Source organism: Chiloscyllium punctatum, chromosome 45 (genome assembly GCF_047496795.1).
Source record: "Chiloscyllium punctatum isolate Juve2018m chromosome 45, sChiPun1.3, whole genome shotgun sequence".
In the NCBI taxonomy this organism is placed as follows: Eukaryota; Metazoa; Chordata; class Chondrichthyes; order Orectolobiformes; family Hemiscylliidae; genus Chiloscyllium; species Chiloscyllium punctatum.
In genome coordinates, this window is record NC_092783.1 from 31988260 (window position 1) to 32060348 (window position 72089).

The following is a 72089-nucleotide window of genomic DNA, read 5'->3' on the forward strand; positions in this document are numbered from 1 at the left end:
GATGTTGCCCGGTTGGATGCTTTGAGATATGGGGAGAGGCTGAATACACTGGGGTTATTTTCTCTGGAGAGTACGAGGCTGAATGGTGACCTTACAAAGGGTTATGAAATAATTTGGGACATTCATAGGGTCAATGCACAACGCCTCTTCACTGGGCTGGGAAGTCTAAAACTAGTGGTCAGAACATAGATTTATGGTGAGGGGAAAATACAAAGAAACCTAAGGGCCTACTTTTCCATGTAGAGGGTGATGTGTGCATAGAATAAGGTGCCAGAGGAATTGGGGGAAACTGTTTTAATTAAACATCAAAAATATCTCTGAATGGACATATGAATTTGAAGGGTCTAGAGGGATACGTTCAAATTCCTGTCAAATGGGACCAGATCTATTTAGGATATCTGATGGATATGGATGGGTTGTGTTGAAGGGATTGTTTCAATGCTGCATATGTCTATGACTCGATGACTTGATGACTTTGTCGCGCTTGAGGCGTGCTGACTGTCAGTTGATACCACCGCCAATCATCTCTCTCTAATAAGAGAATTGCTCTATGACTTGGCAAGGCTATGATAACTGCCCTGAAATACACACACAGAGTCCGGTACCAATCTCTGAGAAGTGGGGTGCGCTTGACTCTGTTCCGGCTACCTTGGAGCCACCTCTTAGTGACACTCCTTTTTTTTTGCACAAACACACTCACACTGATCCAGCTTTCAAAAGGAAAACACCCAAGTGGCCAGTGACAAGTAGTGCCCTTCACAAAAGGCAATACTGTCTGATCAAAATCCACTGTATTGTTTTTTATTCAAGCAGTGCCCTTCATCATTCTTTGTTTATTTTTTTCCTATTAACCCCCGCACTAACGCCTAACTGCGGGAGTGCTTATTTTTTCCACAGCACACATGGTGTGTACGCAGGTGTGAGACACAGTGAGAAACAGAAGGTGTACAAATCTTTATTCAATTTCCACCACCAGGCAGATAGGAAAACACCCGAGTGGCCAGTGACAAGCAGTGCCCTTCACAAAAGGCAATGCTGTGTGATCAAACAATGAAGGGGATGGCAGGGATTAAACTAAAATAGATTTGGAGGGGAAATAATGCACTCCTGGTTTTTTTTAGTGCCCTAAATATTCATCTATTTTTATTAACCCACACACCCGCCTAAATGCCGCAGTGCTTATTTTTTCCCCAGCACCCATGGTGTGTGTGTGCAGGTGTGAGACACAGTGAGAGACACAAGGTGCATGAATCTTTATTCCATTTCCACCACCAGGAAGATAGGAAAACATCCGACTGCCCTTCATATCAAAGGACAATGCTTTGTGATCAAAACAGTGAAGGGGAGGATAGGGACTAAATCAAAATAGAGTTGGAGGGGGAAATAATGCACTCCACTCCCTGCGGCACCCACCTCTCCCTGAACAATTCCAGGGTGTTGGTGGACAGGGAGTGGAGTGCATTATTTCCCCCTCCAACTCTATTTTGATTTAGTCAAGGGCCCTTGGGGCCAATGGGAAATTCCGTCCGGGCTGGGGTGAGCGCAGACGGGATCCCACTGCACGCCTGAGCGTCCTACAACTAGTGCTCGATGTCGGGCCTGAGCACCGCTGTTTTAAGGCGTCAGATGGCAGTGGCCACGTACCGGACGGCTACCGCTGCCCTGCTCGCTATGTCCTGCAACAGCGTTCAGCCCAGGCCCCCAGCACCCAGCACGTCCCCGACCCTGGTTACCCTCGCCGCCATGGCCCTCCCCTCCAACAGCCACTTGAACCTGCGAGTACGGAAGTGCGGATTCCTGAGCAACGGCTGCCTGACGACAGCCGCTACTCCAGCCGGATGGTAGGCACGATGCTATTCGACCATGTTCCAGACAGTGATCAGGTCCTGGTAAAAGACAGGCAATGTCTTGAGGGTGACCTCCAAACCGTCATGGTCGATGAACAGGAGCTGCATGTCTTAGTTGAGGTTACGCACCTGGCGGAAAAAATACGTCGCCAGGGCACACCACCTCGGAGGAGGCTCGACGTAAAGGTATCGCTGCAAGGTCTGAAGGCGGAATGTCGCGACCTGGGTGCGGACGCACACCAGTGACTGACTGCCCTCCTCGATAGGGAGATTCAGGACCTGCACAGCGTCAGTGCATTTTTTGTCCCAGAAGAAGTCGACCAACAGTCTCTGGATGTCAGCGACAAAGCCAGGAGGAGGGACCAAAGTGACCAGCATGGCGGCCACCAGCTGGTTTATGACCAGCACTCAAATCCTGTAAGATAGCACTCAGAGCAGTCCTGTCCAGTGGCCTAGGCAAGCCGAGACTTTGGCCTCCAGCTCCTGCCAGTTGGCCGGCCAGGATTCCTCAGCCAGGCTGAGGTAGACCCCCAGGTAGAGGAGATGGGTGGTACTCCAGCTGAAACCCCGTAACTCCTCCGGCAGAGAGTCCACACGCCACGGACCGACCAGTAGTCCGAAACATTTGGCCCAGTTGATCCTGGCGGAAGATACTGGCGAGTACATGGCCTGGCACTCGCGCATCCTCCCCAGGTCAGCCGGGTCGGTGGAAGTGAGGAGCACGTCGTCGGCGTAGGCCGAGAGGACCACCCCCGTGCCCGCGCCGTGCAGAACCAGCCCCGACAACCTCCTCTGCAAGAGGCACAGGAAGGGCTCCATGCACAGGGAATACAGCTGGCCGGATGGGGGCAGCCTTGACGCACTCCTCTCCTGAAGCAAAGGGGCGCCGTCAGGGATCTGTTAACTTTAACCAGACACTCTGCGTACAAAAGTCGGATCCGGGCGACGAACTGCATCCCGAACCCAAATGCCCGCAGAGTCCCGAGCAGGTACTCGTGATCGACCCTGTCGAACGCCTTCTCCTGGTCGAGAGACAGGAAGGCGCTCGGCAGACCAGCCCGTCAACAGAAATGGATCAGGTCCCGGACCAGGTGGACGTTGTCGTGTATCCTCTGGCCCTGGACCATGTAGGACTGGTCCGGGTGAATCATGTGGGCCAGCACGGAAGCCAGGCGAGAAGACAACACCCTGGCCAAGAGTTTGTAGTCCATGCTGAGGTGGGAGACCGGACGCCAGTTCTTCAAATAATGCAGGTCCACCTTCTTTGGCAGCAGGATGATGACCGCCCTGTGCCAAGAAAGGGGCAGCTGTCCGGCATTTAGACACTCCCCCAGGACCTGTGCGTAGTCGCTCCCCAGGACGTCCCAGAACACCCTGAAGAACTCCACAGACAGCCCGTCCAGCCCCAGAGTTTTGCCCCTCGAGACCCGGTCGAGGGCGCCAGTCAGTTCCTCTAAAGTGACAGAGCATCGAGCCTTCCGGGATCCTCCGGGCCGAGCTACGGCAGGTCCTCCCACAGAACTCTGCGAGCATCCTCGCTGGACGGATCCGGAGAGAACAGAGCCGTGTAATAATTTCAGACGTGGGCCCTGATCCCCTCCGGATCTGAGACGAGGGACCCATCGTCGGCCAGCAGCACAAGGAGCTGCTGACGCGTGACACGCCTTTTTTCAAGTGAGTAGAAGGAGGGGGAGACATGGTCCAGGTCCTGCAAGAGCTGGATCCACGACCTCACGTACGTTCTCCGAGGCCCGACGACCTGCAGGTCCTGGAGCGTGGCCTTCTTCTCTTTGTATGCCCCGCACAGGGCCGGGTCCGCGTCGGGCTGACCGAGGCGTGACTCCAGGTCGAGCATCTCCCTCTCCAACTCCCCAATCCTGGATTTTCGCCTCTTCGTCGACCCCCTCGTGTACTCCTGACAGAAGACGCGGACGAGGTGGCTTCATCTCCTGGGGTAGTGTGGGTTTCTTGCAGGAAGCGCACCGCATACCTCCCGTCCCGGAGGACCGAGAGGGTCTGGAATCTGCGCTGTGACTCCCTGCTGCCGTTGATGTTGAGTCTGGCTATAGTTATCTCCATGTGGGATGCATTGTGCAACCACCACCAGAACAGTTAAAAACCGATATATACATTTACTGGGACGAAGGGGGAGGGGCACAGAAGTCCCTCGCCCTCACCAGGAGTGCCCCCAGGAAGTTCCTAACTCGCTTTCGCTCGTTCGCATCGAGCCCAGGCGCCTGGCGAGCAGCATGGGCCGACAAATAAACTCTTTCATATGATCTCCAGCGGGCGAGAGCCAGTTGGGCTCTATCCCGGCAACTCCGAGTTTCCTCGACAAATTCCCGGAGTTCCTCGAGGGGCATGAGGGAGAGATCGGTGGGGGGGCATCTGGGACTTGAAAATGTCACTGCAGACGGAGTCCGCGTCGTCCCCGGTGTCCGCCACTGATCCCAAACCCTTCTCCGGGAGGTCGCCCTCGGTCACCGACCACTCCCCCACCGAGAGGATGGGGGCTGGTCCGGTGCCGCCAACTGGGCTCGAACCCACCGTGACCCCACCCCCAGGGTCACCAGCGGTACCTTCCTCGGTGCACCCCTTTCCGGAATGCCCCTAGTTCGGGTCGTCAGGCGGCAGAGGCTCGGGGCCAAGCTCCTCTCCTGACACCGGGACGCCTGGCTCCTCGGGGAAAAGATCCTCCCCCAGGGCCAAGGCCCCTGGAAAAAGAGTCTGGGAGGGAGGAGCGAAGATAACACCTTCCTCCCCTCCACTGCTCGACGACCCAGCAGAGGGTCCTCTATCATTGCCCGCACCATAGCCCATGCGGTTATTAAAGTCCTCCCCAGGGGCCGGAGGAGTCGAGGCAGCAGGAGGCCCTGATGTAGTCCCTGGGGGTTTAGGTAGGTGCGGAACAGTCGAGAGGCGCCGTCGGCTCGTCCCCTGGAGAGAGGCAGTGCCGCAAGCGCGCTCTGGAGTGTCTCTCCCCTCCAGGGGCTGGCACCTCTTCCCCAGAGAGACAGGGGCGAATTTATGGGCTTTCCCCTCCCCGCCCACCTTGGTGGTCATGAGGCCCGAGGTCCCACCCCCCAAACTTGTCCAGAATACGATTGGCTGGGGAAAGACAGGGGGCGTGGCCAGTGTGAGGAGGGTCAGCCGTGCCAGTTCCTGCCCTGCCCTGGTTTATCAGGCAACAGCGGGTGGGGCAGGGCAGGGGCCCAGTTCCCTCTCTGGGGCCCAGAGACACGTTGCTGCAGGAGGTTGGGCAGCGGTGGTTCCACCCAGATTAGTGCCAGGGTGTGGCTGGGTGGGGCAGGGCTCAGTTCACGGGCCAGGTGTTGCAGCACCAGTGGTTGGCTTCGAAGCCCCAGGGGTTTCTCTATCGGGGTGGGGGGTGGATGTGGTGTCAGTGGGGCCAGGATCAGGTACGGGATTGGGGGTTTGGAGGTCAGGGTTACCACACCGGGGCGACGCTGGCACGGCCGCAGGGGCATTGTCGTGCCGGGGTGGGGCAGGTCATGGGCTAGGTGTCAGGGAAGGGGATAGGGTGGTCTCTCCGTGGGCGGGCCTGACGCGTCGCGTCTTTTTGAGCACCTTCTGGCCGGCTGGACGCTCACCCCACTCCCTGCCGGAGGCTGGAGCATTGGAAGCTTCCGGTTTAGCCTCTGGTGCTGGGGCTTGTGGTGTTGACTTTGGGGGAGGGGGAGTGGGTGCAGCAGCGCCACCACGAGCCATTGGCGTGGGCTGGGCAGCCTTCTGGGTGGGGTAGTTTTTCGTAATGTGCCCCACCTCGTGGCACAGGTGGAACCGCACACCGCCCGCCGTCCAGAAGGCGCGGTAGGCCACGCCCTTGTGGAGGATGGTGAAGGAGCCCTCGGTGACCTCCTCCCCAGCCAGGCAAATGAACACCTGGCTTCGGAAGTAATATATGTGTCGGAGAGCGGGGTCCTTAAGACCGAGCAGGAGCGGTTGGACACCCGACCGGATCTCCCCCAAGGTGGTGAGGTGGGGGAGAAGGAGCAATGAAGGACGAGACGTTGGAGATCATGACCCCCTGGGCTGTAACCTCCAGAGGGTCGACGGGCAAATGTGTCCCGCCCACAGTGAGCCCCCTCTCCACAGCCAGTTGGACCGCCTGCTCGGTCTTAAGGAAAAAGATGGCCTTCCTGTACATCCGGGCTGCAGCGACGATGGCCGATCACACTAGCCATGGCCTTGTTGCAGGCCTCGATGGACATGTTGGGGTAGGGATAGGCCTTTACACCCAGGCGTTTAGTCAGGTGCCTGAAGGGGGTTGCAGTTGCAGCCGGAGTTGGGACAGCCGAGCCTAAGGCAGCAGCTACCCCGGCTTAGGTGCGTCTGGGCCCGGCGACCTTCGGGCTCGCCATACTCTGCTGCTGGATGTTGAGGTGGGCCTCTGCAAGCAGCAGTGGTGGAGATTGTGGGGAGGGGCCTGAGGCGAGTCACCCAAGGAGAGTCCCAGGCAGTGACAGTGGAGACCGGTCTCAAGAAACAATAGCGTTTCAGGCAGGCCTCGGGCAAGTCCCATGCAGTGGTGGTGGAGGTGGGCCTCTGGCAGTGGCAGCGGCGAAGGTCCTGGGAGGGGACAAGGCGAGTCCCAGGCAGTGGTGGTGGAGGCAGGCCTCAGGCAAGTCCTCGGCAGGCCCTCGGTCGCAGCGCTGGGGGGCAGACCTGTTGGGGAGAGTCCCTAAGGCAAGTCCCAGGCAGCCCCAAAATTGGGTCCCAGGCAGCAGTGGTGGTGGAGGTTGTGGGGAGGAGCCCAAGGCGAGTTCTAGGCAGCGGTGGTGGAGGCAGGCCTCAGGCAACAGCAGCAATGGAGGTAGGCCTCTGGCAAGTCCTAGGCAGTTCCTTGGTCGCAGCGGTGGGGGGCAGACCTGTTGGGAAGGGTCCCCAAGGCAAGTCCCAGGCAGCCCCAAAATTGATTCCCAGGCAGCAGCAGTGGAAGGGGGCCTCTAATAACAGCAGCAGTGGTGGAGGTGTTGGGAGGGGCCCCAAGGCAAGACCTAGGCAGCAACAGCTGAGGCATGTCCAGGTGGGGTCTCAGAGACCAGCAATGGGAGTGGGCCCCAGGTCAGCAGCAACACTGCCTTGACCTGGTTGAGGCCCAGGCTGCAGTTCCAAAAGTAGGCCCCAGATTCAAAAGCTCTCACCTCCTTCTGCTTCTGCCTCCTCCTCTTCCTCCTTCCTCTCTCTCAATGTAGGGCAGCTAGTACAGGGACAGTCCCCTTCAAGGAGGAGAGTCCTTGCACGTGCACGCACACACTCACACTGATCCAACTCTCAAAAGGGGAAAACACCAGAGTGGCTCGTGACAAGCACTGCCCTTCACATCAAAGGGCAATGCTGTGTGATCAAAACAGTGAGGGGAGGGTAAGGACTAAATCAAAATAGAGTTGGAGGGGGAAATAATGCACTCCACTCCCTGCAGCGCCCACCTCTCCCTGAACAACTCCAGGATGTTGGAAGACACCGCGTGCTACTTCTCCAAGGACACCCGGGCTCTAACGTAACCGCGGAAGAGGGGAAGGCAGTCGGCCCTAACGACACCCTCCATGGCCCGCTTCCTCGACCTGTTAACACTCCTGATTTTTTTTTCTTATTTTTCTTATTTTTACGTGTGCACGCACACTGATCCAATTCTCAAAAGGGGAAAACACCCGAGTGGCCAGTGACAAACACTGCCCTTCACATCAAAGGGCAATGCTGTGGGATCAAAACAGTGAAGGGGAATCTCCACTTTATTTTTTTTTCCCTTTCTTTCTTTTACGTTTATTAACCGCAACACTACCGCCTGACTGCGGTAGTGCTTATTTTTTCCCAAGCACCCATGGTGTGTGTGTGCAGGTGTGAGACACAGTGAAAGACACAAGGTATACGAATCTTTATTCAATTTCCACCACCAGGAAGATAGGAAAGCACCCGGGTGGCCAGTGACAAGCACTGCCGTTCACATCAAAGGGCAGTGCTGCGTGAACAAAACAGTGAAGGGGAGGGTAGGGACTAAATCAAAATAGAGTTGGAGTGGGAAATAATGCACTCCCCTCCCTGCGGCGCCCACCACTCCCTGAACAACTCCAGGGTGTTTTTGGACACCATGTGCTCCCTCTCCAAGGACACCTGGGCCCTAATGTAATCGACACGCCTGATTTTTTTTTCTTTCTTTTCTTTTTTTTTTGTCCCGAGCAGGAACACTCCTCTTCTTTTTTTTTCTTTTTTAACCCCACGCTATCGCCTAACTGCGGTACTGCTTTTTTTCCCCCAGCACCCATGGTGTGTGTGTGTGCAGTTGTGGGACACAGTGAAAGACACAAAGTGCACGAATCTTTATTCAATTGCCACCACCAGGAAGATATGAAAAACACCTGAGTGGCCAGTGACAAGCACTGCCCTTCACATCAAAGGGCAATGCTGTGTGATCAAAACAGTGAAGGGGAGGGTAGGGATTAAATCAAAATAGAGTTGGAGGGAGAAATAATGCACTCCACTCCCTGCGGTGCCCACCTCTCCCTGATCATCTCCAGGGTGTTTTTGGACACCGCGTGCTCCCTCTCCAAGGACGCCCGGGCCCTAACGTAATTGACACTCCTGATTATTTTTTTTTGGGCAATGCTCACACTCCTGTTTATTTATTTTTTTCTTTTTTTATACACCCGCGTGGCCAGTGACAAACAGTCCTGTTTCTATTTTTTTCTTTTTTAAATTTTTTAAAAAAATTTAACCCCCACACTACTGCCTAACTGCAGTAGTGCTTATTTTTTCCCCAGCACCTATGGTGTGTGTGTGCAGGTGAGATAGACAGTGAAAGATACAAAGTGCACGAATCTTTATTCAATTGCCACCACCAGGAAAATGGGAAAACACCCGAGTGGCCAGTGACAAGCACTGCCTTCAAACCAAAGGGCAATGCTGTGATCAAAACAGTGAAGGGGAGGGTAGAGACTAAATCAAACTAGAGTTGGAGGGAGAAATAATGCACTCCACTCCCTGCGGCGCCCACCTCTCCCTGAACAACTCCCGGGTGTTTTTGGACACCACGTGCTCACTCTCCAAGGACACCTGGGCCCTAACGTAATTGATACTCCTGATTTTTTTTGACAAGCGGTGCCCTTCAAACCATAGGGCAATGCTAAAACTCCCCTTTTTTTCTCTCCACAAAAGGGCAATGCTGTGTGATTGCACTCCTTTTTTTTACTCTTTTTTTTCTTTTTTTTCTTTTTTATCCCCACACTACCGCCTAACTGCGGTAGTGCTTATTTTTCCCCAGCACCCATGGTGTGTGTATGTGTGTGTGTGTAGATGTGGGACACAGTAAAAGACACAAAGTGCACGAATCTTTATTCAATTGCCACCACCAGGAAGATATGAAAAACACCCGAGTGGCCAGTGACAAGCACTGCCCTTCACATCAAAGGGCAATGCTGTGTGATCAAAACAGTGAAGGGGAGGGTAACATTCCTCCATTTTTTTTACCCCCACACTACCGCCTAACTGCGGTAGTGCTTATTTATTCCCCACCACCCATGGTGTGTGTGTGAAGGTGTTGAGACACAGTGAAAGACACAAAGTGCACGAATCTTTATTCAATTTCCACCACCAGGAAGATATGAAAAACACCCAGGTGGCCAGTGACAAGCACAGCCCTTCACATCAAAGGGCAATGCTGTGTGATCAAAAACAGTGAAGGGGAGGGTAGGGACTAAATCAAAATAGAGTTGGAGGGGGAAATAATGCACTCCACTCCCTGCGGCGCCCACCTCTCCCTGAATGACTCCAGGGTGTTGGTGGACACAGCGTGCTCCCTCTCCAAGGACACCCGGGCCCTAACGTAATCGACACTCCTGATTATTTATTTTTTTTCCAGAAGAAACAACAATTTATTTTTTTTTTCTTTCTTTCTTTTTTTTCTTTTTTTTCTTTTCTTTCTTTTTTTTTCTTTTTTCTTTTTTTTTTCTTTTTTTTATTTAACCCCCACACTACCGCCTAACTGCGGTAGTGCTTATTTTTCCCCAGCACCCATGGTGTGTGTGTGTGCGCAGGTGTGAGACACAGTGAAAGACACAAAGTGTACGAATCTTTATTCAATTTCCACCACCAGGAAGATAGGAAAAACACCCAAGTGGCCAGTGACAAGCACTGCCCTTCAAACCACAGGGCAATGCTGTGTGATCAAAACAGTGAAGGGGAGGGTAGGGACTAAATCAAAATAGAGTTGGAGGGGGAAATAATGCACTCCACTCCCTGCGGCGCCCACCTCTCCCTGAATGACTCCAGGGTGTTGGTGGACACAGCGTGCTCCCTCTCCAAGGACACCCGGGCCCTAACGTAATCGACACTCCTGATTATTATTATTTTTTTTTCATTTTTTTTTTCCCCAGCACCCATGGTGTGTGTGTGCAGGTGTGAGACACAGTGAAAGACACAAAGTGCACAAATCTTTATTCAATTTCCACCACCAGGAAGATAGGAAAAACACCCAAGTGGCCAGTGACAAGCACTGCCCTTCAAACCACAGGGCAATGCTGTGTGATCAAAACAGTGAAGGGGAGGGTAGGGACTAAATCAAAATAGAGTTGGAGGGAGAAATGATGCACTCCACTCCCTGCAGCGCCCACCTCTCCCTGAACGACTCCAGGGTGTCGGTGGACACCGCGTGCTCCTTCTCCAAGGACACCCGGGCCCTAACGTAATCGGCACTCCTGTTTTTTTTTCTTTTAATCTCTTTAGTTTTCATTTATTTAACCCCCACACTACCGCCTAACTGCGGTAGTGCTTTTTTTTTTCCCCAGCACCCATGGTGTGTGTGTGTGTGCGTGCATGTGCAGGTGTGAAACACAGTGAAAGACACAAAGTGTACGAATCTTTATTCAATTTCCACCACCAGGAAGACAGGAAAAACACCCAAGTGGCCAGTGACAAGCACTGCCCTTCAAACCACAGGGCAATGCTGTGTGATCAAAACAGTGAAGGGGAGGGTAGGGACTAAATCAAAATAGAGTTGGAGGGAGAAATGATGCACTCCACTCCCTGCGGCGCCCACCTCTCCCTGAACGACTCCAGGGTGTCGGTGGACACCGCGTGCTCCTTCTCCAAGGACACCCGGGCCCTAACGTAATCGACACTCCTGATTTTTTTTTTCTTTTTCTTTTTTTTTCTTTTTTTTTATATATCTAACCCCCACACTACCACCTAAGTGCGGTAGTGCTTATTTTTTTCCCCAGCACCCATGGTGTGTGCGTGTAGATGTGAGACACAGTGAAAGACACAAAGTGCACAGATCTTTATTCAATTTCCACCACCAGGAAGATAGGAAAGACACCCGAGTGGCCAGTGACAAGCACTGCCCTTCAAACCACAGGGCAATGCTGTGTGATCAAAACAGTGAAGGGGAGGGTAGGGACTAAATTAAAATAGAGTTGGAGGGAGAAATGATGCACTCCACTCCCTGCGGCGCCCACCTCTCCCTGAACGACTCCAGGGTGTCGGTGGACACCGCGTGCTCCTTCTCCAAGGACACCCGGGCCCTAACGTAATCGACACTCCTGATTATGTTTTTTTTTTCTTTTTTTTTCTTTCTTTTTTTTTTCTTTAGGAAAAACACCCAAGTGGCCAGTGACAAACACTGCCCTTCACATCAAAGGGCAATGCTGTGGGATCAAAACAGTGAAGGGGAATCTCCACTTTATTTTTTTTTCCCTTTCTTTCTTTTACGTTTATTAACCGCAACACTACCGCCTGACTGCGGTAGTGCTTATTTTTTCCCAAGCACCCATGGTGTGTGTGTGCAGGTGTGAGACACAGTGAAAGACACAAGGTATACGAATCTTTATTCAATTTCCACCACCAGGAAGATAGGAAAGCACCCGGGTGGCCAGTGACAAGCACTGCCGTTCACATCAAAGGGCAGTGCTGCGTGAACAAAACAGTGAAGGGGAGGGTAGGGACTAAATCAAAATAGAGTTGGAGTGGGAAATAATGCACTCCCCTCCCTGCGGCGCCCACCACTCCCTGAACAACTCCAGGGTGTTTTTGGACACCATGTGCTCCCTCTCCAAGGACACCTGGGCCCTAATGTAATCGACACGCCTGATTTTTTTTTCTTTCTTTTCTTTTTTTTTGTCCCGAGCAGGAACACTCCTCTTCTTTTTTTTTCTTTTTTAACCCCACGCTATCGCCTAACTGCGGTACTGCTTTTTTTCCCCCAGCACCCATGGTGTGTGTGTGTGCAGTTGTGGGACACAGTGAAAGACACAAAGTGCACGAATCTTTATTCAATTGCCACCACCAGGAAGATATGAAAAACACCTGAGTGGCCAGTGACAAGCACTGCCCTTCACATCAAAGGGCAATGCTGTGTGATCAAAACAGTGAAGGGGAGGGTAGGGATTAAATCAAAATAGAGTTGGAGGGAGAAATAATGCACTCCACTCCCTGCGGTGCCCACCTCTCCCTGATCATCTCCAGGGTGTTTTTGGACACCGCGTGCTCCCTCTCCAAGGACGCCCGGGCCCTAACGTAATTGACACTCCTGATTATTTTTTTTTGGGCAATGCTCACACTCCTGTTTATTTATTTTTTTCTTTTTTTATACACCCGCGTGGCCAGTGACAAACAGTCCTGTTTCTTTTTTTTTCTTTTTTAAATTTTTTTAAAAAATTTAACCCCCACACTACTGCCTAACTGCAGTAGTGCTTATTTTTTCCCCAGCACCTATGGTGTGTGTGTGCAGGTGAGATAGACAGTGAAAGATACAAAGTGCACGAATCTTTATTCAATTGCCACCACCAGGAAAATGGGAAAACACCCGAGTGGCCAGTGACAAGCACTGCCTTCAAACCAAAGGGCAATGCTGTGATCAAAACAGTGAAGGGGAGGGTAGAGACTAAATCAAACTAGAGATGGAGGGAGAAATAATGCACTCCACTCCCTGCGGCGCCCACCTCTCCCTGAACAACTCCCGGGTGTTTTTGGACACCACGTGCTCACTCTCCAAGGACACCTGGGCCCTAACGTAATTGATACTCCTGATTTTTTTTGACAAGCGGTGCCCTTCAAACCATAGGGCAATGCTAAAACTCCCCTTTTTTTCTCTCCACAAAAGGGCAATGCTGTGTGATTGCACTCCTTTTTTTTACTTTTTTTTTCTTTTTTTTCTTTTTTATCCCCACACTACCGCCTAACTGCGGTAGTGCTTATTTTTCCCCAGCACCCATGGTGTGTGTATGTGTGTGTGTGTAGATGTGGGACACAGTAAAAGACACAAAGTGCACGAATCTTTATTCAATTGCCACCACCAGGAAGATATGAAAAACACCCGAGTGGCCAGTGACAAGCACTGCCCTTCACATCAAAGGGCAATGCTGTGTGATCAAAACAGTGAAGGGGAGGGTAACATTCCTCCATTTTTTTTACCCCCACACTACCGCCTAACTGCGGTAGTGCTTATTTATTCCCCACCACCCATGGTGTGTGTGTGAAGGTGTTGAGACACAGTGAAAGACACAAAGTGCACGAATCTTTATTCAATTTCCACCACCAGGAAGATATGAAAAACACCCAGGTGGCCAGTGACAAGCACAGCCCTTCACATCAAAGGGCAATGCTGTGTGATCAAAAACAGTGAAGGGGAGGGTAGGGACTAAATCAAAATAGAGTTGGAGGGGGAAATAATGCACTCCACTCCCTGCGGCGCCCACCTCTCCCTGAATGACTCCAGGGTGTTGGTGGACACAGCGTGCTCCCTCTCCAAGGACACCCGGGCCCTAACGTAATCGACACTCCTGATTATTTATTTTTTTTCCAGAAGAAACAACAATTTATTTTTTTTTTCTTTCTTTCTTTTTTTTCTTTTTTTTCTTTTCTTTCTTTTTTTTTCTTTTTTCTTTTTTTTTTTCTTTTTTTTATTTAACCCCCACACTACCGCCTAACTGCGGTAGTGCTTATTTTTTCCCCAGTACCCATGGTGTGTGTGTGTGCACAGGTGTGAGACACAGTGAAAGACACAAAGTGTACGAATCTTTATTCAATTTCCACCACCAGGAAGATAGGAAAAACACCCAAGTGGCCAGTGACAAGCACTGCCCTTCAAACCACAGGGCAATGCTGTGTGATCAAAACAGTGAAGGGGAGGGTAGGGACTAAATCAAAATAGAGTTGGAGGGGGAAATAATGCACTCCACTCCCTGCGGCGCCCACCTCTCCCTGAATGACTCCAGGGTGTTGGTGGACACAGCGTGCTCCCTCTCCAAGGACACCCGGGCCCTAACGTAATCGACACTCCTGATTATTATTATTTTTTTTTCATTTTTTTTCCCCAGCACCCATGGTGTGTGTGTGCAGGTGTGAGACACAGTGAAAGACACAAAGTGCACAAATCTTTATTCAATTTCCACCACCAGGAAGATAGGAAAAACACCCAAGTGGCCAGTGACAAGCACTGCCCTTCAAACCACAGGGCAATACTGTGTGATCAAAACAGTGAAGGGGAGGGTAGGGACTAAATCAAAATAGAGTTGGAGGGAGAAATGATGCACTCCACTCCCTGCGGCGCCCACCTCTCCCTGAACGACTCCAGGGTGTCGGTGGACACCGCGTGCTCCTTCTCCAAGGACACCCGGGCCCTAACGTAATCGACACTCCTGATTTTTTTTTTTTTTCTTTTTTTTTCGTAACCCCGGAAGAGGGGCAGGCAACATTCCTGTTCTTTTTTTTTTTCTCCTTTTCTTTTCCAGTCACAACTCCAGGGTGTTGGTGGACACCGCGTGCTCCTTCTCCAAGGACACCCGGGCCAATCCCCTGTTTATGTTTTTTTTTTCCTTTAACCCCCACACTACCACCTAAGTGCGGTAGTGCTTATTTTTATTCCCCAGCACCCATAGTGTGTGTGTGTGCAGGTGTGAGACACAGTGAAAAGACACAAAGTGCACGAATCTTTATTCAATTTTCCACCACCAGGAAGATAGGAAAACACCCAAGTGGCCAGTGACAAGCACTGCCCTTCAAACCACAGGGCAATGCTGTGTGATCAAAACAGTGAAGGGGAGGGTAGGGACTAAATCAAAATAGAGTTGGAGGGAGAAATGATGCACTCCACTCCCTGCGGCGCCCACCTCTCCCTGAACGACTCCAGGGTGTCGGTGGACACCGCGTGCTCCTTCTCCAAGGACACCCGGGCCCTAACGTAATCGACACTCCTGATTTTTTTTTTTCTTTCTTTCTTTTTTTTCTTTTTTGTTTTTTTTTTTCTTATTCAATTAAGAACTCCTGTTCTTCTCTTTTTTTTCTATATTAACCCCCACACTACCGCCTAAGTGCGGTAGTGCTTATTTTTTTTCCCCAGCACCCATGGTGTGCATGTGCAGGTGTGAGACACAGTGAAAGACACAAAGTGCACAAATCTTTATTCAATTTCCACCACCAGGAAGATATGAAAACACCCAAGTGGCCAGTGACAAGCACTGCCCTTCAAACCACAGGGCAATGTTGTGTGAGCAAAACAGTGAAGGGGAGGGTAGGGACTAAATCAAAATAGAGTTGGAGGGAGAAATGATGCACTCCACTCCCTGCGGCGCCCACCTCTCCCTGAACGACTCCAGGGTGTCGGTGGACACCGCGTGCTCCTTCTCCAAGGACACCCGGGCCCTAACGTAATCGACACTCCTGATTATATCTGTCTGGCAAAGCTCACTGATTGGTCCAGGTTAAAAGCTCCAGTAAGAGAAGCCCTATACTGAGACCCACCTGGCAGACCTCATTCCAATCACTGCATTTACTTTCGGTAATTCTGTCGAATTCCACACCTTTAGCGTTGTTGACACTCAGTTATTGAATTCATTTAAGACTGAGATGGTCAGACGTTTAATCTGTAAGATATCAAGGGCAAAACAAGGGACAAGGGGGCCTTGAGGTTTATCATATTGACAGTGAATGGCAGAGCAGACTTGAAGTTTGAATGGCCTGCTCTGCTCTTTGCCTTCTGTTGTTTTTCCAGGCAAAATGTGAACACTGCTACCTCTTAGCATATTAATTAGCCTCCTGTGAAGCATCTAATTAAAAATCTTCTAGAAATCCAAAGAAGGTTTCCACTGGCTCTACTGTGGCTAACCTTATCTCTTCAAAGAATTCTTTAGAATTATCATGTGACCTTTCCTTGATGATGCCATGCGGATCTATCCCAAATTAAACAGGCACTTCATGGTTTAACCATTGTAACTTTATGCTTAACACTGGACGAAAAATGTATCCATCGACTGAGGTTAGCTTAACCAACCTATCATTTCCCATATGTATCTTCCTCACACTTTTCCCACGGTGTTACGTTCATAATTTTCCTATCTTGCCTCTCTCTCACCTTCGTACATGGTTAGTTCATTGTGATGAATTGTGGCTGTGTATCCCGAATTATCTTCAGAAACTCCAGCCATTGCTCCTCCATTGCCTACGTCTCTCCTACCAAAAGGTAATGGCCAGCTGCTCCATCATGGCATTGTCTCTGCTTTCAGTCAACTGTACTGAGGGATCTGATTCCAGTTTTTCCCCCTCATGCTGCAGGTTGATATTGATGGCAATATGGTCACTGTTCGCTCAGGGCTCTTTCACTTTCAGACATCTCATCAAGTCTGCCTACGTTTACATTATCAAATGCAGAATTGCCCATTTCCTCGATGGTTCCATTAGAAACTAGTCCAAAATGATCTCGTATACCTTCCACAATTCAAGTTCTTTGGGAGTACACTGATTTTCCGAGTCCAACTTCATGTTGCAGTCCTCCATAATTATTGTAATAATAAGTTCCTCACTTGGATTTTCTCTGTCCTGATTTTTTTGGCAGAAAATACGGCGCAGGGGACTGAATGTGATTTAGTGGTTTGAATCAGATATTGCTGGCTGTAAAAAAGACAGAGGGTGTTGGTTGATGGGAAATGTTCATTCTGGAGTTCAGTTATTAGTGATGTACATGAAGGATCTGATTTCGAGCCACTGCTGCTTTTCATATTTATAAATGACATGGATGAGGTCATAGGAGGATACAGTATTATATTTGTGGATGACACGAAGGGTTGTTGAGGGATGGATAGTGCGGAAGGATGTTGAAGTTTACAGAGGGTGACATCGATAAGCTGCAGAGCTGTGCTGCAAGGACGCAAATGGAGTTTAATGTGGAAACGTGTGAGGTGATTCCCTTTGCAAGGAATAACAGAAATGCAGAGTATTGGGCTAATGGCAAGATACTTGGCAGTTTGGATGAGCAGAGAGATTTCGTTTTCCATGTGTATACATCTGCGAAATTTGCCACTCAGGTTAATAGGGTTGTTAAGAAGGCATACGATGTGTTTGCTTTTATTGAAGGAGGGATTGTGTTTCAAATCTGAGGTCATGTTGCAGCTGTACAAAACTGGTGCGATCGCACTTGGGTCACAGGTTTAAATTGAGGCATGACAGATAGAGGACATATGTCAGAATAGGTTCTTTACTCTGAGAGTAGGAAGGGCGTGGATGTCCTGCCTGCAACAGTAGTAGACCCGGCAGCATTAAGGGTATTTACATGGGCTATGGATGAACATATAGATGGTAATGCAGTAGTGTCGGTTAGATGGGCTTTAGATTGGTTTCACAGGTCGGCACAACATCAAGTACAGAACAGCCTTTAGTGCACTCTAAAGTTCTATGTTCTCATTCCAATTACTGCTGGATGTCTGCATGCAACACCCACGGGGAGGTTTCTTTTGTTGTTCCTCAACTCTGTCGCTACTGATTTTATGCTTTATATAGCACCTGCTGGCTCTGCCCTTATGCCTTTACTTTCAATAGTACATTTGTCCTTGGATGTTTATTTCTCAGCTCTGATCTCCTTGCAGCCATGTCTCTGTGATACCCATAACATTTTACTTGCCAAGTTCTAATTGAGTTGAAAGATTATTTATCTTGTTTCGCGTTTTGCATTAATTTAACTAAAACACCCTCAGTACTACCTTCTACTGTCTCCCTTCTTCGACTTGTCCCTTATCTGTTGTGCCATGAAGTTAGATTACCTTAGCCATTCCATGCGCTTTCTCTCAATTGTTCTGGAAATGTTAGAAAACCTCTGCAGACATTCCCCTATTTAACTATTTTTCACGCCTTGTGAAAACACCATGTAACGTTTCCACTCTGATTCTCATTGCCGATTACTTCAGGTGCAGCCCATCCCAATGGTGCATCCAGTTCCTTCCTGTTTCAATACTGATTGCAGTGCCCAAAATGAAAAACCATTTTTCCCTGAACCATTCCTTTAGTACAAATTTACTTCCCAACTTTTCTTCTTTCTGTGATAATTTACACATGGCCCAGATAATAATCCATTGACTCTAACACTTGAGGTGCTGTTCTAAACCTTTGTTCCTGAATGCCAATATTCCCAACACTGGATATTATTTTATTTTATAAAGAGAGACCAAATAATGCTTCCATTGGTTAAATGCAACAAGGTGAGTCAAATGAAATAAACACAGCTTTATATTATTAATAAATCTTCATATAAAATGAATGTATATTTTTAAAATATTATTTTAGGAGTATTTTATGCATAACAACTTGGTGGAAATAACTGCCAAAAACTAGTGTAAAAAGTGCCAAAGTATTATCTTGTCAGTGACAGGAATCAAGGAAGTTGAATGATTGAACACTTATGTAACATGGATCTCAGGACTCAATCGGAGCAGCCCAGATATTATTGAAATGTTGAGCAGGTGAGAAGTGTTAAATGGCCTCATGAAGCTTTATAACTGTATGTGATTTGGAAGAATCACAAATCTGATCCTTTGGCTAATGTGTCACATACTTGAGGAGTGACATTTTTCTGAACGTGGCCAATTGGTTCGAGCATCATCTGGAACGTTCCATCAAAGACATCACTCAGAAAATTCTGCCACTGAATAGTCTACTTCTACACATATTGTCTATTGTCTTCCCAGTGTTGTGAGATACATTAGATGAAGTTCTAGAGATTGATGGACCTGTACATGCTTTAAAATCTACTGAACTTCCTCTTCTGTAATGTGACACTCTCTGGAATATTCTATAATCAACATTTTCCAGAACATTCTATAGCTCACTTTATTTGAGCAATAGATTCGGAAGAGACCCACTTCCAGGGAGAAAGAAATACTATTTGAAAGGGGGACGAGCTGAGAATAGTTCATAGGTCGGCGCAACATTGAGGGCCGAAGGGCCTGTTCTGCGCTATATTGTTCAATGTTCTATGAATCCTCTGGCAGCTAAAGGAGTGAATAAATTTTTCCTCCATTACCAATTTCCACTCCTTCACGACAGAGGATCATCACAATTTTGATTGAAAGGCAGAAATTTCCAATCCCCGTTGTTGTTTAAGGAACTGGGAAAGAATTGTTCAGGACAGCAACGTTCAGACTTTCTGTATTAGGAACTGCAAAGTAATCACCCATGTCTGCTCTCGAGTAATCGAGTGTGTGGGAACGTTCCAGAAATTATCTGAAATTATCTATTCTTATAGATGTGTGTCAGTGTGTTTTGGGAGGAAGGGTTTGTGACTTGTGTCAATTTTTATGAAACAATTGAGATTTTAAAAAAGAACGAAATAAATTACAACACAGGAACAGACCCATTAGCTCTCGAAGCCTGGGTCAATCCAGATCAGCTATATTAATCTGTCGACTACTTTCTGTGGGTCTGTATCCTTCTGCTCCCTGCCCATTCATGTATCTGTCTAGATATATCTTAATGGATGTTGTCATGCCCGCCTCTTCCACCTCCACTGGCAAAACTTTGTAGGCACCCAGCACCCTCTGCATGAAGACAATTCCACCCATATCTCCCTTAAACTTTTCCCCTCTCACTTTGAACTCATGAGCCCGAACATATTTTGTTATTTCAGGTTCAGTTACTTCAATAAATCTCTGAAGAGAGAAACATATTTGGAAATCCCACGAGGTTATCAATCAAATGGTAAATTTGCCCCCAGTCTGATGTATTTTTTTATTATTTTCCTTCCTCACAGCTAACACAATGACGATCTATGTCCTGCTTTGTAAAGATTGCGGCTTGTCTCCATGTGTCAGTCGTTACCTGGGGTCCATGGCAGTGGCGGATCTACTGGTCATTATCCTCGACCTGATATTGAGACAAATTCCAATTGTTTATTGGGAATACTTTTCCTTCCGGGAATCCATCCCCGTTTGTAATATTCACGCTAGCCTCCTTTATACAGCCACTGACTGCTCTGTATGGTTCACCGTCACTTTCACCTTTGATCGATTTGTGGCCATTTGTTGCCAGAAGCTGAAAAGTAAATACTGCAGTGACAAAACGGCATCTGTGGTTCTGGGGACAGTGACCGTACTGAGCTGTTTAAAGAACATTTTCTGGTATTTTATGGTCACAGGTCGGTATTTACTAATGAACAACCCCTGGTTTTGTGAGATGACAAGCAATTATTATTTATCCAATGTTTGGGTTACAATCGAGTTCCTCCACCATATTCTAAATCCAGCTCTCCCATTTCTCCTGATTCTGCTGTTCAATGCTTTTACTGTCAGATACATTATAGTTGCCAGCAGAGTCCGTAGGAGACTCCGGACTCACACCAATGGGTATGGTCAGTGTGACACTGAAATGCGAAATCGAAAAAAATCTGTCATTTTACTGTTTGTTATCTCGGCGAACTTCATCCTGTTATGGTCATGGTTAATGGTGTTTTCTCTATGGAAACGGATGTGGTATTTGGGGTATCAATTTGTGTATCTAGATCCCTTTGTACGAGAATTGGGGTTCATGCTGCAGCTCCTCAGTTGCTGTACGAACACTGCGATTTATGCGGTGACTCAGACTAAGTTCAGACAACAGCTGAAGAATGTGCTGAAATATCCCTTTAACCAAATTCAGCAATCAATCAAATTGTCTCATTAATAAATCCACCCAATTATCTCATTTCATTTTGAATGTTCAGCAACGAAGCAAACTGCAACAGAGTGTAGTGCTCATTTGTCCAACCTTATCCCATAGGGAGTTATATGGACACATTTCAATGTTTCTCTGAACTCAGGGGCCTGTGAAAAAAGATACCATTCAACGGACTGTATCTGTAACGTCAATTTGTAAGAAATAAAAATATTCACTAAAAAGTGTGAACAGTATAGAAAACTGTAATTTGTTTCACCTTACGTTTGAAGAAGTCGAGCTGGAGAGAGACAGACTCGGCTCCCATCATAGAGTTATAGAGATGAACAGCACAGAAACAGATCCTTCAGTCCAACTCGTCAATTCTGACCAGAGTTCCAAATCTAATCTCGTCCCACTTGGCAAAACCAGGCACAATTCCCTCCAAATCTTTCCTATGCACATAAGCATTCAGATGCAAATGTTGCAAGCCTCCATCACTTCCTTTGCTGTTCATTCTATACAAGCATCAATCCTGCGTGAATAGGTTGCTCCTTGGGTCTATTTTACATCTTCACCCGCGCCCCCGCCCTCAGGTGGATCCCATGCCATCTAGTTCCAAGAGTTTCCCGCCCTAAGGAAAATGAATTGTCTGTTTATCCTATCAGTGTTCCTCATGATTTCAAATCCACCAACCCTGGGCAACATCCTTGTAAATCTTTTCTGAAACTGTCAAGTTTCACAACAACGTTCTGAAGGAAGGAGACCAGAATAACTCACAATATTCCAAACGAGGCCGAACCAATGTCCTGTACAGCCACAACATGATCTCCCAACTCCTATAATCAATAGTCTGACAAATAAAGGAAAGCATATCAAAAAGCCTTCTTCACTATCATACCTACCTGCGTGTCGACTTTCAAGGAGAGATGCATCTGCATTCCAGAGTCTGTTTGTTCAGCAACACGCCATGGTCCTGGTCCTGAGGGAAGGTGAGGAGGCCGGGCATTTTCGCAGGAGTTGGGTCCAATTTACTCTGTCCTTGCTTTCATTACAGGGTCACTCATTGAAAATTGGCCTCAGCAAAACACTTGCCCCACCTCCTTCCATATCTTGCTCCGACGTGCACCTTCCGTCCTCCCGCTGTCCTTCTTTATCAGTCAGGTTTTCCTTTGATTCCCCAATTCTCCAATGCTCCCTCTCCTTTACACAAACTGTTCAACTTCCAATCTCTCTCTCTCCCACCCTCCATCGACACATGCACCCCTCTGTATCTCTCTGTGCCTCCCTCTCTCACTGTCTGTCCGCCTATCTTTATCTCTGCCCTCCCTCTATCCTACTTTCCCACTCTGTCAGTGTGCCTCTCTCTCTCTCTCTCTCTCAGTTTTCCTGTCTCTTTGCTCCTTGCGCTCGCTCTCGCATTTTCACTGTCACCCTCTCTGGCCCTCAGCCTCACACTTTTGATCGCACACCCTGCCCTACTGTTGCTCTTTAGACTTGCCCCATCCCTCCACCCTGTGCAGTCACTTTCTCTCCCTGTCAGTCCACCACTCGCTCTTTTTTCCATCCAACTCTTCCTCCCACTGTCCCTCTCTGTATCTGTCCCCCTCTGTCCAACACTCTCTCTTCTACCATCAAGCTCTGTCTTGTTGTGCCCTTTTTGCTGGACCCATCTCTCTCTGTCTCTCTCTGCCCCCTCTCCCCCTCCACTCTGTAGCCCCTCGCTCTTTGTTTCCAGTCACTCTCTCTCTGAAACCCACGGCAATCGCACTCCCACGCTACCCCACCTCACGTGCTCCTTCTCTCCCCATTTCTCTCCTTGTTCCTCTCGGTTCCTGTCTCATTCTGCTAGGCCTCCGCTGCCTCTCTCCCGCTGTTCCCCTCTCAGACACTCTGTCTGTCCCTCATCTCTTTCTGTTCCGTCTCCTTCTATTTTCCCCTCTCTCTCGTTCTCTGTCCCCTCTTTCTGTTCACCTTTCCTTCTTATTTTCTCTCTCAGTTCACCTCTTTTTAACGCTCTCCCTCTATCTTACCTCTGTCCTCCTCTTTGTGTCTCTTCCTCTATCCCTCTCTATCTCTGTCTCCCAGTATGGCGATGAACTTCTTTAACATGCCACTCGATTTCTCACAAAATCCACTCCTTATCTTTACTCATTTGCCACATTTGATTTCCACAACTTTATCAATGAATACATTCTTCTTCAATAAGATACTGAATTAAAAACAGTCTTGATTATTTTCAAAGTTCACTGTTCTGTTTATAGAGTGGCGCTGTGGAAAATAATCAGTTCAGCTTTGCTATTTAACAGTTTCCGTTCATAACCTTTGTGGTGTGCTATGGATCGTACAGAATAAAACAGCAGGAGGCTTTTAAGCCATCAAGGTTAAAGTAAATGTATTCCACAGTGAAAGCAGCCAATCCTACTACTTCACCACAAAAACCATGTTCGCTTTATGGAACAATAATATTTCCACATCCCACGACTCCTTTGGTTACTGCATGAAGAATATTTTAGTCAAGTGCCGGTATGGACAATCATATGCTTTCAAAACTCAAAGCAATTGGCCCAAACACTGGTGAAACATGGCCTGAAACCAGACTGCGTCTGTGAATGCACGGTCAGCATCACATGGTTATGCATAGATACAGAGTTCAGTGGATACTTTGCTAGTGTGGGTGTGAAATAACTATTCCTCTTTAACTCGAGCTGATTCAGCTGCCGATTCACTTATTTACTGTCAAATATATCTCGAAAGATAGAGTGAGAAGTGTTTTATCACCCGAATTTTGCGCCATTTGAGATATAAAAAGAATAAAAAGGAATTATATGGAGTTTGTCTTCAGGCCTTTTGCAAGGTTTCCATGACATCGAAAATTCCCCATTCCGGGCACAACAATGCCAATCATGCCAAGAGCCATCGTTTCAAGCATACCACAGCCAAGAGTCCACGTTTCAGGCATAGCACTGCCAATAGTCCACGCGTCAGGCATATCACAGCCAAAAATTCTTGTTTCAGCCATACCACATGCCGGGCTGCAGACACTCTCACCACCAAAGCCGATGACACACCAAGTCTAAACTTCGGACCTTACCAAAACAAGGACATGTGTTATCTGTTCAATTTCTTTGAGAGATTTCACATAAATTTTGTACACTTCGCTATAAAACATTGTTTGCCTGATGTTTGAAAAGGGGTAAAACAGGGTTCAGCAGATTCTATTTCATTCTAAATGCAGTCACTCTTTGACTGGTTGCAATCCTGGATTGGTAAATGCATTGCTACTATTGTTATTCTGGTATCTCTTCCTACCCGCAGGCCTGGAGTTCACTCGAGCCTTGGTAATTCCCTTGGTGTCACTCCCAAGCAGCACCAAAATGCATTGTGATTTTGTGGCAGTTGCATTTCTAGCTATTTGCAGAAATGGGACACTGCAAACCCGTGTCTCCACACAATACCTTCTATAGATTAGACTGAGCTTGAAAATCAGTTTTCTTTGAGAAACACAGAATCATCGACATAATTTAACACCCAATAAATGAAAACCCAGAAATTGCTAAACACAAGATTTAAAATATAAATGACCTGAAACACTCACTTCAGGTAAAATGGATAAAATTACGATTTCTTTGTATGGTGATTAACATTTAAATTTAAAAATAGAAGCTTTATGGTAAGAATGTTTCCACGTCAGCATAAACAGATCGCAATCGATGTGGTTCAGTTCTAGGTGTGATTAACAGTGATTTCCAAAAATTGCAGTGAGTTGCGAACTTTCTGGTGACTCCGCAGTGTTGATGATGCAATCAACGTCTTCCTGCAGTCAGTTCAACTGAAAGGTCTTTCCGCAGTGTGAGTACTCTAGTTTACAGTAAGTTGAGATGACCACCTGAACCCAGTCATCTCAATTATGCCATGTCCCCAGCATAATTGCGATAGTGTGCAGAGAGGTGAGATAATTTCCTGAACCCAGTGCCAAAATGAGAGCACCTGAACGGTCTGTCCTGTATATGAATGAGCCTAACGCCTTTGCGGACAGAGGATATTCCTCAGGGATCGTCGACTGAGTTCATATGGATGTTTACTGAGAGTTAAAAAGAGGATGATCACTTTGAAGGTATCGTATTACATGCTCCCTCAACCCCACTAATACTAACAAACTCAGTGGCAAATTGAGGAGTAAATATACAAAGGTGTCTCAGATATCAGTCAGTATACCAAGATTGTAATACAGGGGATATTTACTTTATAAACATAGGCCGGGACTGCCATAGTTTTAAATGGATGGGGAGAACTCTCTTAAGTATGGTCAAACAACTTTCTTCTCCAATGTGTGAAAGTACTTATTGGGAGTATTATTGGTATTATTTGCAGGTAAAGGGACATCTGCGACATGGAAACTTTCAAACCTGGGATAATAAGAGCTTAGTGACAGTATGTTCATGTCAGTGTGAAGGACAAGGCTGGCAGATGGAGGGAAGATTGGATGACTCGAGATATAGATGTCTGGTCAAGATCAGAAGGTAAAAAAGGGACATGATATAGCATTGGCAAATAAGTTTATGGACAATGTAAAATGATTCATTAAGTACATTAAGGGCAAAAGAGAAGGTTATAGGGCCCCCTAAGGACCAACGAGGCTCTCAATATGTGAAACCATAGGAGGTGGGCAAGGAATGAAATGAAGAATTTTACATTAATATGTAAATGTGGAAGAAAACCATGGAAGCTATAGAAATTAGAGAAATAAACATTGATGTCCTTAAAGGGTCCTCATTTAGCAACAGGAGGTGCCAGAGATCTTAAAAGCCATAAAGGCAGATAAATCTCCAGTACATTATCAGGCATATCACAGAACATTGTGGAAAGCTAAAGAAGAGATTGCAGGGCTGCTAACAGAGATATTTGCAACATTTACAGCTACAGATGAGATGCTGGAAGAATAGAGATTGGCTAATATTATCCCATTGTTTAAGAAAGGTTGCAAGGATAAAACAGTAAATTATACATGACTGGCTCCGATGTCAGTGTTGTGTAAGCTATTGTAAAGGATTGTGGGAAATGCGATCTGCATGCATTTAGAAATACAGGAATGATCAGAGATAGGCAGTGTGTGTTTGAGCATGGCAAATAATGTCTGATCAATTCCATTGAGGTTTTTGAAGAGGTTACCGATAAGATAGATGAAGTCACGGTAGTAGTCATTGTCTGCATGGTTTTAGCAAGGCAGTTTACAAGGTTCTGCATATAGATCGGTTAATTAAGTTTGATCACGTGGGATGCCGGGAGAGTGAACTAACTGGATAGAAAATTAGCTCGATTGTGGAGGACAGAGGATGGTGATAGAGGATTCTTTGACAGATTGGAGTCTTTTGACTAGTGGTTGCCATAAGTAAAAGTTCTTCGTCCACGGTTGTTCATCATTTATATTGATGATTTCGGTGTTAGTGTGGAAGGATTGTGATCAGATGTATCAATGAGCCGAGAAGAGGCAGACAGAGTTTCATTCCTGTCCTAATGACTCTGCTTCCAATACCACCGCTGGCAATGCATTCCATGCATTTACAGGGACTGGAGAGTTTGTGTCATAAGGAGAGGTTGGAAATTTTGAGACCATATCCACTGGAGTGTGGGAGAATAAAGGGTGACTTTGTGCAGCTTTATAAAATCGTCAGGTAAGGTGTAAAGTCAAGATTTTTTTCCAACAGTAGGAAAGTCCAAATCTTGAAGACATAGGTTTAAGGTGAAACGAACAAGATTTAAAGCGACCTGAGGGTTCACTTTATGTCACAGAGCGTGGCGCATCTTTGGAATGACTTGCCACAGGAAGTTATACAGGAAGGTGCAATTCCAGCATTTCAAAGACATGTGGACAGGTACATTAATTGGAAGTGCTTAGATGGATATGGGCCAAACGCAGACAATTGGATGAGTTCAGTTGAGGATAACTGGTTGACATTGACGAGTTGTACCAAAAGGTCTGTCTCCATGCTCTATAACTCTATGGCAATGATGTTGTCGATAGATAGGTAGTCCAAAACTAGTGGTCACAGTCCAAGGAAGCTAAGTAGGTAATTTAAGACTGAGATGAGGAGAAATGTCTTCACCCAGAGAATGGAGAGCCTGCGCAATTTTCTGTTTGAGTACGTGCTTGTCATGAATGTATTGGTCATTTTAAGGAAGGAATATATATAGCTCTTTGGGCTAAAGGAGTCAAAAGGGAACAGGGAAAAGTTAACATGATACTGAGCTTGATTATCAACTATGATCATAGCGAATGGTAGACTAGGCGAGCTACTGCTTCTATTTTTGTCTCTATTCTTCTTTCTTTCCCCATTTCAGATACACTTGTAAAGCTACTTCTTTGACCAAACATTTGGACAGTGATCCAAAGGTTCCTAATGTGACTCAGAGTCAACTTTTTCTTTTTAACAACTCTGTGAACTGCCTTGGTATATTTTATAATGATAACGGAATTGTTTAAAATTTCTGAAAGCATTATTCTTCCATCACCCTGGCATATACTTAGAAAAACAAGTGATATTCAATCCTTGTTTTATTTTCCCCCCAAGTGCTTAGATGTCCAAGGCTGGCACAATTACAAAATTTAAAAGGCATGTGCATCAGCATAGAAGTATGATATATTTGGCCCATTGTGTCTGGGCCAGCTCACTATAAAGACAACGCAGCTTGACTAACTACCTATCTTTACTCAGAACAACTTTAGTTGTTTCATCAAAGGCATTTGGAAAGCTACATTGAATCTGCTTCTACTACTGTCTCACGCAGCTAATTTAACATCTCTAACATTTGCTGCATTAAATTTTGTTACTTATGATATCATTGGTTCTTGTGCCAACTGTCTTGTTCTCCTTTCAGTCTTCTCTGCCCCTATTTCAGGATGGACTAAATTGCTGAGCGCATTGTCCATACTCACCAGATACTGCCTTTTATACAGACAATGTTCATTTATCTTTCAGGTTAACTTTCAGTTTATACCATACTTGAAACGTTAACTCCATCTCACGGAGCTCATGGGTTTCTCCAGGAGCCTCCATATTGGTTTCAATATTCAACCTGATTCGTTTCTAAATTTAATCACCCTGTTCCCCCGAACTCATCATACCAAAGCAAAACACTAATGGCAAATAGCGGTTCTGTTACCCACCATCCGATGACCTATGAATGTCCCATTTCCAAGACACAGGCACGTGGTGATTACGTGCATACCCACCCAGTGTTGAAGTATGTGTCATGACAGTGATGAAAAGTGGCAAGCAAGTTATTTTTGTTCTCACCTACAACCATAAGAGTACAGTCAAAAGTCAAATAACACCAGGTTATAGTCCAACATATTTATTTGAAATTGCAAGCTTTCAATGCTCAGTTCATTCCTCAGGTGCAGTATGGTAGAGAGGTATAAGACATCAAGTTAAACATTTTGTATCTAGCTGCCATTGATAAAGCCTTTAATCAGTTATGACGTAGACTGCTGATTAAAATACAAAATCATTTCAAGTCTTTTTCACTGTATAATAAAAGGTTTTATCAATGTAGAAGAGCTGACATCTTGGGTTAGACAGTTCAGGTGTGAGGGCACACTTTAAGTCTATCTACGTTTTAAGCGGGGGCCAGGTTTCTTTTAACAGAAACGAATCCTGAATGAAATAACTCACACCAGCATGTGTGTTTGTGTATGCATGTGTGCCTGTGTGAAAGAGAGAGAGAGTATGTGTGCACTCAAGAGATCGTGTGTGTTGTACAGGCAGTGTATGTGCTCACAAGACAGTGTGAGCCTGTGTCAGAGAGGTAGAGTGTATGCGTGACTATCCTTGAAGGATAGTCACCCGAAGATCGGAATCTGTGTGTCCTGGAAAGCTGATGTGTTATTCCACTGGAAGGGAACCACACTTTGTGTTGATCATTGTACAATGTACATTTAATATTGTAGTAGTATCTGCATGAATCTTGGAAATGTTAGATGCTTACCTTCATCATCGACTTGCCAGTACTTGGGGGATGGTGCCCCAGCTGTAATGGCATTGTCCATATCGATGCTCTGTCATGTCTTGCAATGGTTGTGTGTGCATGAGAGTATGTACATGCGCACGTGCCCTGGAGAGAATGAGAGTGTGGGCGCGTGCATTTGAGACAGAGAGTGAGTCTGCTTACACATGTGTACATATGTGAGTGCGAGTGTGCATATGTGAGGGTTTGGGTGTGTTGATTATTAATGGAGGAGGTGTTACAATGTGGAAAGCATGTGGGTTGACTTTAAAATAGAGAGTGTGTTTGAACATTCAAGTCAACTGTAAGTCGGAAAATGTGGCATCAGAAAAGCACAGCCGATCAGGTAGCATCCGAGGAGCAGGAGAATCAATGGTTTGTGCATTTGCACTTCATCAGAAATATAGAGCTGAGAGAAAAAAAAAGAGGGTGGGAGTGGGATTAAGGTAGCTGCGAAGGCAATAGGTAGATGAAGGTAGGGTTGAAAGTGATAGGTCAGTGGGGATTGTGGAACAGATAGGTTGGAAGGATGATGGGCAGGTAGGCTAGGCAGAGAGAGCGCTGCTGATTGGCTGGTTGGATCTGGGATGGGATGTGGGAGGGGAGATTTGGAAACTAGTGAAGTCAATTTAGATGTGTGTTCGAAGGGTCCCAAGGCGGAAGATGATGCGTTCTTCCTCCAGTAATTAGGTGTCTCCATGAGTTTGCGTCCTCTCTCCCCAATACCGAGGAGAACACATTTATAGCAATAGATAAAGTAGGGATAGTCAGCATGGCTTTTTGTGTATAAAATTGTATCTAATAATATTGAGTGTGTTTATGGGGAGGTGGCCAAGATATAGATGGAGACAGAGTGGGACAGGTTGTCTGCATGAACTTCAGAAAGGCCTTTAAGAAGATTCTAAACGATCGGCTGGTTCATAAGATTAGTTCACCAAGGATCCCGCGAGAACTAGCCAATTAGGTTCTGAGTAGGAAGACAAGGTGGTGGCAGAGATTTGTTGTTCTGACTGGAGACCAGTGAGCAACAATGGCCACTGTTGTTTGTCATTTAAATAACTGATTTGAGTGAGAGGAGAGGAGCCAAGTTCTGTAGGTGACACATAATTAGTGGAATAGTGTAAAATAAGGTTGTCTGGGAATACAATGGGATGGGCCTGTTGGCTGAGGAATCGCAGATGGAGTTTAACTGAGAATAATGAGAGGTGTTGCGGTTTGATTCGACCAGCAATTTTTTCCAGCAATTTTTGTTTTTGTTTAGAGTATATATGAAGAAGGTTTAGAAGCAAAAATCTATTCTCAAAATTGTATTTTGCTTGTTTATAACGGTGTATCGAGAATTCAATGTTAAATATCCCTTCTTAGTGTGAGTTGCTGTATGTTAAATTACATGCCTGCCCTCTGATCGGCTGAGAGCAGATATCACAGTGTGTGTCTGAATACCTGCAAACTAACAAAATGGTCTGAGCCATACATGTGGATTTACACTCAACGCAAGATCAAGGTATTTGTTTTCCCTGAATAAGACTGTTAACCTTGGTTAAAGATCTTATTCACTGCCACATGTTCCTATTCATATATTTCCTTATCTCTTAACAAGGGTATGTTAAGACCAACAATGAGAACAGTACAAAAATCACATTATCACCCTTCTTATGTATTAATGTACGATTGTAAATAATACAATAGCAAACTCCTGTGAACAATTCTTCATAGGTCATTGTAAGATGGTGAAATACCTGTTCTAATAACGTAATAGCAATGTGACGTTAAGAATTTTGTTGTAGTCACATCCAAACAAGATACAAAATATACTGCCTGAATGAAATGTTCAGAGATTCATCGAAGAGTGCCAGCACAAATAGGCTACATGACTCCTTTGCTGTCACCTAGAATCTCTCACCAGTTGTTTGAAAATGAAGAGTCTGCCATTGAACTGAAACTTGTGTTGTCAGGATTTAAAAGCCAAAAATCTCTCATTTGCCGTTAATGATATGGACCTGGGACTATTGTAAAAAAGCGATATTTAAAGGTGCAGGAACATAGTGCCTTGAAATTGGTGTCACAGATAACAGGGGGAGAAAAGGGATTTGGTAAGCTTGCCATTATTCGTCAGAACAGAGACAATAGCATATGTTTAAAATCAATGAGGTCGTCTATATGTGGGGCCAGATGAGATAGGTCACATCCAAAACAATTGTTTTACTTAAGTACTTATTGTGGAGAAAACAGCTGGGGGAATAAATAATGACGTCTTTAAAGGAGTCCCCAATATAAAGCAGGTGATTCTGGAGATCGTAAAATGGATAAAAATACATAAATACACAGCACCAGACAAGGTAAATCCAAAGAGTTTGTGGGAAGCTGAGGAAGAAATTGTAGAGCCTTTAAGAGGAGCATCTTACCATCGAAAGCAATGATAATGTGTTGGAAGATAGGAGGGCGGCTAATGTTGTTCCATCAGTTAAGGGCTTCAAAGAAAAGCCAGGCCACTACAAAGCAGTGAGATTAACGACGGTGGTGGTTATGACGTTGGAGGGTATTGTGAGAGACAGGATGTTCATGCATTTGGAAAGGCAGGGACTGATTAAGTATAGTTAGCATGGCTTTGTGTTTGGAAAATCATGTCTCACAAAGCTGATTTTGTTTTTGAGCATGTTACCAAGAGACAGATGAAGGCAGAGCCCGGACTTCATGTCTGCATGGACTTTAGCAAGACCTTTGACAAGGTTTTGCGTCATAAACTGCTTAACAAATTCAGATAAAAGTAACAGTACTTGGGTTCCATTGAGTTCCATTCCTATTGGAAACCAAATTGGCTTGATAGTAGGAGACAGAAGATGGCGGGAGAGGTTTGTTGCTCAGAATAGTATGTTGCTCTGGTCAAAGGTGTGTAATGGTGTGCACTGCTGGATCCAGTGTTTTGCATCATCTATATAAATGATTAGGATGGGAATACAGGAGACATCTTTAGTCAGTCGGTGTTTGACAATAAAATGGTGGAATGCTGGATTCTGAAGAAGGATATATGAGAGTATATTGGGATCTTGATCAAGTATATTTGTGGGCTGAAGAAAATCAGATGGAGTTTAATATAGATAAATGCAAATACTTTTGGTTTGGTAGGGCAAACGTGGGTATGACCTCAAGAGTTATTGCTAGGGCTCTGGATCGTGTTCTCAGACAAAGAGTCCTAAGTGATACATGTTTATATTCCCTTTAATGTAACATCACAAGTAAACAGGTTGATGATGCAAGTGCTTGCATTCGTTGTCTGAATATTGTACAAAGGAGTTTGGATGTCATGTTGTGGCTGTTCAACATATTGGTGGGGCCATTTGTCGTCATCCAATAATCACCATAAAAGCATGGTTATTTTTAAGGGAAAACTTGTCTTGGTCATTCGTGCCCTACAGGGAAGCACATCTGACATCCTGATGTGATCTGTCATATATGTGACTACAGACCCACAGCAATATTTCAAACTCTGAGCCGACTCCGGGCAATTAGCAATGGGCAATGGATGCTAGTTCAGCCAGTTATATCCTCATCCCATGAATGAATAATGGGAAATGCATATTTCTGGCCCTACCTCAGCAAACACCTCTAGATGCAATAATTCGTTCTGCCTTCATAACATCGTTCAGGCCCTTTCATCCCTGCTTATACTCTCCAGCACTTTCAGTTCTCCCTGCTCCTATCATCTCATGAAACTCCAACACTTTCTGTTTCCCTGAGAATGCCGTGGTAAAATTCAATTAGCTATAGGGAGAGACAAGATAAACGTTAATTATTTTGCTAGTGTGTCAGAGGCTGAGGAGGCACCAGATGCAGGTATATAAAAATAGGAGATAATGTGAATATTAGGAATTTCTTTTCCAGAGTAGATGTGTCAACTGCAAAGATGCATCGGAAAAAAAGAGTTGGGGGTGAGGGAGGTGGAGGTTAAAAATGACATGCGTGAGGCGAGTGTTTTTTTTAATAGCGGGTAGAAAATGCCTTATGAGGTGGTAGAAGGAGAAAATGTGTGAAGGTTTTAAGCAGGATTTAGTCTGACATAGGAACTGGCAAAGAAAAAGGCATATTGAACACGTGCCAGACGATTGTATTAGTTCAGAATAGTATCATGTATGGTAGATCCATGGTGGGCCAAAGGACCAATTGCTGTGTTGACCTGTTCTTTCTTCTAAATTGCCTACACCTACACTGTCAAAACACTTATAAATCATGGAGGATGCATTCAATTTCTCTTCCATTCTATTAACTGCAACGGGTTGAAGTTAATTCCAAACAAGACCTTCTCATCAGCAAAGTCCTTGATTATCAAAATTATTTGCGTGAACGTTCTGTGGCCTGCATGCGATGCAAGAACATCTTTGTTTGGGGCTCTCATACAGATCAAAATATTCTAGGTGCGAGCTGACTTGCACCTTGAATAGATTTAGCAAGACCTCCCTATTGTTAGACTTTATTTCCTTCATTATAAATGCCAGCATTTGACTTGCCTTCTTTCATACCGGCTGAACCTGTAAGCTACCATTTTTCAAATTGAATCACAAAGAACCTCCAAAGGTCTTTGTGCATTCAGTCAGAAACCAAATTGTATTAGCCTGACAGTAAGTCGGGAATGTGCTGGAATGTATTATGAAGGATTTGGCATTTCAAAAAAAAATCAGGATCCTTAGAAACAATGGCAGACGCATAATTTTATAAGAGGTTTTTTTAAATGAATCTATTGAATTTTAGGTTTTGTTGTGGTTACAAATGATGGAATAGATAAGGGTGGCAGAAAGGACAGGTGGAAGAGTTTAGATTAGATTTTCTACAATGTGGAAATATGCCCTTCGGCCGAACAAGGCCACACCGACCCTCCAAAGAATAACCCACCCAGAACGATTTCCCTCTGACTAATAGTCTCCCTGTTCCTCTCATCTCATTGCACTCTGCTCCCCCTGTTTACTTTGGTCAGTTCTCCTCTCAAACTCACGTAATTGTCTTTGATTTTGATTCATGGTCACTGTAAATCTTCATAATCTCATTGATTTTCACTTTATCACAATTTTCTGGAGGATTGCTCAATGTGATATCACTCATTCACTCAGCTTCATCAGCCAAGGATCAGTCTGATATATTAACATTCCTAGCCATTTGTACAATTATGTTATTCAACAAAACTGAAAAAAAGCTTTCAAAGGAAATTTTGGCGAATATCACCTTTGCCAATTTGTCTTTCCCAAGTTTTGCCAAAGAATGATGTCTCCCAAAATTATCACAGTGCCTTTGCATTACACAGGAATTCACTGGAAATTGTAAGGGTTGAGCAATGAAATGCTGTTAGGCAGATGAAACACCGTTTGCATTCAGTCTGATTCAGCTGCACAAACTGAGTCCAAATGTCTTCTCTGTAATGCATTTGTTACCCATTACAGTTAGGTATACCCATACTGCCTTCCTATCGTTCCTGAGATCTCGCAAGGTTGTGCTCCATCGAATATTTATGGTCCACCTTTTTTTAGTCCTGTAACAACGTCTCTATAGTGACTAAATCTTAATTATCTTTGTCTCACAAGTCCATCTACTTTATTGCAGATAGTTTGTCCGTTCCAAAAACAATGTTTGAAGTTTTCCCACAACTCAATTCACTGACATAGAGTTTTACTAAACCTCAGTCACTTCCTGTTCCTTGCAGCGGTCTCAACCACGTCCTCATGATATTCCAATCCTTCACCTTTGCTCGATGGATTTAGAAATCTCCGTTCACCTGAACCCTGTCTCTGCATCCTTTTTGAGAAAGTGAGGACTGCAGATGATGGAGATCAGAGCAGGAAAACTTGAAGAAGGGCTCAAACCTGAAACGTCGACTCTCCTGCTCCTTGGATGCTGCCTGACCGGCTGCGCTTTTCCAGCAACACATTTTCAGCTCTGTATCCTCTTTGTCAGTTTACAGCCCTGCCCATAAACCAACTTACATGGGTCACCAGGACACTGCTCCCAACAGTGTTATATGAAATGAACTTGTGGCTTGATGCTGTCCCTGGTGAGCCAAGAGTTATTTCCCACCTCGAGCTGTCCTTAAGCTGAGTAACTTGCTCGATAATTTCAGAGGAAAGTTGAGTGTCAAGTGAATTGGTCTGGGTCTGGATTCGTATGTCGGCCAGACTTGCTGCCAATAACAATTGTCCTTCATTAATGGATATTCAGCAGTCAGATGGGTATACCTGACACCGGATTTAATTCTGAATGAACAGTTTTCTGAGAAAATCACCGGGCCATCATATCTCCCACTCGTAGCTAAACCATCCCTGAGTACTAATACCAGTGCACCATGAACTCCAACCCTTACGTCCTTCCCATGTTTTGATCGAGATTCCTTCCAGCACTCTCATGATATCCCTCAGCATCTCTCCATGTGGTATCCCTCTCCATGTGTGACTAATTGCTGTCTTTGTCAATGTCTCTCACCTTTGCAGCTACTCCAGGTTATTAGCCAACAGAATTCTCCACTCCAGAGAGTACAGACAGCACAGGTCAGGGATGGAGACTGGGATTCTCCAGTTCTCTGTGGTAAGAGTTACCTGTCTATTAGACGTCTTCTGCTTGTGACATTACACTTGCGTCCCACCCAAGGTCCCCTTGAGTCCAACTCAAGGTACACACGCTCACTACAAACTGGTTCGGAAGGACTCTTAAAGGATTCAATCCAGGCAATCGCTCAAGCCACCCACCGCCGAAAAACACAAGACCGTTCTAAAGGATCGGGGCGCGCCTTCTCAGTTATTGACAGTGGGACCCTTTTCAGGAGCTGAAGTTCATCTCGGACGAGCCCCCAATTGTGAGAAATGAACCCCAATTAATCAATAAATTTCAGTCCGAGTCAAAGGGTTCAGAAGCAGCACATTTATTCGAATATTTTTAAAGATGGGTGGCTCTACGAGAAGAGACACACCGACAGTAAAGTACAGAGCTTTTTATACTTTTCTGAGGGGTCTCTCGATACCCCTACACTGAGCAATAAACCTATCATAACCGTCTATTTCATTCTCTCCTCTTATTTGATTATTACTTGCGCCCGTTACTCCTTCATTTGGAAATTCCCTGCACCTAAGTCAATGCCTACCATACTTATTAATTACCTCACTTTTTTTTCTTTAAATCTGCCTTATTTGGCTGTCCTTGTTCATTACAGCCTTCCTGTTATTTTGTCCAGTACCTCTTTTCTTATCTAACCTTCTGACTTCCGAGATCATATTTTACTATCTTGATAGTCCAAAAGGCGTAACTGCAAACTATGAGCTTATTTCGAAATGCCCCTCCTGCTTCTTTTTCCCTTTTGTGGCCAGCTACAACACTCTAAGTAATTTCTTAACTTATAACCATCTCTTAAAAGACCCTCTATAGTCGTTAAAATCAATATACACCTGACAACCTGAAATTTATCTCTCTCATTCCAGGTTTGATATCTGCTAACATTGAAATGCTCATAGAGTCACACTCCACATGGAAATACTGCAACACGAGCACACTCAGTCGCCTTAGGAAGTGAAAAACTAAAACACTGCTCACAGAGCAAAAATAATACTGACACACACGAGAGAGACCGAGTGAAATAACGGAAAAAATTCAACACGGAGCAAATTAAATGCTGGCAGATTGACAATGTCTGTATGAATATCAGTGTAGTCGTGCAGATTTAAAGATTTTGTGAAGATATGTAGCTCGGGTGCTGGTTGGATATGTTGTTGGTCTGTTCGATGAGCTGGTAGGTTTGTTGGCAGCCGTTTTTGTGTCCTTTCTGGGTGACATCCTGTGTTATGTCATCTGCTGTGAAGCACTGCTGTACTGTCTCACTTTGAATTGATGTGGTTCTTTTTGAGCTAGTTCTGGTTGATGCCGGTTCTGGGTTTCCATTGTAAAGCTGTTTATATCGAGTCTAGGTCAATGCCTTTGTAGATAGAGTCCGATAATGTGTACCATGCTTCAGGAATTCCCTTGCTTTTCTTTGTTTAGCTGGTCCTGGTATCGTTATGTTGTCTCCGTCAAACTCATGGTACTTGTCGGCGTACATGGGCATCAGGGACAGTTGGTCGTATGGCTTGGTTGATAGCTGCTTTTCATGGATATGGGTCACTGGTTGTCTGCCCTTTTGTCCATCATTGTTCTTAATGCATTCACTGAATGGAATTTTATAAATTACATTCGTGCTACACACAGTGGGTATCACTCCTTTATTCTGGTCACCCATTGTCTGAGTGTGGCTGTTGTTTTGTGCGCTGTCAAGACCCCGAGCGCTCACAGCAGTGTGGTCAGTTCTGAATTTATTTTAATATATGGCAGCACAGCTAAAGTGTGGGGGATGTCTTGTCTTCTTTGTGTTGCTCATCCGCCACGCATCTACTGATGAAGGTATAGGGGCTATCTGTTTTATTGAAAAACTTTGTTAAGTTACTGTTCTTCCTCTCCTCGCAGTTCTGCTGTGCTGCAGCTTTTATTAGTATGTGTTTGGGTGGCTGCTGTTGTGGTGGAGGATCGGATCAGTATCTGTGACCTTTCCATGTACTTTTGTTTCACATTCACCATTCTGTGTCCTTATTACCATCACATCTTGTAATAGGAGTTGGTTGTTCTTCTCCTCGTCGCTACTCAATTTGATTCTGGTGAAAATGCTACATCAAAGACACATCAATTAAAGTAAAAAAAATGCTGTACTGTGGAATGAGGCATAATCTCGCCTTGTTCGATCTGCATGTTCTTGATGGTGTTCAGCAATTGTTGCGAGACTCTATATAGTGTATAGCTCTCGGAAGAAGGTTTTGAAGCCTTCACTTTGGTTCATTGGCTTGTCTGCTTGGATGTCTCTCTTGAGCTTGTGGGTTGCTGTTTGGTGCTTTGTAATTGACACTGTGTGCTAATGCCTGGTTTCATAAGCATCTGTGAAGTAAGCGGTTGCCATTGGTTTCCCATTTTCCTGCTAGTTTCAGCATAACTGGCTCAGAGGTGGAGGGTGAACAACATCAGTGATTCAGTCTCGGTGGGAGAGAGGGAAGAAAGCAGCTCACAGCACCATCCAAACTGTTAGCATCACTAAATGTTAGGTATACACACAGAGAAACACACACACACGCAAACATACGCACACAGAAACACACATACATAGACGCATACACACAGATAAACACCGACTCACTCACACAGATACAGACAGAGACACACATACACAGAGACACACAAATAAACGCGCACACACTGATCGACAGATACACACATAGCCGTCTGATACAGGGAGGATGGCAATCGCACTGAGGACCCCTGCACCTTATTTCCACTGCACCTTATCCAAGCAACAATGAGAGAACGAATTTTCAAGGTGATGCGATGACTTGAATTGCACATTATTTAAGTTGAAATGTTTTGCAATACACACTTTCATATTATAAGTGAGAAAGAATTGTGAAGTCCTGAAAAAGACACGACTGTGGTATTAATGCCTCAGCAACAATATCGCTAGGTCTCGGGCAAAAATGTTCTGTGCATTCAAAGACATTCTTTGAACAACCAAACAGCCATGCAATCAGAATGCTTCGCAGTATTTCATTTATTTTCAAAAAATTAATCTGCCACTTGTGCAGTGCTGCATGGCAGTGAGAAAATAGAGGTATTGTACGATTCGAAACTCAACGGGGAAGAGAGGGTGTCGGCAGTGGGGAGGAGGCTTTGATCACATATTCAATTAGCACTGCTGCCTCACAGCGCCAGAGACCCGGGTTCAATTCTCGCGTCAGGCGACTGACTGTGTGGAGTTTGCACATTCTCCCCGTGTCTGAGTGGGTTTCCTCCGGATGCTCCGGTTTCCTCCCACAATCCAAAGATGTGCAGGTCAGGTGAAATGGCCATGCTAAGTTGCCCGTAGTGTTACGTGAAGGGGTAAATGGAGGGGAATGGGTCTGGGTGGGATGCGCTTCGGTGGGTCAGTGTGGACTTGTTGGGCCGAACAGCCTGTTTCCACACTATACATAATCGAATCAATGGGTTTACTCCAAAAACAACAAGAAAACACATTACACAGAGATGCAGACAGAGGTACTCACACACACAGATAGGTATGCCAGTAAAACACTTCAGATAGATATGGCAACTTACACTTGGCATTCCACTGTGCCGACCTTCCTGTTTGTATTTTTCCCTACTTCGCCCTCTTCTTTCTCATTGTTCCCTGATAAAGAGAGGTTGTTACAGATAGCCGCTACGATGAGTATGCAGCAGTAGCAGAGCTTTCACAGCATGCGAGGCTACAAAGTGGGCAGGCCTGTGAAGCCTAGAGTTGGACTCTCATTTTCTGTGCAGTGGATGCCTGGTGGCAGCAGTGTGTAGGCTGGTGTAACCCAGACTGCCAAATGGTGTGAACTGGTGTAGCCTGGAGTGTGCCCCTGATAGGTATATGGTATTGGCGGTTGCAGCCTGGAATGAGTCATTGACATGGAAGTGGTGTGGGCTAGTGTAGCCTGGAGTGTCCCCCTGACAGTGAGAACGTGTGTGCTTGTGTAGACCGGTATCTACCTCTGACAGCGACATGGCATGGGCTGGTGTAACCAAGATTGGGCAACAAACAGCGACATGGTGTAGGCTACTGTGGTGCAGAGTGGGCCACTGACAACGACGTGGTGTGGGCTGGTGTAATCCGGTGTGGGCACCGACTGAGATTTGCTAGTGTAACCCGGGGTGTCCCTCTTAGAGTGGCATGGTGTGGGCTGATGTTGTATTGGCCCCTGACAGTGACATGATGTATGGTGGTGTAGCACAGAGTGTGGTCTAACAGCGACATGGTGTGTGTTGTTGCAGCGTGAGTGTCCCAAGACAGCGACATGGTGGGGCTGTTGTAGCCCGGAGTGGGCCCCAATAGTGACATAGTGTGGGCTGGTGTAAACTGGAGAGGGCCCCGATTATGAATGGTGCAGAAGAGAATGTTCCCCTGAAAAGTGTGGTTTGGAATAGTGCAGAGTAATCCCCTCAAAATGAAATGGTGTGGGCTGATGTAGCTAAGAGTATCACCCTGACAGCGACGTTATATGTGTGCTTGCATAGCCCGGAGTGTCACCCTGAGAACAACATCGTTTGGGCTAGTGTAGCCCAGAGTATTGCTCTGAGAGTAACATGGTGTGGGGTGGGGTACCCGAGAGTGTCACCCTGACAGAGGCATGCTGGTGTCACCTGCAGTGGACCCCTGAAAGCGACATGGTGTGGGCTGGTGTAGACTGGAGTGTCACCTCGAGAGCAACATGATGTGGGTTGGTGTAGCCCCATGTGTCCCCCGACAGCGATGTATATTGGGCTGGTGTAGCCCGCAGTATCCCCTGAGAGGGACAGGATGTGGGCTGGCATAGCCCGGAATGATCCTGTGACTGTTACATGATTTAGGCTGCTATAACCCGAGTGTGCCACTGACGTCGATATTGTATAGGTTGGTTGTGCTCGAAGTGCCCCACTAACAGTGACAACGCTTGTGTAGCCTGGAGCTGGAACTGACAGCGACATATTGCAGACCGGTACAATCTTATGTGAGTGTCTGACAGAGACATGGTGTGGGCTGGCGTAGCTCAGACTGCTTCCCGGATAGTGACATGGTGTGGACTAGTGTAGCCCAGAGTGTCCCCCAGACAGCGACAACTTTTGGACTGGTATAGTCTACAGTTGGCGCCAACAGCAATATTGCGTGAGCTAGTGTAGTTTCGTGTGCCCTCTGTCAGTGATGTTGTGTTGGCTGGTGTAGCGTGGAGTGACCCCCAAGTAGCGACAATGATTAGACTGGTGTAGACTGGAGATCGTTCCTGACGACAATATGGTGTGGGCTGCTGTAGCCTTGAGTGTCTGCCTTTTGTAGCCCACAATGCACCCCTGAGAGCGACATGGTGTGGTCTGGTGTAGCCAGGAGTATCACGCCAAGAGCGAAATGGTGTGGGCTGGTGTAGTCTGGAATGGGCCCTTGACAGCGACATGGTGTGGTCTGGTGTAGACTGGAGTGTCACATTGAGAGCGACATGGTGTTGGTTGGTGTAGCCCAATTTGGCCGCCTGATAGTGATATATGTTTGGGCTGTGTAGCCCGAACTGTCACCTGACAGCGACAGGGTGGAGACTGGCATAGCCTGGAATGGGCCTCTGATAGTTACATGATTTAGGCTGCTGTAGCCCGGGGTTTGCCTCTAACATCGATATGGTGTAGGGTGGTTGCGCTCGGAGTGCCCTGCTAAGTGAAACCGTGTGTACCTGGCGTTAGAATTGACAGCAACATAGTGTGGACTGGTGCAATCTGATGTGAGAGCCTGACAGAGACATGGGGTGGCAAAAGTGATGACTGCAGATACCGCAAATCGGAGTCTAGATGAGAGTGGTGTTGGAAAAGCACAGCAGGGCAGGCAGCATCCAATGAACAGGAAAATTGATGTTTCTTTTGCCCGAAACATCGATATTCCTGCTCCTCGGATGCTGCCTAACCTGGATGGCTTTTCCAGCACCATTCTAATCCAGAGACATGGTGTTGGCTGGTGCAGCTCGGAGTGCCCCCCAGACAGTGGCATGGTGTTGGCTGCTGTCGCCTGATAGCAATATGGTGGGAGTGGTGTAGTTCGGAGTGGTCACCTGACAGCAACATGGTGTGGTCCAGTGTCACCTGGAGTGCCACTGACAACGATATTGTGTGGGCCATTGCAGCTTGGAGCGGGCCACTACACCGACAGGGTGTGGGCTTGTGGAGCCAAATGTGGCCCCCTGACAGCGACATGGCTTGTGTTGTTCAGAGAGTGACATAGCGTGGGTTAGTATAGCAAAGAGTGCCCCAAAACAGAGACGTTTGGATTGGTGTGGCCTGGAGTTGGCCGCTGACAGCAATATGGTGTGGGCTAGTGTAACCTCTATTGGCCTTGAGTGTCTATCTGACAGGGATATGGTGTGGGTTAGTGTTTCCCGGAATGGCCCCACAGACAGTGACATCGTGTGGATTGGTGTCGCATGCAGTTGGAACTGACAGAGACATAGTGTGAGCTGGTGTAGCTTGGATTAACCGCCGAGAGTGACATGGTGTTGGGCTGGTATAATCCTGCGAGTTCCCACACACAGCGACAACGTTTGGAATGGTTTGGCCTGGAGTTGGCCACTTACAGTGATATGGTGTCTGCTGGTGTAGCCACAAGTGTTCCCCTGTCAGCGGCATGGTGTGGGCTGGTGTAGCACAGCTTATCGCCGTGACAGTGACATGATGTGAGCTACTGTAACCTGCAGGGTCCTCTGATAGCAAAATGATGTAGACTGCTGTAGCTCTGACAGTGACATGTTGTGGACTGGTGGAGCTTTATGTGCCCAGTTACAGCAACATGGCGTGTGGTGGTGCAGACTAGAGTGCCCCTGACAGTGACATGGTGCGGGCTGGTGTAGCCCAGAGTGTCCCCTGACAGCGTCATGGTGTAGGCTGCTGTCATCTGTTCTGCTCACAGTGGCATCATGTGGACTGGAGTAGCATGCAGTTGGAACTGACAGCGACAAACTGGTGCAATCCAGTGTGATTGCCTGACAGGGACATGATGTGGGCTGGTGTAGGTCCACGTCTATCCCGCAAAGTGACATGATGTGGGTTATTATGGCTCATAGTGTCTACCAAATAGCGACAACGTTTAGACTGGTATAGCCTGGAGTTAGCTCCTGACGATGATATGTTATAGGCAGGTGAAGCCTCGACTTTCCACCTGTCAGTGATACGGTGTTCGCTGGTGTTCCCCACGTGCCCCCCGAACAGTGACCATCTTGTTTACTGGTGTAGCCTGAATGTGGAACTGACAGCGACATAGTGTGGGCTGGTGCAATTGGAAGTGGTCCCCTGACAGCGAAGTGGTCTGCGCTGGATTAGATAGGACTGTCCCGCAAGAGTGATATGATGCGGGCTGGTGTAGCCTGGCATGGGCCCCTGACAGGGATGTGGTGTGGGTGGGAGTAGCCAGCATTGTCCTTCAAACAGCGACAACGTTTGGACTGGTGTAGCCTGGAGTTGGCTCCTTACTTTGTCTTGGTGTGGCCTGGTGTAGCCTGGAGTGCTCGCCAGAATGTGACATGGTTTGGGTGCTGTAGCCCGGAGTGTGCTACTGAGAGCAATATCGTGTGGGCTGGTGATGCCTGCATATCCGCCTAACAGTGACATCATGTTGACTGGTGTAGTCTGGATTTAGAACTGACAGTGCCGTAGTGTATGCTGGTGTAGCCACAAGTGTCCCGCTGACTCTGACATGTGGTGGGCTGGTGTAACCCTAAGTGTCCCCCTGACAGAGACAGAGTGTGGCCTGGTATAGCTCAGAGTTCCGCCTGACAGCAACATGGTGTGGGCTGGTGTACCCCAGAGTGGGACTCTGACAACAACATGGTTTGGGTGCTCTAGCCCGGAGTGTGCCACTAACATTGATATGGCGTAGGATGGTTGTGCCTGGAGTATTCCTTTAACAGTGACATTGTGTGTCCACATGGTGTAGTCTGGAATTGGAACTGAAAGTGACACTGTTGCAATCCGGTGTGAGTGCCTGACAGAGACACAGTGTGAGCTGGTGTAGGTCAGAGTGTCCCCAAAATAGTCTCATCTGGAGTTGGCCCCTGACAATGATATGGTGTAGGCTGGTGTAACCTCGATAGTCGCCGTGTCAGTGATATAGTGTTGCCCAGTGTAGCCCGGAGTGTCCCCCTGTCAGCAATATAGTGTCGGCTGGTTTATCTCATGGCGGTCTCTTGACAGTGACATGAATTGGACTGCTGTACCCTGAGGGTGTCACTGACCACGATATGGATGTGGCTGGTGTTGCCCGCATGTCCTCCTAACAGTGGACTGGTGTAGCCTTGATTTGGAACTGACAGCAACATCGTGTGGGCTGGTGTAATCCGTTGTGATCGCTTGACAGAGACATGGTGTGGGTTGGTGTAGCTCAGAGTGCCCCACAAACAGCGATAACATTTGGACTGGTGTAAAGTGGAGTTGGCCCTTGACAGCGATTTGGTGTGGGTTGGTGTAGCATTGAGAGTCGCCCGACAGCGACAAGTTGTGTGCTAGTGCAGTCCGGAGTATCCTCCTGAGAGTGGCGTGGTGTGGGCTGCTGAAACCGGGAGGTTCTCACTGACAGCGACATGGTGTGGGCTGCTGTAGCCCACAGTGTCCCTCTGATGACACACGGGCTACACTAGACCACACCATGCCACTGTCAAAGGCATACCTCTGGTTATAGCAATTGACACCATGTCGTTGTTCGAGAAATTCTCTGACCTAAAGCAGCCCACACCATATCACTGTCAGGGGCGAACTCCAGGCTAAAATTGCCCACATCATTTCACTGTCGGGGGGCATTCCGATCTGCACCATTGCTCAGGGTTGGTGTTACTCAGAGTGCCCTCTGACAGTGACATGGTGTGGCGTGGTGCAGACAGGGAGTTCCCCCTGACAGTAACATGATATGGGCTGTTGTAACATAGATGGCCCCCTGATAGCAACATGTTGTGGGCTGGTGTAGCCTGGAGAATCGCTCTAAAAGCGGCATGGTGTGGATTGTTGTAGCCTGGCGTGTGCCCGAGACAGTGGTATGGTGTGGTCCAGTGTAGCCCTTGTGTCCCTCTGAAATTGACATGGTGTGGGCTGGTGTATCCCAGAGTGTCCCCCAAAGATCAACTGGTGTAGCCTGGAGTTTATACTTGACGGCAAGATGCAGTGGGCTATTGTAGCCTGGAGATGGCCCCTGACAGTGATATGGTGTGGGCTGTTATAGCCTGGAGTTGGCCTCTGACAGCGACATGGTGTGAGCAGGTGAAGACTGTAGTGGGCCCCTGACAAGGACATTGTGTGGGCTAGTGAAGCCTGGAATGATCCTCTGACAGTAACGTGGTGTAGGTTTGTGTGTTTGTTTGTGTCCAGCAGGTGGGCCACGCACACAGGCAGAGCGAGGGAGGTACATACACACATACAGCAAGGGAGAGTCAGGCACACTCCGGTGAGGGAGGAACACAACATGAACAAAGTGAGGAAGGGACCCGTACACACACAGCGATGATGGGATATGCAGACACACAGCGAGGGAGGGACAGACACATTGCGAGGGAGGAACACGCACACACAGAGCGAAGGAGGGGTATGCAGTCACAAAGCATGGGAGGGACTAGCAAACACACAGCAAGGGATGCGACATGCACACACACACGCACGCACACACAGACATGTGCACAGCAAAAGGTAGTCCCGCCATTCCAGGAATTGACCTCTTGAACCTACGCTGCACTCCCTCAAAAGCCTGAATGTCTTTCTTCAAATTTGGAGACCAGAACTGCACACAATATTTCAGGTGTGGTCTCACCAGGGCCCTGTACAGCTGCAGAAGAACCTCTTTGCTTCCTTACTCAATCCCTCTTGTTATGAAGGCCAGCATGCTGTATTTGCATGCTTACCTTCATTGTCTGGTGTACAAGAACACCCAGATCGGTTTGTACTGCCCCTTTACCTTGATTCCATTTAGGTAGTAATCTGCCTTCCTCTTCTTGCCATCAAAGTGGATAACCATACATTTATCCACATTAAACTACAGCTGCCATGCATCTGACCACTCTCCGAACCTGTCCATGTCACCGTCTAATCACCTAACATCTTCCTCACATTTCACCCTGCCACCCAACTTAGTATCATCAGCAAATTTGCTAATGTTATTACTGATACCATCTTCTATATCATTAACATATATTGTAAAAAGCTGAGGTCCCAGCACTGATCCCTGCGGTACCCCACTGGTCACTGCCTGCCATTCTGAAATGGAGCCGTTTATCATTACTCTATGTTTCCTATCAGCCAACCAACCTTCAATCCAAGTTAGTACTTTGCCCCCAGTACCATTCTCACCATGGAGGTTACCATAGGAGGTTAGTAAGTTTGTTCACTAACCTCCGAATGTGGAACATGTGAATGAGGTGACAATCAGATCATCCAATATCTTATCACATGACAGAGCTGTATTCGTCACTTACTCCTGATGCTAGTTTCTGTGTTTCTGTTGTCTTTTAATACTGAAAAGTTATGAGTTGATTCTCATGAACATGAAGACTTTTCCTTTCAGATTATTGGGCCCTGCTTTCCATATGTAAATTTGAAACAGCGCTCAAAAGCACTCAGGAAAGTTTCATGGTTTTGGAGAAAGGACAGGAGCATAGGACAAAGTGAATGCCTGCCTGAAACTGCTTTACAAATTAGATTGTGTCGAAAGGATAACTTTAATACTACAGATTACTTTCAGCTGTTCATGTGAGGCGACTTTCATTAGCAAGGCCAGCATTCTGTTGCTTATGTGTAATTTCTATTCAGAATATGGTGATGAATCCCAGGGATACCTGTGGTGCAGGAACAGTAACAGGTATTTTACAAAGTGAGAAACGGGGTTCTGAAACATTTGATAGTGAAGGCAGAATGATATAGGTTCAGGTCGGTGTGCTGTGTTACCTTGGAGGTTGTATTTCTCACAAATGCCAGCAGCATCTGTCAGGCAGAGTAACAATTGAGATCATCTCAATTTTCCTTTTGCTTTGAAATTAACTATTATTTGGACAAAGCTTTTCCAAACTATTATTCTGCAGTTTATTTTTTTTCTGTTTGCTTTCAGACGTGTGTGCTTGTTTGTGTGTCTCAGATTTATAGGAAAATAAATAATGATACACATATCATCAATGTCCAAACTATATGTAATTTGTCTTCCAAGGTTATTCGAGTAACTTTGCTTTGGTTTTAGATGACTTATTTTTACAAATTTAAGAAACCTGCCTGACTTGTTCCTAACACTGTACCTGACCCAGTCTGAGACGGATCTAATTTGCCATTTCACACACTTGGCTACACTGATAATTTGTCGGGACCTCTGGAGAAGTGGGACGAGAAAAAGATGGAATGACCCTCTAACCTCGGTAGAAACATGGATAAGGAAAAATTCCTAGCTTGCAAGCTATAGAAATAGTGACAATACATTCTCTATTTTCTAAAATTAAAGTGATAGTCATACAGTATATAAACAGACTCTTCAGCCCAATACATCAATGACAGCCAGAAAACACCAATGTAACTTATTCCCAGTTACCTGAAGATCTATAGCCTACTATGCCCTGGCAGTTTTTGCTTAAATGCTGCATTGTCTTGTATCATCTGTGACCTGAGCGTTTTTTGTTCTTTTAATATATGTACAAAAAGGTTTCGTGGACATAGATAACACAACTATAAAGACAGCAAGAAACTCATCAAATCAATTTTTTAAAATTTCTATATTTTTCAATAATTATAGAAAATCCATTTGTCTTTTCAATTCATTTGGGATTTTCATGCAGCTAGACCAAAATTAATTGCCCTTGAGGCGTTCCAGTCCAGTCCAGTCCAGTGCATCCTTGTGGCTGGTGGGATGGAGTACCAGCAGTGCTTCTCATGTACCAGTTTAGCTGTGAGTAAATAGTACTGGTGGTAGATGGAGTGTTACACAATCCGTCATGCTGTGATGAACAGTTCGCAGGAAAACTCAGGAAAAGTGACTCATTGTCAAAGCGAACATATAGAATGGAGTTTATTATTTTTCTGTGAAATAGCAACATTAAAGATACAACTCTATATAGTAATGAAGGGAAGTCTGTGAATTATCCTGGATGTTTTCAGAGATGGCTGGGCTGTCCTAGGTTGAGTAAGTGCTGATACTCCATGGGGTGATGTTGATTTGTAATCTCACCACTTACTGAGCACAGTTCGCCAGACCAAGACAACAAGTACTCTTCGTTGGTGCTTCAGAATTTATCAGATCTTTACTGGCTGCCACCGCATGGAATCATGTAACAAAGACAAGGCCCATCGAGTCAGCACCATCCAGTGCTGATACAAGTGCTTTATAAAGTTTGTGAGGTTACCTTCCTGAACCACCCTCCCAGGCAATGCATTCTAGACACAAACCATCCTCTGGATTCAAAATAGATTCCCTAAATACTCTCTCAACATCTTCTCTTTCGCTTCAAACATGTGTCCCTTGTTTTTAACCCTTTGACTAAGGGGAACAGCTGTTGCCAGTTCATTCTGCCCATACGTCTGTCAGGTTCAATCCATGCCCTTTTCTGCTCCAAAAGCAAGACTAACCTATCATCATGGTTTGAGTTATCTCTTGTCTTGTTATTTCTTCCAAAGTGCAGCATATCACATATTTCAGTGTTAATTTTTATCGGTCATTGATCTGGCTGTCTGAACAATCAGTTTGTACCCTCCTGTATCCTAACACGTTCCTCCTCACTGTGACCCATCCGGCTAATCATTGTGTCATCCACAACATTGTTTATCATCCTCCAACTCCATCCACCCAATCTCCCAAATTAATATTATCAACATTAATATTATCAACATTCAATATCAGAAACAAACCTTGCTTTTCGGCCTGTTCTACGGATCTGTTGCAGAGAAAGAATTGGGAATTCCCATCTCTTGTTTTTCATATTTTATTGAATTGACAGCGCGATGCAGTTGAGGTCTTTTATGAGGGAGCCACTAATGATATCTTGGACATGGAGATGAATTCTACTTTTCCACACCGTCCCTTTGCAAGTATATTTCATAAGTTTTGCATATCATTAACTTTGGAATAGCTTTTGGCACTGTGCACTGCTACATCTCCATTTGATGTGAGCCTGCAGCTTATTTTGTAAAACATTCGCTGCAATAGTCAGAGCTGAAGAATTTATTTTTCATCTGCAGGATGGACGCAGGCTCATTCATTAAGATTGTTTTGAAAGAGATAGAGTGATGAGGATAAAAATTAAATTAAATTCTGCATTATAAACACACTATAGAAGATCAAATCACATTATCATGTCCACGATGGATAGGAAGCAAATTAAAAGAACAAAAGAAAAAAAGAAACAAGAATGTTGTTTAAAAACGTGACATCATGTTGTATTAAATCATTAGGGAGAAAGGGAAATGTCTGCACTTGATGGAGATGCAGAAATGCAGAGTGAATGTACAAATTGAACAAGAATCAAGTGTTAATAAAAAAAAGTATGAGAAAAGTTTTCTAAATTTTCAAAGGAAACCAGATCCCAATTTTCCAGAACAGTGTCGTTTGATTGTCCATCAATCTCACTTTTCCAACTGTATGCTTTTCCCTGCCACTGTTGGGCCTTCTGGCACACCACATCCTCTCCCTTCGTATTCTTTCCTTACACTCCTAGTTCCCTTCCATTGCGCCTTCTGATGTTACATATCCTTCCAATGACTATTTCCCTTCGCACTTCTCGCACTGTATGTCACACCACTTCTCCTGTCACTCCCACTTTCTCTGGCATTCACTTTCTCTTTTTGCTCGGCAACTAGATGCTGGAAGCTGCTGATTTCTATGCGACTACTGGTTATAGTGAAAATGAGTTTGGATTGATCAATGTCCAATAGTTTCAGACAATAGGATGTTTGCCACTGTCTGATGCACTGTGAACAGGATAGTTTTGTTCACTATTGGTACAGACTGGTGCTTCTTCCTGTCCATCTGTCACAATGGTTAAGCAAAGAGCCTCATCATCAACAGGACAAACAACTTCTGACAGAATCGGAAGACCATGTATCAATTTTCTTTTGAGTATTGCGAGGACATATTACCCAGTAGTCCCTAGCACATTGATTCATTAGGGGGAGACGGGGTGGGCGGGGGGTGTTGGGGGGAGTGACATGGTGTCTTAGTGATTATCACGACTGTCTCACATTAGCAGGGACCCAGTTTACATCCATAATCAAGACTGTTTGTATTGAGTTTTCACATTCTCTCCCGTCTGCAACTGTTTCCTCCAGTTTCCCCAGATTCCTCCCACAGTCCAAAGACGTTCAATAGATTGACCATGCTGAATTGCTCTTCTAACACACTTTTGAATAAAATGCAAACACACAGACCTCTGGGGAAGAGAGTTCCAACTCAAACGGTCCTTGGAGAATTTCTCCTTATCCCAGTTCCTACTGAGGTTGGAGAGTCATTGTATGTTTTTCTCGTCGCACCACTCCAGAGGTCACGACAAATTATCAGTGCAAACAAGTGTGTGATATGGCAAATGATACCCGTCTCAAATTGGGTCCAATACAGTGTTAAGAACAAGTCAGGCAAGTTTCTTAAATTTGTAAAAATAATTAATCTAAAACCAAAGCAAAGATAACGATGGAAAGACAAATTACATATAGTTTAGACATTGATGATATGGGTCTAGGTGCTGTACAGTCTCACCAATTCTGTACACAATACTCCAGGTACAGCCTCACCAACATTATACATTATACTCCAAATGCAGCCTCACCAACCCTGCACACAATACTCAAGGTACAGTCTCACCAATCCTGTGCACAATACTCAAGGTATAGTCTCAGCAACACAGTGCACAATACTCCAGGTACATTAACATCAACACTGTGCACAATATTCCAGGTACAATTGCAATAACCCTGTACACAATACTCCAGGTACACCCTCACAAACACTGTACACTATACTCCAGCTACAGCCTCACCATCACTGTACACATTAATCCAGGTACAGCCTCAGCAAAACTGTACGCAATGCTCCAGGTACAGCCTCATCAACCCCGTACACAATATTCCAGGTACAGCCTCACCAACGCTGTCCACAATTCTCCAGGCACAGTCTCACCAACCCTGTACATAATACTCCATGGGACAGCCTCACCAACCCTGTACACAATACTCCAGGTACAGCCTCACCAACACTTCACACACTGCTCCAGGTGCAGTCTCAGCAGCCCTGAGCGCAATACTCCAGGTACAGTCTCACCGAACCTGAACACAATTCTCCAAGGACAGTCTCACCAACCCTGTACCCAATACTCCAGGGACAGTCTCACCAACCCTGTACACAAGACTCCAGGCACAGTTTCACCATCCCTGTACACAACACTCCAGATACAACCTCAAAAAGTCTGCACACAAAACTCCAGGCAAAGCCTCATCAACGCTGTACATAAAACTCCAGGAACAGCCTCACCAACACTGTACACATTACTCCAGGGACAGCCTCGCAAACCGTGTACACATTTCTCCAGGAACAGTCTCACCAACACTGTACAAAATATTCCAGCGAAATTCTCACAAACCCTGCACACAATACTCCAGGTACAATCTCAACAACTCTGCACACAATACAAGAGGTACAGCCTCACCAACCATGTACACAGTTCTCCAGGTGCAGTCTCACCAACCCTGTATGCAATACTCCAGGTACAGCCTCACCAACCCTGGACACAATATTCCAGGGACAGCTTCGCCAAACCTGTGCACAATAATCCAGGGACAGACTCACCAACACTTTACACAATATTCCAGGGAAATTCTCACCAACCCTGTACGCACTACGCCGGGTACAGCCTCAACAACCCTGTACACAATACTTCAGGGACAGCCTCGCCAAACCTGTGCACAATACTACAGGGACAGAATAACCAACCCTGTACACAATATTCCAGGGAATTTCTCACCAACCCTGTACACAATACTTCAGGTACAGTCTCACGAACCCTGAACACAACACTGCAGGTACAGCCTCAGGAAAACTGTGCACAGTTCTCCAGGTGCAGTCTCACCAACCCTCTATACAATACTCTAGGTACAGACTCACCAACCCTGCACACTATCTTCCAGGGACAGCCTCACCAATCCTGTACACAATTATCCAGGAACACTATCACCAACCCTGCATACAATATGCCAGGTACATTCTCAACAACCCTGTTCACAATACTCCAGGAACAGTCTCAAAAACGTTGCACTCAATTCTCCAGGTACAGTCTCACTGGTCGTATACACAATACTCCAGGTACATCCTCACCAACACTGTACACAATACTCCAGGTACAGCCTCACCAACCCTTTACACAGTACTCCAGTTGCAGTCTCACCAACCCGTACACTATACTCCAGGTACAGCCAAACCAACCCTGTGCACAATACTCCAGGTACAGTCTCACCAAACCTGTACACAATTATCCAGGGACAGCCTCACCAACTCTGTACACATTACTCCAGGGATAGTTTCACTAACACTTTATACAATATTCCAGGGAAATTCTCAATAACCCTGAACACAATACTCCAGTTGCAGTCTCACCAACCCATACACAATACTCCAGGTACAGCCAAACCAACCCTGTACAAAATACTCCAGTTACAGTCTCACCAACCCTGCACACAAGACTCCAGGTACAGTCTCGCCAAACCTGTAGGCAACGCTTCAGGTATAATCTCACCAACCCTGTACACAAGACTTCAGGTACAGTCTCACCAACTCTGTACACAATACTCCAGGTACAACCTCAACAACGTTGTGCACAATTCTCCTGAAATTGTTTCACTAATACCGTGCACAATACTCCAGTTACAGCCTCGTCAACCCTGTTCACAATATTCCAGGTACAGACTCACCAACCCAGTACGCAATACTCCAGTTACAGTATCACCAACCCTGTACACAATACTCCAGGATCAGCCTCACCAACACTGTACACAATACTGCAGGGAAAGTCTCACCAACCCTGTACAGAATACTCCAGGGACAGCCTCACCAACCGTGTACACAATACGCCTGGTACAACCTCACCAACACTTCACACATTGCTCCTGGTGCAGTCTCAGCAACCCAGAATATAATACTCCCGGTACAGTCTCACCAATGCTGTACACAATACTCCATGTACATTCTCAACAACCCGATGCATAATACTCTAGGTACAGCATCACAAACCCTGTACACAATACTCCAAATGCAGTCTCACCAACCCTGAGCACAATACTCAAGTTACAGTCTCACCAATCCTGTGCACAACACTCCAGGTACAGTCTCACCAACCCTGTACACAACACTCAAGGTACAGTCTCACAAACACAGTGCACAATACTCCAGGTACAGCCTCACCATCCCTGTCCACAATACTCCAGGTACATTCTCATCAACAGTGTGCACAATATTCCAGGTACAGTCGCAATAACCCTGTACAGAATACTCCAGGTACACCCTCACCAACACTGTACACTATACTCCAGCCACAGCCTAACCATCACTGTACACATTAATCCAAATACAGCCTCAACAAAAGTGTACGCAATGCTCCAGGCACAGCCTCACCAACCTTATACACAATATTCCAGGTACAGACTCACCAACCCAGTACACAATACTCCAGGTACAGTATCACCAACCCTGTACACAATACTGCAGGTACAGCCTCACCAACACTGTACACAATTATCCAGGGAAAGTCTCACCAACCCTCTACAGAATACTCCAGGTACAGCATCACCAACCCCGTACACAGTACTCCAGGTACAGTCTCATCAACTCTGCACACAATACTCGAGGTACAGCCTCACCAACGCTGGACACAATTCTTCAGGTACAGTCTCACCAACCCTGTACATAATACTCCAGGGACAGCCTCACCAACCCTGTACACAATACATCAGGTACAGCCTCACCAACACTTCACACACTGCTCCAGGTGCAGTCTCAGCAACCCTGAACACAATACTCCAGGTACAGTCTCACCGACCCTGAACACAATTCTCTTAGGACAGTCTCACCAGCCCTGTACCCAATACTCCAGGGACAGTCTCACCAACCATGTACACAATACTCCAGGTACAGTTTCACGAACCCTGTACACAACAACCCAGATATAACCTAAGAAACCCTGCACACAATACTCCACGCAAAGCCTCATCAATGCTGTACATAATACTCCAGGTTCAGCCTCAACAACACTGTACACATTACTCCAGGGACAGCCTCGCAAACCGTGTACACATTTCTCCAGGAACAGTCTCACCAACACTGTACAAACTATTCCAGGGAAATTCTCACAAACCCTGTACACCATACTCCAGGAACAGTCTCAACACCTCTGCACACAATACTCGAGGTACAGCCTCACCAAACATGTGCACAGTACTCCAGGTGCAGTCTCTCCAACCCTGTACACAATACTCCAGGTACAGATTCACCAACCCTGTGCACAATACTCCAGTGACTGTCTCACCAACCCTGTACACAATACTCCAGGTACAGATTCACCAACCCTGTGCACAATACTCCAGTGACTGTCTCACCAACCCTGTACACAATACTCCAGGTACAGATTCACCAACCCTGTACACAATACTCCAGTGACTGTCTCACCAACCCTGTACACAATACTCCAGGTACAGATTCACCAATCCTGAACACAATACTCCAGTGACAGTCTCACCAACTCTGTACACAATACTCCAGGTACAGTCTCACCAACCCTGTACACAATTCTCCAGGTACATTCTCAACAACCCAATACATAATACTCCAGGTACAGCATCACAAACCATGTACACAATACTCCAAGTGCAGTCTCACCAACCCTGAGCACAATACTCAAGGTACAGTCTCACCAATCCTGTGCACAACACTCCAGGTACAGTCTCACCAACCCTGTACACAACACTCAAGGTACAGTCTCACAAACAGTGCACAATACTGTGGGCAGCACGGTGGCACAGTGGTTAGCACTGCTGCCTCACAGCGCCAGAGACCCGGGTTCAATTCCCGCCTCAGGCGACTGACTGTGTGGAGTTTGCACGTTCTCCCCGTGTCTGTGTGGGTTTCCTCCGGGTGCTCCGGTTTCCTCCCACAGTCCAAAGATGTGCAGGTTAGGTGAATTGGCCATGCTAAATTGCCCGTAGTGTTAGGTAAGGGGTAGATATAGATGTAGGGGTATGGGTGGGTTACGCTTCGGCGGGGTGGTGTGGACTTGTTGGGCCGAAGGGCCTGTTTCCACACTGTAAGTAATCTAATCTAATCTACTCCAGGAACAGCCTCACCAGACGTGTGCACAATACTCCAGGTACAGCCTCACCAACCCTGTCCACAATACTCCAGGGACATTCTCATCAACACTTCACACACTGCTCCAGGTGCAGTCTCAGCAACCCTGAACACAATTCTCCAAGGACAGTCTCACAAACACAGTGCACAATACTCCAGGAACAGCCTCACCAGACGTGTGCACAATACTTCAGGTACACCCTCACAAACACTGTACACTATACTGCAGCTACAGCCTCACCATCGCTGTACACATAATTCCAGGTACAGCCTCAACAAAAGTGTACACAATGCTCCAGGTACAGCCTCACCAACCCTGTACACAATATTCCAGGTACAGCCACACCACCCCAGTACACAATACTCCAGGTACAGACTCACCACAATAATCCAGTTACAGCCTCACCAATGCTGCACACAATTCTCCAGGTACAGTCTTACCAACCCTGTACGTAATACTCCAGGGACAGCCTCACCAACCCTGTACACAATACACCAGGTACAGCCTCACCAACACTTCACACACTGCTCCAGGTGCAGTCTCAGCAACCCTGAACTCAATTCTCCAAGGACAGTCTCACCAACCCTATACACAGTACTCCAGGTGCAGTCTCATCAACCCTGTACGCAATAATCCAGGTACAGTCTCACCAACCCTGAACACAATACTCCAGGTACAGTTTCACCAATCCTGTACACAATACTCCAGTGACATTCACACCAACCCTACACACAATACTTCAGGGAAACCCTCACAAATCCTGTACACAATACCCCAGGTACAGTCTCAACAACCCTGAACACAATACTACAGTTACAGCCTTACCAACCCTGTACACATTACTTCAGGTGCAGTCTTACCAACCCTGTAAACTATACTCCAGGTACAGTCTCACCAAGCCTGTACACAATACTACAGGTACAGCTCACCAACCCTCTACACAATACTCCAGGGACAGTCTCACCAACCCTGTACACAATACTCCAGGTATAGCCTCACAAACCCTGCACACAATACTCCAGGGACAGCTCACCAACCCTGTACACAATACTCCAGGATCAGCCTCACCAACCCTGTTCACAATACTCCTGGTACAGTCTCACCAATCCTATACATAATACTCCAGGTACAGCCTCACCAACCCTGTACACAATACTCCAGGGACAGCCTCGCCAAACCTGTGCACAATACTCCAGAGACAAACTCACAAACCCTGTACACAATATTCCAGGGAAATGCTCAACAACCCTGCACACAATACTTCAGGGAATGCCTCACCAACCCTGTACACAATACTTCAGGTACAGTCTCAAGAAACCTGAACACAACACTCCAGGTACAGCTTCAGGAAAATTGTTCACAGTTCTCCAGGTGCTGTCTCACCAACCCTCTACACAATACTCCAGGTACAGACTCACCAACCCTGCACACTATCTTCCAGGGACAGTCTCACCAACTCTGTACACAATACTCCAGGAACACTCTCACCAACCCTGTACACAATACTCCAGGAACATTCTCACCAACCCTGTAAACAATATTCCAGGTACAGTCGCACCAATCCAGGACGAAATACAGGTATAGCCTCAGCAGCCCTGTTCACAATAATCCAGGTACAGCCTCACAAACGCTGAACGTAATACTCCACGTGCAGCCTCACCAACACTGCGCACGTTACTCCAGGGAGAGGCTCACCAACCCTGTACATAATACTACAGGTACAGGTCACCAACCCTGAAAACAATACTCCAGGTTCAGCCTTACCAACCCTGTACACAATACACCAGGTTCAGCCTCAACAACACTGTTCACAATACTACAGGGAAAGCTTCGCGAAACCTGTGCACAATAATCCAGGGACAGACTGAGCAACCCTGTACACAATATTCCAGAGAAATTCTCACCAACCCTGCACACAATACTCCAGGTACAGTCTCACCAACCCTGAACACAATACTCCAGGTACAGCCTCACCAAAATTGTACACAGTACTCCAGGTGCACTCTCACCAACCCTGTACACAATACTCCAGGAATATCCTCACCAACACTGTACACAATACTCCAGGTACAGCCTCACCAACCCTTTACACAGTACTCCAGTTGCAGTCTCACCAACCCGGACACTATACTCCAGGTACAGCCAAACCAACCCTGTGCACAATACTCCAGGTACAACCTCAACAACGTTGTGCACAATTCTCCTGAAATTGTTTCACTAATACCGTGCACAATACTCCAGTTACAGCCTCGTCAACCCTGTTCACAATACTCCAGGGACAGTCGCATCAACCCTGGGCACAATACTCCAGGTACAGCCTCACCAACACTGTACACTATACTCCAAGTACATCCTCACCTACACTGTACACGATAATCCAGGTACAGGCTCACCAACCCTGTTCACAATTATCCAGGTACACCCGCACTAACCCTGCACTCAATACTCCAGGTACAGCCTCAACAACCCTGTACGCGATGCTCCAGGTGCAGCCTCACCAACCCTGTACACAGTACTCGCGGTACAGCCTCAACAACCTTGTACAGTCTCACTAAATTCGTGCACAATACTCCAGGTACATCCTCAAAAACACTGCACACAATACTCGAGGTACAACCTCACCAACCCTGTGCACAATGCCCCAGGTATAGTCTCAACAACTCTGCACACAATGCTCGAGGTACACCCTCACCAACCCTGTAAACAGTACTCCAGGTGCAGTCTCACCAAGCCTGTACACAATACTGCTGGTACAGTCTCAACAACTCTGCACACAATGCTCGAGGTACACCCTCACCAACCCTGTATGCAATATTCCAGGTACAGCCTCACAAACCCTGCACACAATACTCCAGGGACAGCTCACCAACCCTGTACACAATACTCCAGGATCAGCCTCACCAACCCTGTTCACAATACTCCTGGTACAGTCTCACCAATCCTATACATAATACTCCAGGTACAGCCTCACCAACCCTGTACACAATACTCCAGGTACAGCCTCACCAACCCTGTACACAATACTCCAGGGACAGCCTCGCCAAACCTGTGCACAATACTCCAGAGACAAACTCACAAACCCTGTACACAATATTCCAGGGAAATGCTCAACAACCCTGCACACAATACTTCAGGGAATGCCTCACCAACCCTGTACACAATACTTCAGGTACAGTCTCAAGAAACCTGAACACAACACTCCAGGTACAGCTTCAGGAAAATTGTTCACAGTTCTCCAGGTGCTGTCTCACCAACCCTCTACACAATACTCCAGGTACAGACTCACCAACCCTGCACACTATCTTCCAGGGACAGTCTCACCAACTCTGTACACAATACTCCAGGAACACTCTCACCAACCCTGTACACAATACTCCAGGAACATTCTCACCAACCCTGTAAACAATATTCCAGGTACAGTCGCACCAATCCAGGACGAAATACAGGTATAGCCTCAGCAGCCCTGTACACAATAATCCAGGTACAGCCTCACAAACGCTGAACGTAATACTCCACGTGCAGCCTCACCAACACTGCGCACGTTACTCCAGGGAGAGGCTCACCAACCCTGTACACAATACTACAGGTACAGGTCACCAACCCTGAAAACAATACTCCAGGTTCAGCCTTACCAACCCTGTACACAATACACCAGGTTCAGCCTCAACAACACTGTTCACAATACTACAGGGAAAGCTTCGCGAAACCTGTGCACAATAATCCAGGGACAGACTGAGCAACCCTGTACACAATATTCCAGAGAAATTCTCACCAACCCTGCACACAATACTCCAGGTACAGTCTCACCAACCCTGAACACAATACTCCAGGTACAGCCTCACCAAAATTGTACACAGTACTCCAGGTGCACTCTCACCAACCCTGTACACAATACTCCAGGTACAGCCTCACCAACCCTTTACACAGTACTCCAGTTGCAGTCTCACCAACCCGTACACTATACTCCAGGTACAGCCAAACCAACCCTGTGCACAATACTCCAGGTACAACCTCAACAACGTTGTGCACAATTCTCCTGAAATTGTTTCACTAATACCGTGCACAATACTCCAGTTACAGCCTCGTCAACCCTGTTCACAATACTCCAGGGACAGTCGCATCAACCCTGGGCACAATACTCCAGGTACAGCCTCACCAACACTGTACACTATACTCCAAGTACATCCTCACCTACACTGCACACGATAATCCAGGTACAGGCTCACCAACCCTGTTCACAATTATCCAGGTACACCCGCACTAACCCTGCACTCAATACTCCAGGTACAGCCTCAACAACCCTGTACGCGATGCTCCAGGTGCAGCCTCAGTAACCCTGTACACAATACTCCAGGTTCAGCCTCACCATGCCTGTACACAGTACTCGCGGTACAGCCTCAACGACCTTGTACAGTCTCACTAAATTCGTGCACAATACTCCAGGTACATCCTCAAAAACACTGCACACAATACTCCAGGTACAACCTCACCAACCCTGTGCACAATGCCCCAGGTATAGTCTCAACAACTCTGCACACAATGCTCGAGGTACACCCTCATCAACCCTGTAAACAGTACTCCAGGTGCAGTCTCACCCACCCTGTACACAATACTGCTGGTACAGTCTCAACAACTCTGCACACAATGCTCGAGGTACACCCTCACCAACCCTGTATGCAATATTCCAGGTACAGCCTCACCATTCTACAAGGACAGAATAACCAACCCTGTACACAATATTCCAGGGAATTTCTCACCAACCCTGCACACAATACTTCAGGGAATGCCTCACCAACCCTGTACACAATATTTCAGGTACAGTCTCACGAACCCTGAACACAACACTGCAGGTACAGCCTCAGGAAAACTGTGCGCAGTTCTCCAGGTGCAGTCTCACCAACCCTCTATACAATACTCCAGCTACACTCTCACCAACCCTGCACACAAGAGTACAGGTACAGCCTCAACAACCTTGTACAAAATGGTCCAGGGAAAGCCTCACCAACCCTGTAGACAATACTCCAGGTACAGTCTCACCAACCCTGTACACAATATTCCAGGAACTGCTTCACGAACCAGATACACAATTCTCCAGTTACAGCCTCACCAACCCTGTACACAATACTTCCAGTACAACCTCAACAATGTTGTGCACAATTCTCCTGAGATTGTTTCACTAACACTGTGCACAATACTCCAGTTACAGCCTCGTCAACCCTGTTCACAATACTCCAGGGACAGTCGCATCAACCCTGGGCACAATACTCCAGGTACAGCCTCAACAACCCTGCACGCAATGCTCCAGGTTCAGCCTTACCAACCCTGTACACAGTACTTGCGGCACAACCTCAACAACCTTGTACAGTCTCACTAAATCCGTGCACAATACTCCAGGTACATCCTCACCAACACTGCACACAATACTCCAGGTACAACCTCACGAACCCTGTACACAATACCCCAGGTATAGTCTCAACAACTCTGCACACAATGCTCGAGGTACAGCCTCACCAACCCTGTAAACAGTACTCCAGGCGCAGTCTCACCCACCTGTACACAATACTGCTGGTACAGTCTTAACAACTCTGCACACAATACTCGAGGCTCAGCCTCACCAACCATGTACATAATACACCAGGTTCACCCTCACCAACCCTATAAACAATACACCTGGTACAGTCTCACCAACCCTATACATAATACTCCAGGTACAGCCTCACCAACCCTGTATGCAATACTCCAGGTACAGCCTCACCAACCCTGTACACAATATTCCAGGGACAGCTTCGCCAAACCTGAGCACAATAATCCAGGGACAGACTCACCAACACTTTACACAATATTCCAGGGAAATTCTCACCAACCCTGTACGCACTACGCCGGGTACAGCCTCAACAACCCTGTACACAATACTTCAGGGACAGCCTCGCCAAACCTGTGCACAATACTAAAGGGACAGGATAACCAACCCTGTACACAATATTCCAGGGAATTTCTCACCAACCCTGCACACAATACTTCAGGGAATGCCTCACCAACCCTGTACACAATACTTCAGGGAATGCCTCACCAACCCTGAACACAACACTGCAGGTACAGCCTCAGGAAAACTGTGCACAGTTCTCCAGGTGCAGTCTCGCCAACTCTCTATACAATACTCCAGGTACAGACTCACCAACCCTGCACACTATCTTCCAGGGACAGCCTCACCAATCCTGTACACAATTATCCAGGAACACTATCACCAACCCTGCATACAATATGCCAGGTACATTCTCAACAACCCTGTTCACAATACTCCAGGAACAGTCTCAAAAACGTTGCACTCAATTCTCCAGGTACAGTCTCACTGGCCGTATACACAATACTCCAGGTATATCCTCACCAACACTGTACACAATACTCCAGGTACAGACTCACCAACCCTTTACACAGTACTCCAGTTGCAGTCTCACCAACCCGTACACTATACTCCAGGTACAGCTAAACCAACCCTGTGCACAATACTCCAGGTACAATCTCACCAAACCTGAACACAATAATCCAGGGACAGCCTCACCAACGCTGTACATAATAATCCAGGTGCAGCCTCGCCAACTCTGTACACATTACTCCAGGGATAGTTTCACCAACACTTTATACAATATTCCAGGGAAATTCTCAATAACCGTGAACACAATACTCCAGTTGCAGTCTCACCAACCCATACACAATACTCCAGGTACAGCCAAACCAACCCTGTACAAAATACTCCAGTTACAGTCTCACCAACCCTGCACACAAGGCTCCAGGTACAGTCTCGCCAAACCTGTAGGCAACTCTTCAGGTATAATCTCACCAACCCTGTACACAAGACTTCAGGTACAGTCTCACCAACTCTGTACACAATACTCCAGGTACAACCTCAACAACGTTGTGCACAATTCTCCTGAAATTGTTTCACTAATACCGTGCACAATACTCCAGTTACAGCCTCGTCAACCCTGTTCACTATACTCCAGGGACAGTCGCATCAACCCTGGGCACAATACTTCAGGTACAGTCTCACTAACACTGTGCACAATACTCCAGGTATCGTCTCAACAACCCTGTACACAATACTCCAGGTACAGCCTCACCAACACTGTACACTATACTCCAAGTACATCCTCACCTACACTGCACACGATAATCCAGGTACAGGCTCACCAACTGTGTTCACAATTATCCAGGTACACCCGCACTAACCCTGCACTCAATACTCCAGGTACAGCCTCAACAACCCTGTACGCAATGCTCCAGGTGCAGCCTCAGTAACCCTGCACACAATACTCCAGGTTCAGCCTCACCAACCCTGTACACAGTACTCGCGGTACAGCCTCAACAACCTTGTACAGTCTCACTAAATTTGTGCACAATACTCCAGGTACATCCTCAAAAACACTGCACACAATACTCCAGGTACAACCTCACCAACCCTGTGCACAATGCCCAAGATATAGTCTCAACAACTCTGCACACAATGCTCGAGTTGCACCCTCACAAACCCTGTAAACAGTACTCCAGGTGCAGTCTCACCCACCCTGTACACAACACTGCTGGTACAGTCTCACCAACCCTATACATAATACTCCAGGTGCAGTCTCACCAACCCTCTATGCAATACTCCAGCTACACCTCACCAACCCTGTGCACAATATTCCAGGGACAGCTTTGCCAAACCTGTGCACAATAATCCAGGGACAGACTCACGAACTCTGTACGCAATGTTCCAGATAAATTCTCACTGACCCTGTACACAATACTTCACGGAAAGCCACACCAACCCTGTACACAATACTCCAGGTGCAGTCTCACCAACCCTGTATACAACCCGATACATAATACTCCAGGTACAGTATCACCAACCCTGTACGCAATACTCCAGGTACAGCCTCACCAACCCTGTACACAATAATCCAGGGATAGCCTCACCAACGCTGTACATAATGCTCCAGGTGCAGACTCGCCAACTCTGTACACATTACTCCAGGGACAGTTTCACCAACACTTTACACAATATTCCAGGGAAATTCTCACCAACCCTGTACACAATATTCTAGGTACAGCCTCACCAACCTTGCACACAATACTCCACGTACACACTCAACAACCCTGTACACAATACTCCAGGTTCAGCCTCACCAACCCTGTACACAATACTCCTGGTACAGTCTCACCAACCCTATACATAATACTCCAGGTGCAGCCTCACCAACCCTGTACGCAATGCTCCAGGTACAGCCTCACCAACCCTGTACACAATACTCCAGGGACAGCTTCGTCAAACCTGTGCACAATAATCCAGGGGGAGACTCACCAACCCTGTACACAATGTTCCAGATAAATTCTCACCAACCCTGCACACAATACTTCAGGGAAAGCCTCACCAACCCTGTACACAATACTCCAGGTACAGCCTTACCAACCCTGTATACAACACTCCCGGTACAGCCTCACCAATCCGGTAGACAATAGTCCTGGTACAGTCTCACTAACTCTGTACACAATACTCCAGGTACAGTATCACCAACACTGTACACAATACTCCAGGTACATTCTCAACAACCCGATACATAATACTTCAGGTACAGCATTACCAACCCTGTACGCAATACTCCAGGTACAGCCTCACCAACCCTGTACACAATAATCCAGGGATAGCCTCACCAACGCTGTACATAATACTCCAGGTGCAGACTCGCCAACTTTGTACACATTACTCCAGGGACAGTTTCACCAACACTTTACACAATATTCCAGGGAAATTCTCACCATCCCTGTACACAATACTCCAGAGAAAGCCTCACCAACCCTGTACACAATACCCCCGGTAATGCCTCAAACTTTTTTGTGCAAAATTCTCTTAAGATAGTTTCACAAACACTGTGCACAATACTCCAGGTACAGCCCCATCAACCCTGTACACAATACTCCTGGTACACTCTCACCAATCCTATACATAATACTACAGGTACCGCCTCACCAACCCTGTACGCAATACGCCGGGTCCAGCCTCACCAACCCTGTACACAATACTTCAGGGACAGCCTCGCCAAACCTGTGCACAATACTACAAGGACAGAATAACCAACCCTGTACACAATATTCCAGGGAATTTCTCACCAACCCTGCACACAATACTTCAGGGAATGCCTCACCAACCCTGTACACAATATTTCAGATACAGTCTCACGAACCCTGAACACAACACTGCAGGTACAGCCTCAGGAAAACTGTGCACAGTTCTCCAGGTGCAGTCTCACCAACCCTCTATGCAATACTCCAGCTACACTCTCACCAACCCTGCACACAAGAGTACAGGTACAGCCTCAACAACCTTGTACAAAATACTCCAGGGACAGCCTCACCAACCCTGTACACAATACTCCAGGTACAGTCTCACCAACCCTGTACACAATATTCCAGGAACTGCCTCACGAACCAGATACACAATTCTCCAGTTACAGCATCACCAACCCTGTACACAATACTCCCAGTACAACCTCAACAACGTTGTGCACAATTCTCCTGAAATTGTTTCACTAATACCGTGCACAATACTCCAGTTAGAGCCTCGTCAACCCTGTTCACAATACTCCAGGGACAGTCGCATCAACCCTGTGCACAATACTCCAGGTACAGTCTCACTAACACTGTGCACAATACTCCAGGTATCATCTCAACAACCCTGTACACAATACTCCAGGTACAGCCTCACCAACACTGTACACTATACTCCAAGTACATCCTCACCTACACTGCACACGATAATCCAGGTACAGGCTCGCCAAACCTGTGCACAATAATCCAGGGACAGACTCACCAACTCTGTACACAATGTTCCAGATAAATTCTCACCAACCCTGTACACAATACTTCAGGGAAAGCCACACCAACCCTGTACACAATACTCCAGGTGCAGTCTCACCAACCCTGTATACAACACTCCAGGTACAGCCTCACCAATCCTGTAGACAATAGTCCTGGTACAGTCTCACTAACTCAGTACACAATACCCCAGGTACATTCTCAATAACCCGATACATAATACTCCAGGTACAGCATCACCAACCCTGTACGCAATACTCCAAGTTACCGCCTCACCAACCCTGTACACAATACTTCAGGGACAGCCTCACCAAACCTGGGCACAATACTACAAGGACAGAATAACCAACCCTGTACACAATATTCCAGGGAATTTCTCACTAACCCTGAACACAATATTTCAGGTACAGTCTCACGAACCCTGAACACAACACTGCAGGTACAGCCTCAGGAAAACTGTGCGCAGTTCTCCAGGTGCAGTCTCACCAACCCTCTATACAATACTCCAGCTACACTCTCACCAACCCTGCACACAATAGTACAGGTACAGCCTCAACAACCTTGTACAAAATGGTCCAGGGACAGCCTCACCAACCCTGTAGACAATACTCCAGGTACAGTCTCACCAACCCTGTACACAATATTCCAGGAACTGCTTCACGAACCAGATACACAATTCTCCAGTTACAGCCTCACCAACCCTGTACACAATACTCCCAGTACAACCTCAACAACGTTGTGCACAATTCTCCTGAGATTGTTTCACTAACACTGTGCACAATACTTCAGTTACAGCCTCGTCAACCCTGTTCACAATACTCCAGGGACAGTCGCATCAACCCTGGGCACAATACTCCAGGTACAGCCTCAACAACCCTGTACGCAATGCTCCAGGTTCAGCCTTACCAACCCTGTACACAGTACTTGCGGCACAACCTCAACAACCTTGTACAGTCTCACTAAATCCGTGCACAATACTCCAGGTACATCCTCACCAACACTGCACACAATACTCCAGGTACAACCTCACGAACCCTGTACACAATACCCCAGGTATAGTCTCAACAACTCTGCACACAATGCTCGAGGTACAGCCTCACCAACCCTGTAAACAGTACTCCAGGCGCAGTCTCACCCACCCTGGACACAATACTGCTGGTACAGTCTTAACAACTCTGCACACAATACTCGAGGCTCAGCCTCACCAACCATGTACATAATACACCAGGTTCACCCTCACCAACCCTATAAACAATACACCTGGTACAGTCTCACCAACCCTATACATAATACTCCAGGTACAGCCTCACCAACCCTGTATGCAATATTCCAGGGACAGCTTCGCCAAACCTGTGCACAATAATCCAGGGACAGACTCACCAACACTTTACACAATATTCCAGGGAAATTCTCACCAACCCTGTACGCACTACGCCGGGTACAGCCTCAACAACCCTGTACACAATACTTCAGGGACAGCCTCGCCAAACCTGTGCACAATACTGCAGGGACAGAATAACCAACCCTGTACACAATATTCCAGGGAATTTCTCACCAACCCTGCACACAATACTTCAGGGAATGCCTCACCAACCCTGTACACAACACTGCAGGTACAGCCTCAGAAAAACTGTGCACAGTTCTCCAGGTGCAGTCTCACCAACCCTCTATACAATACTCCAGGTACAGACTCACCAACCCTGCACACTATCTTCCAGGGACAGCCTCACCAATCCTGTACACAATTATCCAGGAACACTACCACCAACCCTGCACACAATATGCCAGGTAAAGTCTCACTGGCCGTATACACAATACTCCAGGTATATCCTCACCAACACTGTACACAATACTCCAGGTACAGACTCACCAACCCTTTACACAGTACTCCAGTTGCAGTCTCACCAACCTGTACACTATACTCCAGGTACAGCCAAACCAACCCTGTGCACAATACTCCAGGTACAGTCTCACCAAACCTGTACACAATAATCCAGGGACAGCCTCACCAACGCTGTACATAATAATCCAGGTGCAGCCTCGCCAACTCTGTACACATTACTCCAGGGATAGTTTCACCAACACTTTATACAATATTCCAGGGAAATTCTCACCAACCCTGTACACAATACTCCAGTTGCAGTCTCACCAACCCATACACAATACTCCAGGTACAGCCAAACCAACCCTGTACAAAATACTCCAGTTACAGTCTCACCAAACCTGCACACAAGACTCCACGTACAGTCTCGCCAAACCTGTAGGCAACTCTTCAGGTATAATCTCACCAACCCTGTACACAAGACTTCAGGTACAGTCTCACCAACTCTGTACACAATACTCCAGGTACAACCTCAACAACGTTGTGCACAATTCTCCTGAAATTGTTTCACTAATACCGTGCACAATACTCCAGTTACAGCCTCGTCAACCCTGTTCACTATACTCCAGGGACAGTCGCATCAACCCTGGGCACAATACTCCAGGTACAGTCTCACTAACACTGTGCACAATACTCCAGGTATCGTCTCAACAACCCTGTACACAATACTCCAGGTACAGCCTCACCAACACTGTACACTATACTCCAAGTACATCCTCACCTACACTGCACACGATAATCCAGGTACAGGCTCACCAACTCTGTTCACAATTATCCAGGTACACCCGCACTAACCCTGCACTCAATGCTCCAGGTACAGCCTCAACAACCCTGTACGCAATGCTCCAGGTGCAGCCTCAGTAACCCTGCACACAATACTCCAGTTTCAGCCTCACCAACCCTGTACACAGTACTCGCGGTACAGCCTCAACAACCTTGTACAGTCTCACTAAATTCGTGCACAATACTCCAGGTACATCCTCAAAAACACTGCACACAATACTCCCGTTACAACCTCACCAACCCTGTACACAATGCCCCAGGTATAGTCTCATCAACTCTGCACACAATGCTCGAGTTACACCCTCAAAAACCCTGTAAACAGTACTCCAGGTGCAGTCTCACCCACACTGTACACAATACTGCTGGTACAGTCTCACCAACCCTATACATAATACTCCAGGTACAGCCTCACCAACCCTGTATGCAATACTCAAGGTACAGCCTCACCAACCCTGTACACAATATTCCAGGGACAGCTTTGCCAAACCTGTGCACAATAATCCAGGGACAGACTCACCAACTCTGTACGCAATGTTCCAGATAAATTCTCACTGACCCTGTACACAATACTTCAGGGAAAGCCACACCAACCCTGTACACAATACTCCAGGTGCAGTCTCACCAACCCTGTATACAACCCTCCAGGTACAGCCTCACCAATCCTGTAGACAATAGTCCTGGTACAGTCTCACTAACTCAGTACACAATACCCCAAGTACATTCTCAACAACCCGATACATAATACTCCAGGTACAGCATCACCAACCCTGAACGCAATACTCCAGGTACAGCCTCACCAAACTTGCACACAATACTCCACGTACACACTCACCAACCCTGTACACAATACTCCAGGTTCAGCCTCACCAACCCTGTACACAATACTCCTGGTACAGTCTCACCAACCCTATACATAATACTCCAGGTGCAGCCTCACCAACCCTGTACGCAATGCTCCAGGTACAGCCTCACCAACCCTGTACACAATACTCCAGGGACAGCTTCTTCAAACCTGGGCACAATAATCCAGGGACAGACTCACCAACCCTGTACACAATGTTCCAGATAAATTCTCACCAACCCTGCACACAATACTTCAGGGAAAGCCTCACCAACCCTGTACACAATACTCCAGGTACAGCCTTACCAACCCTGTATACAACACTCCCGGTACAGCCTCACCAATCCTGTAGACAATAGTCCTGGTACAGTCTCACTAACTCTGTACACAATACTCCAGGTACAGTATCACCAACCCTGTACACAATACTCCAGGTACATTCTCAACAACCCGAAACATAATACTCCAGGTACAGCATTACCAACCCTGTACGCAATACTCCAGGTACAGCCTCACCAACCCTGTACACAATAATCCAGGGATAGCCACACCAACGCTGTATATAATACTCAAGGTGCAGACTCGCCAACTTTGTACACATTACTCCAGGGACAGTTTCACCAACACTTTACACAATATTCCAGGGAAATTCTCACCATCCCTGTACACAATACTCCAGAGAAAGCCTCACCAACCCTGTACACAATACTCCCGGTAATGCCTCAAACTTTTTTGTGCAAAATTCTCTTGAGATAGTTTCACAAACACTGTGCACAATACTCCAGGTACAGCCCCATCAACCCTGTACACAATACTCCTGGTACACTCTCACCAATCCTATACATAATACTCCAGGTACCGCCTCAACAACCCTGTACGCAATACGCCGGGTCCAGCCTCACCAACCCTGTACACAATACTTCAGGGACAGCCTCGCCAAACCTGTGCACAATACTACAAGGACAGAATAACCAACCCTGTACACAATATTCCAGGGAATTTCTCACCAACCCTGCACACAATACTTCAGGGAATGCCTCACCAACCCTGTACACAATATTTCAGATACAGTCTCACGAACCCTGAACACAACACTGCAGGTACAGCCTCAGGAAAACTGTGCACAGTTCTCCAGGTGCAGTCTCACAAACCCTCTATACAATACTCCAGCTACACTCTCACCAACCCTGCACACAATAGTACAGGTACAGCCTCAACAACCTTGTACAAAATACTCCAGGGACAGCCTCACCAACCCTGTACACAATACTCCAGGTACAGTCTCACCAACCCTGTACACAATATTCCAGGAACTGCCTCACGAACCAGATACACAATTCTCCAGTTACAGCATCACCAACCCTGTACACAATACTCCCAGTACAACCTCAACAACGTTGTGCACAATTCTCCTGAGATTGTTTCACTAACACTGTGCACAATACTCCAGTTACAGCCTCGTCAACCCTGTTCACAATACTCCAGGGACAGTCGCATCAACCCTGGGCACAATACTCCAGGCACAGTCTCACTAACACTGTGCTCAATACTCCAGATATCGTCTCAAAAACCCTGTACACAATACTCCAGGTACAGCCTCACCAACACTGTACACTATACTCCAAGTACATCCTCACCTACCCTGCACACAATAATCCATGTACAGGCTCACCAACCCTGTATACAATACTCCAGGTACAGCCTCACCAACCCTGTTCACAATTATCCAGGTACAGCCGCACTAACCCTGTACTCAATACTCCAGGTACAGCCTCAACCACCCTGTACGCAATGCTCCAGGTTTGCCTCACCAACCCTGTACACAGTACTTGCGGTACAGCCTCAACAACCTTGTACAGTCTCACTAAATCCGTGCACAATACTCCAGGTACATCCTCACCAACACTGCACACAATACTCCAGGTACAACCTCACCAACCCTGTACACAATACCCCAGGTATAGTCTCAACAACTCTGCACACAATGCTCGAGGTACAGCCTCACCAACCCTGTAAACAGTACTCCAGGTACAGCCTCACCAACCCTGTACACAATATTCCAGGGACAGCTTCGCCAAACCTGTGCACAATAATCCAGGGACAGACTCACCAACACTTTACACAGTATTCCAGGGAAATTCTCACCAACCCTGTATGCACTACGCCGGGTACAGCCTCAACAACCCTGTACACAATAATCCAGGGATCGCCTCACCAACGCTGTACATAATGCTCCAGGTGCAGACCCGCCAACTCTGTACACATTACTCCAGGGACAGTTTCACCAACACTTTACACAATATTCCAGGGAATTCCTCACCAACCCTGTACACAATATTCCAGGTACAGCCTCACCAACCTTGCACACAATACTCCACGTACACACTCACCAACCCTGTACACAATACTCCAGGTTCAGCCTCACCAACCCTGTCCACAATACCTACAGGGACAGCTTCGTCATACCTGTGCACAATAATCCAGGGACAGACTCACCAACCCTGTACACAATGTTCCAGATAAATTCTCACCAACCCTGTACACAATACTTCAGGGAAAGCCTCACCAACCCTGTACACAATACTCCAGGTGCAGTCTCACCAACGCTGTATACAACACTCCAGGTACAGCCTCACCAATCCTGTAGACAATAGTCCTGGTACAGTATCACCAACCCTGTACACAATACTCCAGGTACATTCTCACCAATCCTATACATAATGCTCCAGGTACAGCCTCACCAACCCTGTACACAATACGCCGGGTACAGCCTCAACAACCCTGTACACAATACTTCAGGGACAGCCTCGCCAAACCTGTGCACAATACTACAGGGACAGAATAACCAACCCTGTACACAATATTCCAGGGAATTTCTCACCAACCCTGCACACAATACTTCAGGGAATGCCTCACCAACCCTGTACACAATATTTCAGGTACAGTCTCATGAACCCTGAACACAACACTGCAGGTACAGCCTCAGGAAAACTGTGCACAGTTCTCCAGGTGCAGTCTCACCAACCCTCTATACAATACTCCAGCTACACTCTCACCAACCCTGCACACAATAGTACAGGTACAGCCTCAACAACCTTGTACAATATACTCCAGGGACAGCCTCACCAACCCTGTACACAATACTCCAGGTACAGTCTCACCAACCCTGTACACAATATTCCAGGAACTGCTTCACGAACCAGATACACAATTCTCCAGTTACACCCTCACCAACCCTGTACACAATACTCCCGGTACAACCTCAACAACGTTGTGCACAATTCTCCTGAGATTGTTTCACTAACACTGTGCACAATACTCCAGTTAGAGCCTCGTCAACCCTGTTCACAATACTCCAGGGACAGTCGCATCAACCCTGTGCACAATACTCCAGGTACAGTCTCTATAACACTGTGCACAATACTCCAGGTATCGTCTCAAAAACCCTGTACACAATACTCCAGGTACAGCCTCACCAACACTGTACACTATACTCCAAGTACATCCTCACCTACCCTGCACACAATAATCCATGTACAGGCTCACTAACCCTGTATACGATACTCCAGGTACAGCCTCACCAACCCTGTTCACAATTATCCAGGTACAGCCGCACTAACCCTGTACTCAATACTCCAGGTACAGCCTCAACAACCCCGTACGCAATGCTCCAGGTTCAGCCTCACCAACCCTGTACACAGTACTTGCGGTACAGCCTCAACAACCTTGTACAGTCTCACTAAATCCGTGCACAATACTCCAGGTACATCCTCACCAACACTGCACACAATACTCCAGGTATAGTCTCAACAACTCTGCACACAATGCTCGAGGTACAGCCTCACCAACCCTGTAAACAGTACTCCAGGTGCAGTCTCACCCACCCTGTACACAATACTGCTGGTACAGTCTTAACAACTCTGCACACAATACTCGAGGCTCAGCCTCACCAACCATGTACATAATACACCAGGTTCACCCTCACCAACCCTGTACACAATACACCTGGTACAGTCTCACCAACCCTATACATAATACTCCAGGTACAGCCTCACCAACCCTGTATGCAATAC